Consider the following 71848-nt stretch of genomic DNA (forward strand, 5'->3'; position numbering starts at 1 on the left):
TAAGTAAACTCAAATTCTTCGTAATTATTCATAATTTCATTGGAGATTACAATAGGCTCAATCTCACACAAATGCTTTGTCATATTAAAAAAATTTACTTATAGAAAATATTTTCAAATTTTATTAAGTGTGTGATATACATATATATAATCCTAAATTATAATATAAATTATATTACATTTTATGACTTTTTATATTGTTGGCTGTTTCGAATAATTGCAATCTCATGGAAATAATAAAATCAAGATGGTATTGAAAATTACGCAATACTTAATAAATACATAACTCATTAGCGATTTATATAAAGAATTTTATTTTAGAAAAATTATCCGATATCATAATAATACTATATTACTCCCTCCGTCCGCCAAGATTATGTCACAATTACTATATTGGGCGTCCGCCAAGATTATGTCACTTTCCTTTTATGGCAATGGTCCCACCATCCTCTTTAATATTTTATCCTTATTAACACTCTTTATTAAAAAAAAAAAACACTCAAAATTCAATTTCAACCACTCATCTCATAAAGTGGTGGGACCATTTCTCCACTGCATCAAAATCATCACCAATTTTATTAAATCCCGTGCCTAAGCAAATTGCCATAATCTTGACGGACGGAGGGAGTAGTATTTTGATTTTTAAATTGAAATATGTTTTATAGTGACCGGGGATGTTTAAATAAAAAAATGTTACAAAATAATATTACTATTATACCTGATGATTAGCTCGTTAATCTTCACATTTCACACCTAATGATGAGTATCGAAATTCCTATGTTTTTTATTCTTAAAAATAAATCCCCAACACTAAAAGAATGAGTCACATAAATTATAAAGTGAACAAGCTGAGAAAGCAACGATAGGGCTTCCTATGTTCAATTAATTCATTTAAGTGCATAGGATTAAGGAGATTAAACATTTAATTTTATGTTCATGAATTTAATTTATGGCGTAGAAAAATAAAAAGATATTGAATTTATATTCATAGTATATTAAATTTAGTATTTTAAAATAATAAACTTTTATTAGGAGCATTTAAGGTAAATCATATTTTCAGTAAAACAATTTGTAACTTTTTTACCTATACTGATCCGGATCAATTTGCTCCGTAAGGATTTATCCATAGGTTAAATAGGTTATGATTTTAGGTATCATAAAAGCTTGTTCTTGAAGAGGTTATTGATGAATTCTCACAAAAAAAAAGGTTAAATAAGTTAGGATTTTATGCATTGAATATGAGGTATCACAAAAGCTTGATCTTGAAGAGGTTATTAATGATTTTGCTTCTCAAGATGCTAGAAGATGTAAATTATTTCTATAATTGTTTGATCATTGTTTTACTGTTTATTGTACTTTATAGTAATGTTACAGTTGTGCAGCTATCTAAAGTTTGCTACAAAATTATCGAAGCTTCATTTTTTAGGGAGGCTTTTTTTCTTGGGCAAAGGTCACTTTCAGTCCCATCATTTTAGCAAATTCTCAAAAATATCTCAACCTAAAGATATTACCAAAATATTGATACTCAACCTAATAAAAAAATATTATTCGTGTTTTATTAAAAAAATTCGGCTCCTGAAAATCAACGTGGATTGACGGATCTCCAACATGAATTGTCTATATGGATGTCAAAAAATAAAATAAAAAATGAATATACACTTAATTCTAAGCAAAATCGTTGATCGTGGAGCAAAATGATGAGGGTGACTACATCATAATGGGGGCAGAGGGATGAGACGAGCTCCGATTGTAGACAAAAGATAAGTTGGCCCAATCGATCTTCTGATGGAATACGTCTTGGAAAGAAGGTCGCGCGCAGAAAGCGACGTAATGATGTGTAAATCACTATGTGGATGGCAATTGGCAACCGGATGAGAGCTAGTGTCAAACGGCTGTTGCAGCTTTTCTTAAAATTTTTGAGGAAGGGAGGGAGTATTATAAAATTATTTTCTAAAGCAATTAATTTTGAATTAGAGTCTAATTAATTATTTAGACAATTAAATCATTAATCAACTTAAGCTTAAGTGTTGCTTGATTAATAAATTAATCTACAAAGGCAAAAAATATACAAAAATAGAAAATGAAAAAAATACACCCCAAAAAAGAAATTAATTGGCAGCCCAACTTTTAATTAATCTGAGGACCAAATATTTTAATAAAAATCAGAGGCCCGAGCAATTAATAATCTGGCCCAAATATTAATTAAATGTAGCCCAATTTCATTTACCTAGCCGCCCAAACGATAAGCCCATATCTTAAATAAAAAAAGCCCTTAGTTTTACTCCCTCCGTCCCACAAATCTTGACACGTTTTCCTTTTTGGGTTGTTCCACGAATTTTGACACATTTCCAAATAAGATAATAATTATTACATTCTCTCTCATACTTTATCAACTTTATTACATTCTCTCATACTTTATCACTTTTATTACATTCTCTTTCCTATTTTATCATTTTTATACTTTATTAATTACACACTTAAAACACTAATTTACAACTCCTTAATTCCAGTGGCAAAACCAAACGTGTCAAAATTCGTGGGACGGAGGGAGTAATTTTAAAACAAGTCCGTCTTCGACGCTATGGATGCTTTGCGCCTCAAATTTAGGGTTGTTTGTGCTAGCTTAAATATCAAATTGGATCGACAACTGTTTGATGTATGTTGCGTGCGAGAATTTGGGAGGGGGCTTCAGCCCCCCCCCCCCCCCCTAGCCCCCCGGCTCCGTCCCTGGTTGCGTATTGCTCCGATTTGATACATATGCTTTTCATTTGAGGAGTGATGAGAGCTAACAATCTTTTGCATTTCCACATATGATCACTTTGTTATAGTTTTAGTGTTTTTGTATATCTTGAAGTTCTTTAGTTTGGAAGGTCTTTAGTTTTATCATGTTGCTAGTGAATCATGGGAATTTTTTAATCTCTTGGGGATGTTTAGTCCGAAGAACTAGTCTTGATACATAAAAATAAGGGTTATTAGTGTTTTATGTCCCGAACTTTCAGCGTTTTCCACGAAATGTCTCGAACTTTCATTTTTTCCTAAAAAATCTCAAACTTTCAGTTTTTTTTCATAAAATGTCCCGTTATACAAAATTCGATGACGGAAAAATGATAAAAAAAAAAAAAAATCAAACTTTCAGCGTTTTTCAACAATGATGGTTCCTAATATGGTTTTCCAACAATGACGGTTCCCAAAATATTTCTTCCGATGAGATAATTCATCATTTTGTCACCGAATTTTATATAGCGGGATATTTTATGGAAAAACTGAAAGTTCAGAGTTTTTTAGGAAAAAATAAAAGTTCGGGACATTTTGTGAAAAACGCTGAAAGTTTGGGACATAAAACACTATTAACCCTAAAAATAATAAGGTTAATTACTTTTATGTATTAAAACTTTGGGATATTTCAATTTTTTTGATTATTTATATTAGTTTTGTTTGATTATTTCTATCATTTAAACTAGTTTTATTTGATATTTACTCTAATTAAAGAAATTTTACTCTTGAAAATAAAAATACCAATAATGTATTTTACCAACCATACAAAGTAGACACCCTTTAGAAGCCAACCATTTGAGACTTACCACTCCAAATATTACTTAGAGCATCCGCACGCTCTACTCGATGGCTTACTCGAGTAGAGCGTTGCGGGGGGGGGAGGTCTACTCGAGCATTACTCGAGTGCTCGTGTAGCACTCGAGCGGCGCGTGCTGTGCACGCGCCTCAATTAAAAAAAATATATATTTCAACAGCTTTTAACGGCTTTTTGAATTTTTTTTCCAACGGCTCTTTTAGCTGTTTGACACCTTTTTTTTTATTTTTTATTCTCTTCTTTTCTCTCTATAAATAATACTTCTCCCTCCCTCATTCATCACAACTCACTCCTTCTTCCTCCTTCAATTTTTCTTGCAAAATATCATCTTTGTTCTTCCAAAAATGCCGTCACCCCAACATGATTCTTCGCCTGATTCCGACGAAGTAGCTGAAAGGTTCATGGAGTTGGTAGAGTTGTAGAAACAAGTGCTTGCTCCATACCGCTCCCCACCGGCGCTAGATCCGGCGCGTGTCAAACGTCCCCGATCATACGTCCACCGTGATCGTGAAGAGGCCCATGTACGTCTTATGCAAGACTACTTCATCGACAATCCAACGTACGGTCCTACTTTTTTTCGGCATCGTTTTCGCATTGTTCTTGAGCATCGTCGAAGCTGTTCAAGGTGAAGATATTTTCTTCCATATGAGCATTGATGCAATCGGTCAAGACTTTCTTTCTCCTTTACAGAAATGCACGTCGGCTATCCGCCAATTAGCCACCGGGATTAGTGCGGATGTTTTCGATGAGTATCTCAAAGTGGCCGACTCAACCGGGCGTGTATGCCTCAAGAAGTTCTGCAAGGCGGTCATCCGGGCTTTTGGAGCCTATTACTTGCGCCGTCCAACGCCAACTAACGTCCAACGCCTCCTTCATATGCACGAGGCGCGACACGGTTTTCCCGGGATGCTCGGGAGCTTAGACTGCATGCATTGGGCGTGGAAGAACTGCCCAAAGACGTGGTACGGAGCCTACAAATGCGGGGATCAGGGAGAGCCCACCTTGATATTGGAGGTCGTTGCATCCCACGATTTGTGGATTTGGTACGCCTTCTTCGGCGTCGCTGGTTCGAACAACGACATCAATGTGCTGAATCAGTCGCCTCTCTTCTCCGACGTGTTAGGAAGGAACTGCGGCGCCGGTGGTCTTTCATGCCAACCAGCGCGAATACCGGATGGGCTACTACTTGTGTGACGACATATATCTGGAGTGGCGTTGCTTCGTCAAGAGTCCATCAATGGCAACCAATCCGAAGGAGGCAAGGTTCAAGAAGATGCAAGAATCGGCACGGAAGGATATCGAACGCGCCTTCGGAGTCCTTCAAGCTCGGTGGGGAATCATTCGAAGTTCGGCGCGCAATTGGTACGTAGAGCACCTTAAGGACATCATGTTGTGTTGCATCATTCTCCACAACATGATTGTGGAGCACGAAGGTGAAACGGCTCTCAACTGGAGAGATGATGATGGGGCGTCTAGCAGTGCTTCGACGGAGAGTGCTGGACAAACACCGGTGTCCTTCGAGGAATATGTGCGAAGGGATATAATTCTCCGAGATAGACATCTACATGCTCAGCTCCGAAATGATTTGATGGAGTACCTTTGGGCACGTTTCGGACCTCTAGGACCAGAGTAGTTAATTTTTAGAAATTGTTTTTATTTTATTAAAGTTTTATGTAATATTTAGAATTTTAAAATTAATGCAATTTAAATTTGAAATAAATTGTGTTATTTAAATTTGAGCAATTAAATTTAAATAAAAAACATAAAAATCAAAACTAATGTTATCAAGTAGGCTATCAAGTAACCCCAATGCAGCACTACTTACTCAATGTGGTCCCCCACTATCAAGTAAGCCCATTGCGGATGCTCTTAGCGCCAATTTTTAAATTGTTTGGCCACGTAACCTAACTTGCTCACTTTCTTCGTTGGATTGATATGCTTGCATGCAGAGGTAGGCCTAATAATTAGGGGCAGAGCCAGGATTAGGGATGACAATTTAGTTGCGGGTAATGGATATCCGTGATTATCCGACCTTAATAGATACGAGTTTGAGAGGCATTTGATATTCACAGATAGTTTTGTGGTTACAATTCACTATCTATTTAGTTTGTAGGTATGAGTTTGGATACTTACTATCCATACCTGCAAAACTCATTTACCTGCAAAAAATACCCTGAAATATCCACGAAATACCCTTAAAATATGAGCTTTGGATATACATATCAGATATGTGTCAACATATCATTTCTCAAAGCAGACCCAAATTAAACACCCTAAACCTTAAGGCCCTAACACTACCTAAACCCTCAGGGTAGCGGTCTCGCAGGTATCCGACGGGTAGCGGATGCCGGGTATCCGACGGGTAGCGGGTTGGCGGATACCTGATGGGTAGTGGGTATCCACGGGTGGCGGGTTTAGATAACATTTGATATCCACAGATAGTTTCGTGGTTAAAATCTACTATCCATTTAGTTCGCGAGTATGGATATGGATAGCCTATCCGTGCCCGTCGTACCCGATTGTCATCCCTAGCCAGGATTTATCAAAAGTCTAATAGTTAGGGGCAGAGCCAGTATTTTTCATTAAGAAGAGTTGAATTTATTGATATACGACGTTAGAAAGTATCTTCACTTGCTCCAAATTTATTTTTAGCATTTCATACAATTCATTTTTATGTCTAATGAAATTTTAATAGGCTTATGATTAGGACTTAGTCACTTACTATAATAACTAGTATGTTCCCTCGTGCGATGCACAATGAACATTGAGATTGAACTATATTTTAAATAAATAAATATAAATATTAAACAAAATCAAAATATAAATAAATACAAATTATTTAAAAAATTAACACTGATTACTCAATCAAGAACCTATATCTAAAATTATTTTCCAACCTTATTGAATACCAATTAAATTTTATTAATTGATAATGAGTATAATTATATAAATTCATCAAAAATCAAAAGCAACTATAAATAATAATAAGTATCAGTTATGTATCATATAGATATTTCGAGATGTACAAAATCATCTATTTGCATGTATTATTTTTTTTGAATGAATATTACCATTAAAAATTGTATGATATATAGATTTTTACACTAAATTAAAGATTTATTTTATGAAATTTAATCTAAGATACATATGGGATTTTTTTTTCACAAATCAATTTAACATTTTCTTAGACAAAACAAAATAGAGAAAGGAGAAGAGAATACTGAGAGAAATTTATTGGAGAAAATATAATTTTGCAACTCTACTTTTATATATTGTGTAGATATAGATTTATATTGCATATATTCTTTTATTACCGAAAAAATATTTAATATAAATCTCAAATTAAAATCATGATACAATCATTAATTTTAATATAAAAATTATCAAAAAATAAATTAAAAAATAAATAAATATAATTCTTTAATTTCCCAAAAATCACCTTTTTTCTCTCGTTCTTCTCTCATCTTTTCTCTCTAATTTTTTGGTTATCTAACTTCTATTCTCTCTCATCTTTGCTTTTTCTTTCTCTCTCATGTGTCTTCTCTCTCCCCTCTCTCTTTTAATTTTTAAAATATTATTCTCAATTAATGTTATAATTGCAAAAATGCCATTAAATTGATGAAAAAAACTGATATTTTATACTCCCTCTGTCCCCAAATAACTTCCTAGTTGGGGACGCATGGGTTTTAAAGAAATATTGTTAAGTGTATTGAAAGTGGTAAAAAAAATGTTATAATTATTATTGTAAGTTGCGAAAATGTGTTATAATTAGTATTGAGAATGATGAAAAAGTGAAAAGTAAGAATAAATAAAGTATTATTAGTGGTGGGGTAGTTTCCTAAAATGGAATAGGAAGTTATTTGTAGGACGATCCAAAAAAGAAATATAGGAAATTATTTTGGGGACGAAGGGAGTATTATATATAGATAGTTGTTCATATTCTACCAATTCAACAAGTACAGTGAAAACATAAAAAGAGTCAAATTCAATAATTTGTTTCATCTTGTATGTGTTTTTTTTTTTATAAAAAAAACTAGTATTTGCACTCATGTCATGCATGAAAATAATTTTATATTTTATTATATATATATATATATATATATATATGATATCAATTTAATTATTATATAAAAAATTATAAATATAATAAAAAATACTAATAGTTCAATTTTTTACAAATGGTAACAAAAAAACAAAGAAAAAATAGCACCCAAAAGGTGATACACATAATCCCAAATGGAAATCAACGGCGGAAATCAACGGCGTAAACCGCATAGTTCAATTTTTCATAATACCAATCTAACTTTGTAAATATTTTTGATTTTTCATAATATCAATTTAATTTGTGGGGATTTTAGCCTAACATGCTTACAAACAAACTACCTCAAACAAAATGAAACATAATCAAAGAGAATGAAAAAGAGATTACATATCCTATTGTGTGGCTTTCTTCAATCTTCTTAATTTTCTCCTTTTCAATGCTGTCAATCTTGGGTAGATAGGTATATTAATGGAGGCTAGAGTTTGGTGGGGAAGATTTGGGGATGTATTGAATGTATGAGGATGGTGAATGATGGAGAGAAAATGAAGATTTGAAAGTTTTTTGGCTAAAAATCTCGTATGGGACCCACATTTGGGGGGATTCCGTATTTTTTCCGCGATCACGGTAGTGGCCGCGGTTAGGAACACGGCAAAAAAGGGTAGGGGACCGCGGCCGCAACCCGAATCGTGGAAACTCCCTGACTTGGTGCACAACAGGCAGCGGTCCCACTCACGGCCGCGAGTGGTGACCGTGGGTCTTCGCCTTCCCTCAGTCGTTGGGCCATGGTCGTGGGATCCTTTGCGCAATCGACTTTGTCTGCACTGTTCTCCGTCGTCCGAGCTCTGATTCCATCGCCGTTTGCGCTTACAGGTTTCTCTCGTGTTGTACTTCAACCGCATATTTTTACATTCCTTCAATTGATCTTTGATTTTTCTTGAAATCACTCCAAAACTACACCAAGGCATCAAATCTATATAAAGTACAATAATGGGATACAAACACACATTAACAATCAAAACATGCAGGAAAATGATAACAAATCATAATTAGATGAGGTAGGAAAATCATGTTTGTCAACCCCCCCAAACTTAAAGCATTGTTTGTCCCCAACAAAGAGAAGAGAAATAAGACTAAACAAACATGTGAGAATGAATTGATGTAATTTCAAGGGCTTCAAAAATTTCAAAAATATTTCACAAGTGTATCACACGTAGGTATGCACTTCAAGAAGTCACAAGTGATAATAAGTTCAACATTATAACCTTCAAGCTTGAATCCTCACAAGGTGGATGTTTCAATGGTGCACTCGACTCTTAAGTGTTTAGGATGGATGTATTTGCACTCAAGTTGAATGTATGCAATCTACCATAAGTTTGCCATTAATCATAACTCTCTATACTTCAATGTATTATAAATAATGATAAAAAAGACTTTTATTAGGTTGTAATGAGTTTCTTTGGTAAGATGATGTGTTTTTAGGCAAACTGACTCATATCCCATACAATTTAACAATCACAAAATGAACAAGTCATATTCACCATTTTTTTTTCTCATCAATCAACAACCCTATATCCTCACATTGCTTATTTTCCACCTTTAGTGATACTTACCATTGATAAACATATGTTTTTTCCTCTTGGTGTATCATATTTGATGCTTAGTTGTGAGAATTTTGTGCGTTTGATGATTTATTTGAGTGAATATTGGTTTATTATTAAGAACTTGTTACTTGTTGTTTGAGCGCATTTTTCAGAAAATATTGAAGCATAATTTGGAAGAATGATCTGAAATAAAAGTTGTAGATCATCTCAATATGAGTTCGTGGGCTCAAATGGATCTCAAATCGCAATTTAGAAGCGGCAGATCTGGACGAAATATGAAAGTCGCATGCAGGAGTGAAAAACGGCAACCGGGAAACGACGATCGCCGATTTCTGAGGTCGGTCGCCGATTCTTTTGTTTTGTCCACGTTTTTGCCGATTTTTGGGCTTTTATCAGTATTTTTGAGCTCTGTACTATATTTGGCATTATGTACTGTATGATCACTTTGCGTCTTTAGAGTATTATAGACATGTGAGGTTGAAGTAGATAATGGCCTGCCTTTATTAATATCAGGTCTATATAGGGCTCAACGCTTCTTGGTTTAATTGCATGTACTGAGGTGCGCTAATGCGTGGTTGGTCAAAATGGTTTTCTGGCATAGGGTGTCCCTTGCCTTTTTACTCAAAGGATAGATTTTTATCATACAATAAAAGTGCATGTGACGAGTGAAAAGGGGAGGGGAACACATGCTATTGATAATTTATAACCGGTAGATATACATAGTAGTGAATATCTTAACCGATGACCGATCAAGTTTATATTTGTTGATTCATTGCCTTGCCCAGGTTCTCCTTTTATTTAGATTCTTTCTTTTAGTGTTTCAATTTTTATTTCCTTTTATCTCTTGCCCATGATACTGTCTCTTGAGACTCCGATAAGTTCTCCTGTGACCAGGATGATACGTTCACCTTTCCCCTTCTCCCTGTGGGATTGACCCTAGCGTATCACTGGCACTACGCCTTTATTGGACAAGAAGAATTATAAATTTATTTACAAGAAGTTGAAACGACGACTTCATTAATTCGAAAGCACAGCTTTGTCCGCCTCCACCACCGTCGCACCTCCACCACCAACCTCGGGCCATTGCTAGATCCGAGAAGAAAATATTAGGCGAAGGAGGCTACTGCTCGCCGAATCCGTAGCAGCAGCAGCATCATGCAGTGGTGCGCCTTGCCACCGCACACCCGTCACCTCCGCCGGAGCAGACCTTCTCCGCTGAACGCAGCCCATCTCCGCCGTTTCTGATAATGTCGAGTTCCGTCAACAATAATAATGAATCTGAGGTAATTTTCTAGTTCGTTTCGCCTGTGGTGATTCACGAAATCGTTGTCTTGAAGATGTTTGTTTTTAGTAATAAACTTGAAATATCGTTAGAACTATTGTTAGAACAATTTAGTGTTGAAATTTATATGTTGGTTGTGTGCTGAGATTGAATATTGTTGTTATTTCAGTGATATTTAGATTGAATAGTGTTGAATTTCGATTATTGTAATGAGATTGAATAGTTGGTATTAAATTTCGATTTTTACTAGAACAATCATATTTGATTGATATTGTTTATCTCTATTCTAGCAACTAACGGTGTCTCACACTTTCATTTTCTTAAAATGAAGAAGTTAAAAACTCTCTGCAGCATCTCTCTTCAGATATGAGCAGCATCAGTTTCCAGTCATACTCTTCAAGTGCAGGTTGAGTATACATTCTCCTAATCGTGTCTTAATCTTTACATGTTTGTTTCTATTCCAAATTTCAAGCATGTGGTCTTAGTCGAACCTAATAGCTTGTTGTAACTTTGTGCTCCAAGCATGGAAAATAATGTCTACACCATGCCTTGAGTTTGTTTTTTAAGCTCAATGTTCTATCTAGTATGCTACTACACGAACTTGTTAGTATTATTTCTTTCTTATGCTCCTCTTTAAACCTAGAATTAGTTCAGCTAATGAATCAAACAAATTTTAAATTGAAAGTATAACATCTTATACTTCGTTATTTTTCACTTTCTCAGCTCCTTCAAAACGTATGAACAGTTGGAGTTTTGATGAGAAGGTTTTAATGGGGGTCACTTTATAAGGTAACTTCAAGAACTCATGTCAATCAAATTGGAATAATCCATTTATGATTTTTTTTTTTTTCATTTTCCCTTTTGTTGATATTAGATATTGGCCTTTCAGATTCTTCTTTATCATTAAGAGAGATGTCATTTGCAGGTGTTAGTGTCTTTCCAGCGTAGGCGAGCAAGTAGCTAAAGATATTCGGCTAATTGATGCTATAGCTGAAAAGCAAGCTCAATTTTTTTTCTGAAGAATGCAAGTTGTTTCCAGCAGATGTGCAGATCCACCATTGATTCTATCACAACTTGGCGTTTATGATTATTTTGTACTCTGTTGGAACTATTTTTATTTTATTTTGATATATTGAGAAACACTATGTCAATGTGTCTTGAAAATGTATTTCATTTATTTATATGAATGCATTAGGTGTTTTAAAAATTGCTGTCAATTTTAAATATATTTACAAGCAGGGTTATATTGTGTATTAGTATAAATTAAATTATTACAGGCAAGGAAATTAATAAATTGAATTATTTGTCGATATTGTATAGGAATTGTCCAGTGAAAACGTGTGTAATAGTCCAAAATGAACTATTACACACTTTATTTAAAAAAGTATGTAATAGTGCAATTTGAACTATCACACACATTTTCGATGTATTCGTTGATTATATAGGAAATGTCCAGCGAAAAAATGTGTAATAGTACATTTTGAACTATTACACATTTTTTCGCTGGGCATTTGTAAATTTACACACTTTAAAATTGAAAATGTGTGTAAATAAGATCTAACATATATTAACTATTTTTTTTTTGTAAATATGTAATCAAACATTTATATTACAATTCTTTCGATAGTTCAAATTTAAACTATTATACACTTCTTCTCTTTTACACTAGTATGTATATATGTCAAACAATTTTTTTTAATAAATAGCATTTATATTAAAATTCTTGTAATAGTTCAAATTTATAAAAATAAATATATAAACACATATATATAGTGTGTAGCATTTTATAAAAAAATAATTATGCTCTTGTCTAGCGAAATAATGTGTAACAGTTGAAAATTAACAATTACACACTATTACATATTTTTCGTGTAACACTTCGTTTTGCACTGTTACACATATTTTTAATTTTTTTTGTCCATATTGTACATGAAATGTCTTGCGAAAAAGTGTGTAATAGTTCAAAATGCACTATTACAAACTATTTTAATAAAAGTGTGTAATAGTGCATTTTCAACTAGAGTTAATATATAAGAATACCCACTTTTATATAGCAAAAATAAATTTTACCACTCAAATAAAAATTTAAAAGAATACCCACTTTTCGTGTTAAAGGACTAAATTACCCCTCTATATAAATGAGCAAACCCTAGCCTTCTCTCATTCTCTCATCTCTCCCTTTCTCTCTCTGTATACGCTCTCTCTTTATCTGGCTCTCTCTCTTCCAAGCGGCGCCACCACATGCTCCCACGGCCACCGCCAACTCCGTCGCCCACGACCAGGCCAGCAGTAGCGCCACCGACCCCGGCGGCGGCATATCCGCCATCTCCCCTTCTCCGATCTCAGCCGGCGCCGTGTGATGCCCCGCACTTTTATATATATATATTAGATTAAATATGTGCGTTAATTAGTTATAAAATTCTTTTGCTTAATTAATAATTTCTTGTAATTATTTGTTAAGACAATATTATTTCAACAAAAGCCTGTATAAGAGATACAAAGTTGCGATTTAATATTTAATCATAAATCAAACCAATAAATAATTTATTGGTTTAGCCACGCGTTGAGATTTTATTTAATCAGTTGATTAATGCAATCAATAATATTAGAAGTTTTAGATTTATAACCGATTTAATAAATCGTGTTATAAAATTTCTAGAATTATAACTTGAGCTCATGTCAATAATAATTTTATTTCTTCGCGCTATATGAGTTAACATTAAGTCGTGAATTAATTCCGACTTTCACATATTAAATCTCAAGATTGAGGATTTAATTTAGCAAGAATTGGAGAATTATTACAGAAATGAATAAGAACTAGGAGAAACTAGATCACGGCACATCAAAATCCTACTACACGTATGTCTCGATTTTTCGTCCAACACATCAATTCCTACACTATTCCCTACACTATTCCACCTTCCCCTCCAACACATCATTACTGCAGCAATTCTTTTTCAAAGCTGCAATATCTTCCCTGCAATCCATCACACCCAAAAAGGCCCAATTTCAAGAGAAGATGATCACGCCGAGAGCAAAGTTTTCAAAGGCGGCAGAAGAAAATCTACAACAATCTATAAGTTTTCAAAAGCTGCATTTAAAATCTCCAACTCCCTACACCAAAAATTCCACATTTGAGCGTGGAGTCAGTGCTATCGGGAGAATCATTGTATTAAATAGCAAAACACTGCAACCAGGTAGGCATTACTTTCATATATATATCAAGCAAAGTAAATATTTACATTTGAGCAAGTTATTTTTTTTTGAAGCGAGTAATATTTCAACTATTGTCTTGTCATAAATGTTTTAGATTTTCGTATAATATTTATCTGTCAGTTTATAATCGAATTTGGATCCTGAGTGGATAGCTATCCTGCCGGGATTAGTGTACACAGTGACCGTGAGTCATCGAGCGGGTTGGCCGGTCAAGTGTCCGTGAGAGGTGGCCACCTCTCCTGCACACAGCTTCAGATATGATAGAATACAAAAGAACTTAGAATGATTAGTCGAACTTTAGAATCACAAATGAATTTAGTATGCTTGGACATTTATAAGTAAAAATCCCTGGTTATACTTTTGAAATGGCATGACAATTTATATTTTATTAAATATGTATATGATTTTCGGCATATGTCTACTGAGCACTTTGTACTCAGCCCTGCATATATCTAAATGTGCAGGTTGAGCAGTGATGGGTGATGATGGGGTGTCGTGCGAAGCTTTGTCATATTTACTAAATAAACTCTTGGCGATACATGTCTTCATACATGTATCATGTTCTTATTTTCGCTGCGAACACTCAATTATGATGCAACTTATTCTATTATGTCGGATTATCAACTCAAGTGATTGTATAAACACTTTAATTGGATGCTCATGACCGATTACTAGCTATTATCTATATATGTGTGACTTGTTCTCATATTATATCTCAATCTTAGTTCAAATCCTGTATGATTATTTATTACCCCTTTCTATCCCCTCTCCTAATTTCACTTCCCTATTCACGGTTTCCCGACTTACCTATCCTTAGTTAAGTTCGGTCGTGACACGCCGATTTCTCTCTCTCTCTCTCTGTGTAAATCATCCGTCTCCACCACCGTGTCGCCGCCGCTGCTGTCGTCGGCTTTCTCGCTGCTTGTGGAAATCTGGCGACTGCGTTGTTCTGCTTCCGACCGCGTCTAGCAGAGCCTGGCCTCGGCCGCGCCGCCCCGTCCATCACCACGACGCCGCCCCGCCCCAGATCTGCATTGCCGCCTCGCTCCGGCTAGAGTAAGGCACATATCTGAAGATCTCCGTCATCGTCTACAAGGATCTCAGATTATTTCTTCATCTTGGAATCATTGGGATGAGAATGAGAATGATTTAGGGATTCTAGATTTTGAGGATTGTTCTTATTCAATTACTTTAAGAAAGTATGCCATTTAGAAGAGAAATTTGAGGAAAAGTTAAAGTCAATTTGAATTTAATCGAAAAAAATATAAGTAACGAAGAAATTGATGAAAATCACGTAATTTTGTACAAATGTTCTTGAATTCATAACCAGGTTTATGAATTCACAACTGAATTATCAGCGTTGGTTAGTTTTTCTTTACCGACGCACAAAGAAATTTTTTTGTTGCGAATGAACAAGATATTGAGGAATTGTCCATACGTAAAATCATAATTATTGATACGCGAAAAGGGAAATCTTGTGTTACAGTAAGACAACATTTTACCATATTTAACAGACTAATAGAATATATATATATAAAATAGATAATAGAAAGAAAAAAGAAATCTATATCTATAATATATATATATATATACAAAGAGAGAGAGAGAGAAGGGTTCAACAGAGAATGCTAAATATTTAGAGAATAGAGAAATCGTGAAACAAAAACGAACATATCTATAATTTTGATGAACAAATCAATGTATAGCATTGATTTTAATGGTTCTTATGTTCTCACGATAAGTGTGGTTCTCATTATAACCACACCCTATATATATATATATATATAGGGTCAAGTTAAACAGAGAATTATTATATATTTCATTTTGAACAAGTCTATAAATTTTACGAACAAATTAACATAACTAACGAACAGACGTATTTAGTAAAAAAAGAGAAAAACTCGCCACCAACAGGATTCGAACCCGGAGCAAATTGCTGTTCATGCGGTACATTGATCTGTTCATAAAAATTGTAGATCTGTTCGTTTTTATTTCACGAATTCTCTATTCTCTAAATATTTAGCATTCTCTGTTTAACTTTTCTCTCTCTCTCTCTCTCTCTCTATATATATATATATATATATATATATATATATATATATATATATAAACGAATAAGTTTTGGAATTTGCATCTTCAAGTGACTTAATAAGATAAATTAAACGATTTCCTACTTTTTCAAAGATTCCATGTATAGGGAATCATTAAAAATATTTCTATATTTTTCAACCATTTCATTTTACCAAGTTCAATGTTAGCCAGATTAGTCAACATTTATATGTTTCGATGCAACAACAAGATGTTATTTGTAACAAGTAGTTTTGTTGGTTGGTTAATTGGTCACATTTTATTCATGAAATGGCTTGGGTTGGTATTAGTCTGGATACGGCAAAATCATTCTATTAGATCGAATAAGTTCACAACTGAAATAGTGTTGGTTGTGAATTCAAGTTTTATTGGTTGTGAATTCACAACTTGAAATAGTGTTGGTTGTGAACTCACGCGAATTCACAACCAACACTTGTTATTCACAACCAATAGTTGAATTCAGTTGTGAATTCGAATTTTAAAGCTTGAATTCACAACCAGTGAACTGTGGGTATTTGTAAAATTTTTATATGTAAGGGTAAAATGGTAAATGTGGGTATTTTTTAAATTTTTTGATCTTAGTGGGTATTTTTTTAATTGGGGTAATTGCCTGTAAATCCCTAACGTTTACACGGAATTGGTTTTTGCACCTATTTTTATTTTTCTTCTTTTAAATACATAACCTTTAGTTTTTGTCTCAAATTTGTCCGGCGACCGATTTTTTCTTACGCCGGCGCCGGAAATGCCACTGTGGCAGCCGAAATTGATGAGGTGGCAGCCGAAATTGACACATAAACATAGTTTTTACATGTGGCAAAAAAATAAAATAAAAAATATTTCCAAATCATCATCATCTTCCATACACCCTTATCCCTCCTCCCCCAACTCGCAGCTGCCTCCCCTGCCAGCACCACCAGCGCCGCCCCTTCGCCGCCCCCTTCCCTCCCCCAACCCGCCGCCGCCGCCACCACCACCACCGGCGTCTGCATCATCAAAAATTTGAAACCCTATACCCAATTCCTCTCGATTTCCACGAATTCAATGGAAAACTCATCTCTCAAGCCCGTCCCTGCTAACCTCCTCGCCTCCTCCACCGCGCAGAAGTAATCCGCCACCGCCTCGGACTGCACCGGCTTGCCTGCTCGCAAGCGTGAACAACGAACCACCACCACCACCAAATTTCGTCAGCCCTTCCCACCACCACGACCAGCACCAAATTTCACGAACACTCTCAGCACATCTGGAATTGCAGAGCACCGCCCGCTCAACTCCCATGCCTTCAACCTTACTAGATTGAACGGATCGCACCTGAAATTGAATCGCTGATTAAATTCTAGATCCGTGAAATTGATCGATCCATCTCACCCGTAGCATTGGGCTGCAGCGGAGGGTCGGGAATGGGGATGGAGCGGCGGTGGGTGGGGGAGCTTCTTGATCTCGAGCTTGGTGAGGCAGAGGACGGCGGCGGGTGGAGCTTGATCGAGATCTGGAGCTTCTTCCGCTGCTCCAGGCGGTAGAACATTGGTGGTGGTGGCTGCGGGTGGCGGAGGTGGCAGGGGGCGGCGTCGTGTGGGGAGAGGGAGAGTTAGGGTTTGGACTGAGGGAAATGACGATTGGGGGGGAAGGGGGGTTGATTTTCCTTTTTTGTTTTTTTTTTTTTTTAATTTTTTTCCACATGTATTTTTTATTTCATTTTTTTTAGATTTTTTTGCCACATGTCAAAAAATGAGCCAAGTGGAGAATTTCGGCTGCCACCTCATCGATTCCGACTGCCACAGTGGCATTTCCGGTGCCGGCGTAAGAAAAAACCGATCGTCGGACAAATTTGAGACAAAAACTAAAGGTTAGGTATTTAAAAGAAGAAAAATAAAAATAGGTGCAAAAACCAATTCCGTGTAAACGTTAGGGATTTACAGGCAATTACCCCTTTTTAATTTTACTATTCAAAAGTGGCTATTTTCAAAATCCACTCTTTAAACTATTGCACACTTTTTCGCCGAACATTCGTAAATGTACACATTTTAAAATTGAAAATGTGTGTAAATCTTCGTTGGGACAAACGCAAATCTTCTTTCCCCACCTTCATATTTGTTATCTACCCATGATCCTCCATAGGATATAACCATGGATGTTGGACACATATGTTACAAAATAAAAAAAACATTATATTAAAAAATCATATACTTATAAATAAACTAAAATAATTAATATTTTGAAAAAATATCATTTTTATAGGGAATTCCTATCAAAAATATGTTTACACACATTTTTGGTCGATAAAGTGTGTAATAAAGCATTTTGTACTATAACACACAATTTCGGACGATAATGTGTGTATGGTTAATTTTTCACTGTTACAAACAATTTGAGACGATAATGTGTGTAACAATGCAAATTGTGCACTGTTACACACATTATCTTCCGAAATTGTGTGTAACACTCGAATAAAGTGTGTAACCATCATTTTTGTGTGTAAGCAAGAATATTTTCGTGTCACCATGAACATATTGCGAAAAACTCAAATCAAGAACCAAGAACAACATAAATATTCACTAATACTATATCAAATCAAACAAATCTCGTGGTTTTGAACATCATTACATAGAGAAATAACCTTTTTTTTTTTTTTTTCTATTATCATGATTTGCCCAACAAAATTTCAAAATTCTATTTTTCAAAAACCTCACAACAAATTCAAAAGATATATGAGATTAGGAGGAAGTGACTTACCGGAAACGAGAGGAAGAGAAGCAAGACGGCCTTGGAGACCGCCGTAATGAGGTTGCTGGAAAAAGTCGCGGGAGATGGAGGTGACTTGGGGAAGAAGATGGTAACGTTTTTTTATACCCAAATATGATTTCATCCAAAATCTAGGTTTTGTTTTTTATTTTTACTATTTTGTGATATTTTCGAAAATAGTAAAAAAAATATTTATTTAAAATATATTAGTAAGGATAACTTAGTCATTTCAACACTAAAAAGACTACATTTTCCACATTTTTATCTTCATGGATATTTTTTCCTACAGCTAAAAGATTTTGGCTAGAGCAGGGGTTTCACTCAATAAATAAATCTAAAATCTAGAAGGAATTATGGCTTGGGCCTAAACTCAATGCCCTGAACAATGAGGCCAGACTTCCATTGACGTCCTTCCGTTCCCAATAGCCACGTCTCGACCGTGCCGTCGTCGCCTCCATCTCTATAGAAGCTTCCCAACTCCACCTCCATCCATTCATCACTTCTCCGCACAGCTACTCTTCCACTATGCTGTTGCTGAGATCCAGTGGCGGCTTGCAGGTGCACCGCCACAATCTCCGTTAACCCGTCGCCTATCCTCACGGGCGCCTTTCTAGTCCGGCGCCTGTGGCGGTTGCGAGCATTCTCCTGGTTGAAGTGATGGAGGATAGCGTTTCTCGTGTCACCACCGTCGACTTTATCCTCCGTGAACCTCACAAATGCGTTTGCTGATTTGAGTCCGTAAGCTTTCCGATCATCCAGCTTGAACACCAGATAAGCTCCGTAGATGGTGTTGGAGGATAGCATCCGTGTGTCTATGGTGCCTTGGATTTCAAGCCAACAAACAGATTTCAACACAGCAACCTTTGAGAATCTGCAATTCACTCAAAACCAGTCATCCTACATTTCTAAAATTTGTGATGCTCGGACCGAAAATTGAGGTATTGTGTACAAGGAACCTTGAATTTTTATCGGATACCAAGTCCCAGTATTGTGGGGAATCGCCACACCAGATAATTCGCAGATCACTTGCTCCCACCATGTAGCACTTCTTCCCACTTTCTTTTTCCAGACAAAAGCTCTGTTTCAAACGTCAAATGTTTTCTACATTACATCAATTCTTAATTTTAGACAATACCATTTACATAGTTTCATCTAACAAGCCGCGTCAAGATTTCGGTGGCCTGAAAAGGGATGCGGATTTTATTTTTTTGATACATTACTCATAGTCGATGATTTAAACAAATATTTCTTAATTCATTGCATTTTTATTAATCCGCCTCGCATAATTGTGATTTGAAGTGAAATTTTAATTAAATATTAATAATTAAATATATTTTTAAAATAATACTGTATCCATCCACAAAATATAGTTCTAAAATGGGATGACAAGAGTTTTACTCCCTCCGTCCGCCAAGATTATGTAAAAATTACTATATTTGGCGTCCGCCAAGATTATGTCACTTTCCTTTTATGGCAATAATCCCACTATCCTCTTTAATATCTTATACTCTATCCGTCCCAAACGAAATGACCTATTTCTTTTCGACACGTAGATTAAGAAATGTGTATAAAGTAGATAAAGTGGGTTGGTGGAAATTATTTAAATATTAAGTGTAGAGAGAGAGTGTATTGCCAAAAAAGAAAATAGGACATTTCGTTTGGGACAGCCCAAAAAGGAAAATAGGACATTTCGTTTGGGACGGAGGGAGTACTTACTAACACTCTTTATTTACAAAAAACCCACTCAAAATTCAATCTCAACCACACATCTCATAAAGTGGTGGGACCCTTTCTCCACTACATCAAAATCATCACCAATTTTATTAAATCTCGTGCCCAAGCAATTTTACATAATCTTGGCGGACGGAGGGAGTGATAAATATAGTTGAGTGTATTATAAATGGAGAAGAAATATCACTTAAAAAGTAATACTCCCTCCGTCCGCCAAAAGTATAGCACAATTACTATATTTGGCGTCAGCAAAAAGTATTCCACTTTCCTTTTAAAGCCATGGTCCCACAAGCCACCTTTATATTTTATCCTTACAAACACTCTTTATTTACAAAAAATCCACCCAAAATTCAATCTCAACCACACATCTCATAAAGTGGTGTGACCCTTTCTCCACTACATCAACATCATCATTAAATCCCGTGCCCAGCCAAAGTGCCATACTTTTGGCGGATGGAGGGAGTATTAATAAGGGTTAATTACGCCAAAAGTCATGAACTATATCCCAATTTCCAACTTTTCCATGAACTTTTTTTTAATAAAAAATTCCCTGAATTTAATGTGTTGAACAATTTTTCCATAACTTTCAAGAATCCCCAAATTCACAGCTGACATGGCATGTTTTAAGTGACCGAAAATATGATATGGCATAGCCGGCAAAGAACTGAAACGACGTCGTTTAATTGGAGGTAAACGACGTCGATTAACACCAGCCCCTCTTTTTGAGCCCTAATTTCGGCAGAGGATCAGTGCCGGAGATGCAGTGCAGCGGCGATGCTGGTTTGTAGCAGCGATCTCGTGCGGTGCTGGTTTGCTATTGCCCATTCTCGCGCGGCGCCGGATGCTAACCTTATCGCAACAATTGATGTCTCTTTGATTTTAGGTAGAAGGGTGGATCTGAGAGGGTGGGCGGTGGCAGGGGCACCGGATCTGGTGCGGCGGCAAGTGGAAGGAGGTGAAATTAGGGTTTGGGGGGTAGGGGAAGGGGGAGACGAAATTAGGGTTTGGGGCGTCGGATCTGCTTTCGCCCTCTCTCTTTCCCTTCCCTCATTTCTCGCTCTCTCGGTCGGACGACCATCGGCGAAGAGCCACGCCGCCGCGCCTCCTCTGCGCTTCGATTGGATAACAGCCTGACCACCACCGCGCAAAAGGGGGCGCAACCCTAGGCAGTAGTGGCGAAGAGAATACATGTGTAAGTGTTTCTGACATGAAGGAGGAGTTAGCCGTACATGGAGGAGGGAAGACGGTGGGCGGTGGGGAGAGATGGGGTGGCGGATCTGGTGGGGCGGTGGAGTTCACCGGACATGGAGGAGGGGGAAGAGAAAAACAATGATTTTTTGTTTATTTTTTTTTCAAGTGTCAATTTTTCAGTCCAAATAGACGCCACATACTCGATATTACCATGTAGGCGACTAGGGGTGAGCAAAATCGGATCAAAACCGACGGACCGAACCGAACCGATCAATTTTTTCGGTTCGAGTCGGTTTTGGTCCATGTATTGGTCCGATCCGGTCCTATTTTATTGGACCAAAAATATTTCGGTTCGGTCCCTGTCCCGGGGAGGCCAAAACCGATGAAAATCGGACCGAACCGAATATATATATTTTAAATATATATTTAATATTTTTATTAATATTATTAATATTTTTATTAATTTCTAATATTTTTATTAATATTTTTTATTAATTTCTAATGTTTTTATTTATATTTTTATTAATTTCTAATATTTTAAAAATGGTCGGTTTTGGACCGAACCGAATCGAGAACCGATGGCGGTTTCGGTCCGATTTCGGTTCGGCCCTAGGATTTCAGTTAGTCCGGTTCGGTCCAAAAATATTGAAAATTCGGTCATCGGTTTCTTCGGTTCAGTCCGGTTCGGTTTGGTCCGGACCGACTGCTCACCCCTATAGGCGACAAGCCAGCCCGGAGCTTCACCAGAGAAAAAAAATATGGAAAAATTGTTCAACACATTAAATTCAAGGACTTTTTGATAAAAAAAAAAAAGTTCATGGAAAAGTTGAAAATTGGGGTATAGTTAATGACTTTTGACGTAATTAACCCATTAATAATGATAATTAATTGTGTGATGATTGAATAAATTGGTCCACCATATAATAGAAAGTTTCCAAAAATGAAAAATGATTATTTTTTATTGACGTCCCAAAATGTCAAAAAAATACTCCCTCCGTCCCATTGATCTTGTCCCGTATTCCTTTTTTGTTTGTCCCACGATCTTGTCTCATTTCTATAAATGGTAACAATTAACTAAACAATAAGAATTCTTAATTACATTCTCTCTCATACTTTATCAATTTTTCACATTCTCTTTCCTACTTTATCATCTTCTCTCTCCTACTTTATCACATTATTACATTCTCTCTCCTACTTTATCACCTTCCATCTCCTACTATATCAATTTTATACTTTTATTACCTACACACTTAAAACACTAATAATATTCATCTTAATAACCGTGCCGAAACCAAATGGGACAAGCCCAATGGGACGGAGGGAGTATAATTTTTCAATATGATAATTGAAGTAGTTTATGTTTTAGTATAAAACCGTTCATGTGTATCTTAGAAATGCAAATACTAATTTCATTAAAACATCCTAGTATGTATTTTCTTGGAGGAGGGAATAGGTGTACCAATTTTCCGGCGTCGATGAGAATCGGAGAGTGGCAAAGTCTGGAGTAAAGCTCTTTCTTGTTGGCGTAAACCACCGGTGATACTGATCTCGACACAATCTGCAGCAAATCCGAGGGCAGAAATCTATCCCAAACAGCGTCGGAGGCATCCGCCAGCGAAGTTGGTCGCAGAATCTCCAATGGGGACTCCATTTTCCTGCTTTGGTACCAAGGAGAAAATAGCCTCCGTGTAATGGTATTGTTGCCCACAGCTGCAACGATATTTGCTATGAAAATTATCTTGAAAATAATGAATATATTCTTCCTCATATTTAATTATGAAATTGTATATAGCAAGGGCGAAACCAACCTTGGGATAGGGACGGACGTTGAGGAAATGGAAATTGAGAAACGAACCCTAATTCTTGACTTGAATGATTACCAAAATGAGCAGTTAGAAATACAGGATGATATTAATTCAATTCAGAAATTATTCAAAATGCATGCGCGCTGAGCTAACCTGAGAGATTCTTCACTGAAATCAGAAGAAATGGTGCTGGTGCTGGGGCTTCTTGAGTGTGGCTTGTTACACAGCTCCAAATACTGTTGTCTCTTCAACACTATCGCCATCAGCCTCTCCCAGTTGTCTCGACACGCCGACGACATGTCTCTTTAATTTTTTCTTTTTGTTATTTTAATTTCTTTGTCACACATACAAATTTATACGGAGAAAAAGAAAACAAAAAAGACAACGTCTTTCCACGATACTTCCTCGTTGACCATACTGTTTGACAAATTCCATTTGTTGGTCAAATTTCAACAATAAGGTTGAGAAACCGTGTTCTTTTTTTTTATTAATTATTTTTTTAAATGAGTTTTGCGGTGGTGCCGTGTAATTAGTGGAGAATCGGTCACGGACAAGGAGAGACGGGATAGAAAAATAAACTAGATTTACGAAGAAATTTATAGGAAAAAAATAGAATAGTTTAACAATGAGTTTGTAGGGAGTTGAATTTAATTTGTAGAAAAACCTATATAATGGATAATCGAGAAGAAAAGAAAATTAGGTGCGATAAAAAGCAAATGAGATCCTCTGTCCCAAATGTAGTGTGTACCACTTTTAATTTTTTTTTATAAATTTTAATTATTTGTTATTCAATTTTAATTTATTATGCTTTAATATAATATAAAAATAATTAATAAGGGTTCACTCATCCAATTAGGGTTTATAATTATTTTTTTATATTGATTTGAATTAATAATAGATTATTTGGATTCATTAATTCAAAGTTACGATATAGAATTTTTTAAATTCCAATTTTTAGTGATAAATATTAATTAGACTTCATAATATAATAATAATTTTTATTTTTATAAAAATTAATTATAAAATAAAGAAATTAAAAGTGTTACACGATGATACACACTATATTGTGGGTTAGGAGATCCCATCTTGATAAAAAGTTAGAATTCTCCTTACACTACACATTCACACACAAACACACTGTACACATCCACACACAACACACAAGGTTATTTTGCATACAAAAATAATTACTCCAATACCTTCAAATTAATTCCCATATCGCACTTTCATTCAAAAATTTCTAACAAATTGGTATCAGAGCAACAAGGTTCATATGCCGAATTTACAGTTGTTTTAAGTCCTTATGCTCAACAAGATCAACTTCAATTGAAGTATCAAAATAAAGGTGCTATTTGGAGTCCACGACATTTTAGGGATTGTAGAGAACGACTACGAGGAGTTGGAAGACAAGACTGTTCTATCCCAATAACAAAGGGATAGAATAAGAGACGCGAGAAAATGAGGGACAAGAAGCTCTATATCTCATTTGTCAAGCGATAGAGGACAATAATTTTTGAAAAATTTCGAATGAGAGTGCCGCCAAAGAAGTGGGAGAAGCTTCAGAACTCGTACAAAGGAGCCGATCAAGTTAAAAAGGTATGACTCCAAACTTTAAGAGAAGAATTTGAATCGTTACATATGAAATAGTCTGAATCGATTTTCAGATTCTTTTTCAAGAGTTTTGACGGTTTCAAATCAAATAAAAAAAAGGGTGAAAAATTGGAGTATGTTAAAATTATCGAGAAAATATTTCACCTACTCACTCAAAGATTTGAACATATAATGATAATAATTGAAGAAACTAAAAATATGAAGGAGATGGTAATCGATCTCTTGTTGGGGTCGTTACAAGCATACGAGGATAAAAAAAATACTCCCTCCGTCCCACTGTATCTGAGACTCTTTCTATTTTTGGCGTCCCACTGTAAGTGAGACCTTTCCATATAAGGCAATAATTAACTTAAAATTAGGGGACCTTAATTAACATTTAAAAATGTTTCAAGGCCTAAATTTCGATACCCCCTCCCCCTTAGTCTATTCCAGCCTGGCACTTAGTTTTTTGCCTCTCTCGATTCTTCTCTCCAGAAACCCTATTCTCTTCATTTTCGCCCTTCTCCCCTCTGAATCTACGCCGCCGCCCTCTTTCCTATCTAAATCTATGGCCGATAATCTTTCCGGCGACGATGATGGCGGCGAAAATGGATGGATAAACCCTCGCCGCCTCACCACCCCTCTGTATAACCCTCGTCGCCCCCCACCCATCTGTATAACCCTCGATTCCCTCCAAACGAAGATGGTTTCGAGGAAGCTTGTGGGCTCGCCGGTGGCGGGGAAAGCCTCACTAAGCCGTGGAGATACGGTAATTTGAGGAACCCTTGTCTCCCTACACCTTATATCCTGCGTCCGTCTCTCCTTCCTAAACCTTCCCGGTGTGATGACGGAAGTGAGCGATGGGAGGGTAGAGGTTCCAGAGGTGGCTTCATTGGACAGTGAGGAAGAGGTTACTGCGAACTATGGGCTCGCTGGCGGCGAGGGTGATGGCGGAACACTTGGATCCGATTTAGAAGAGGAATCTCCTTCTGATTTCGCCCATGTTTACTTCCCGTGGAAGCCATCGACGGAAGAGTGGGCGAAGTGCGTTGCTATTGCTGACAAGCAATGTGATGAGCTCCTAAAATTCCTTGATAAAAATCAATGATGAGGTGATATTCAATTAAACCTGAGATTTGCTCATTCATACTTGATCTGAAATTTACAAAAGATTGGGGTTTGTAACCCTAAAGTGATTTGTGCATTTGTGCTTTACAAAAGATTGGGGTTTGTAACCCTAATGTGATTTGTGCATATGTGCTTTACAAAAGATTGGGGTTTATAACCCTAAGGTGATTTGTGCATTTGTGCTTTACAAAAGATTGGGGTTTGTAACCCTTCTGTGATCTGTGCTTTACATTTCTAAGCACTCTCGATTAGGGGTGAGCATCGGTTCAAAACCGAACCGAACCGAACCAATTTGGACAAACCGAAACCGAACCGACCTTGCTTGTAGACGGACCGAACCGAACCGACTGAGGGCTGAAAACCGACCACAACCGAACCGGCCAAAACCGATCGGTTTCGGTCGGTTTCCAAACCGAACCGTTTTTTTTTTTCAAATAAACCGAAAATATGCAGAATTCTGTATAAAAAACAGCATGTGAAATTAAAAAAAAAACATAAAAAACTGCTCAAATTCACTAAAGAAGTCACTAAAATAGCCTAAATCTGACCCTAAAGAAATCTGTCCATTCATTCAATTCAATTTACAAATCTGTCCATTCATTCACAAACAACAAAAAATCTAACTTGGTTCAGCGGAAATCTGGAAAATAGAAAACATAACTCTGTCCATTCATTCACAAACAACAAATTACATGAATGTAGATCGATTCAGCGGAAATCTGGAAAATAGAAAGCATAAGAAATTGGTTTACCTTTCGAAATCGGAAGTGTTAGGCTTCAGCGGCGGTCCGGCGGAGGAGAAGCTGGTCTGGACGGCGTCTGGCTCGTGCTGGAGACGTCAGAAGCGGGGGCGGCCGGCGGGTCTGATCGTGCTACCGTCCTGGTCTGCTCGTCCAGTCGTCCTAGAGGAGAGACGGCAGAAATCGGAATGGAGGTGCAGTCGTGCAGAGAATGGAGGCGCTGGGGGTGGTCACCGGTTGGAGAGGCGCCGGCTGCCGGCTGGGAAGTGTGGAGAATGGAGGCTCAGGCGCGGCTGGGAGGGAGGGAGGAAACTAGGGTTTCGAAATGGAGAGGGAGGCGCCGCTGGGAGCCTGGGAGTTTCAAAATGTGGATGAGAACTAGGGTTTACTTGTAATATAAAATATAAAATAAATAATATATTATATATATATATCATGATCGGTTCGGTTCGGTTCATAACCGAACCAAAACTAAAAAACCGACAACCGAACCGATCATGATCGGTTTTTAAGTATAAAAACCGAACCGAACCGACAACCAGAAATTCTAAAACCGAACCGAACCAAAAATGATCGGTTCAGTCGGTTCTATGCTCAGCCCTACTCTCGATTATGTCTAGGCCCAAATTCTGCACTATATATGTCATTCCATCACTGCTTCCCCTTTCATTGAGATGATTTATGCATGCTTCAATAGCTCCACTGGCACTTCTAGGTTAACTGGCAAGCGATCTGCCCTTCTTAGTGCTTTCTTGCCCATATGAGGTACTCGATAACTGTTGTGGCCTCTAAACTTCATTATCTCTATCAAGCATGATTGAAGACGAAGGAAAACTTTGTTTAGTGTGTGAGGTGAAAGTCTATTGAATGAATCAGTTGCCGGTAAATGAAAATTTCCCCTATCGAATTGGAGAAACCCCTCAGCAGAGTAATTCCGACAGAGATCGATGCGATTCCGGCGGGGATCAGTGTGTTGCGTAGCTTCAGCATCTGGTAACGGGCGAGAAGACGAAGGATTTTGTTCCTTATGTCCCAGCACTATCAGAGCCCTCCTCGGCCCCCAATTGAGGCAATCGGACCCAGGGCTGTCACCGACGGTGCGCGCGGCGCCGGTGTGCGGTGACAGCGCGGTCGCACAACGGATCCTCGACCGCTGTGGAGAGCATCTTCAGTGCTCAGCAGGAGGAAGGCGGCGATTCGCTGGCTGCGGAGGAGTGGCGATCCCCTGGCAGCAGAAATCGGGATAGAAGAAGCCATTGATCGCACTCCAGATCTGAAAATTTGGAGGCGATGCCTAAAAAGAGAAGAACCGTTGTTTCCGTATCGGAAATGACAAAATTCCACCGGATTAGAGACGGCCCCCTTCAGACCTGGGGATCCTTCAACTTTTTTTATTTTTTATGAACAGTAACCCTATTTTTTTATTCGATGAACAGTAAACTAGAAAGCAGTAAACGACACCGGATTTACGTGGTTCGGTCGAGAAGACCTACGTCCACGGGGTGTTTGGGGTTTTTCCACTATACTTCGAGAGAATTACATTTTACAAGAGATGAATGAATAATGAGATGATCCCCTAATCTATGCCCCAAGGCCCTATTTATAAGCATGAACATAAACTTAAGGCCCTTGGGCCCATTAGACCCCTAAAGCCCATTAGCCCAATGAATCAAGCCCAAGCCTTGTTATTCTAATCTACATCTTACAATTGAGCCATCCGAGCTGGAGAGCGGAACCGAACTGAGCTAAGCCGAGAGTCAGGGCAATCCTGTATCAAATATCAGAAATAACCACAATAGCAATAATAACTAGAAATATTCCCGTTATGTTTAGCACAGCGCTGGTGCATATTTCAGTCCTCATCAATGATATATGCTGTGTGCAGTGGTGTGTGCCCTGTTTATGCATGATATATGCTGTGTGCAGTGGTGTGTGCCCTGTTTATGCAGGATATATGTTGTGTGCAGTGGTGTGTGCCCTGTTTATGCAGGATATATGTTGTGTGACAGTGGTGTGTGCCCTGTTTATGCATGAACATCATTCAATGAATACAAATGCAAAGGTAAAACTTGATCAATGATGATGAGTAATTCTCATTCTGAGATCATAACATACAATGAAAAGCTCTTCGTGGCCGTACCTCATTGATTAGCCAAGCTTTATACACCTCCTTCGTGATTGATTCTATTGGCTTCGTCTCCAACGTGCCTGCATTTCTGTTTCTACTGTTTCTCTTTGCTGGCACCTTTTCTATGAATGGAAAGATCTCTATCTTTCCATCAAACAGAACTTCACCATTTTCTGCAATCAATGGTCTAGTGACAGCACATATGAACATGATCTTTCCAATGAATTTCTTACTTTTGCGTGATCTATATGGCTCGGGCTCTCCCGGAGCCAAGTAGTACCGATGTGTGCCCTTAGTAATATAAAACCATTTCTCATCAATGTGCACGGTGTTATGCATATCCTTGAACTTTATGACGTTGAGTATTCTATCCAATTCTAAGGATTGGAGTGAAAATCTCAACCTCAAAAGTTTATTTGTGGCTGTTAAATCAGGTTTGATGGCACTTGTATGTGCTCTGATTTTTCCAGTTTTCACCCATCTCCCGACAGTGGTTTTACTAGCCCCTAACCCTTGTGCTAGCCTTCTAATGCTTCCCCTCTTAGTGCATTCCATATTCACAAGCAAGGTAAGATCAAGTTCAATGTACTTCCTATGAAGTCTAGTTGTTTTGCCACTTACAAGATGTATTACGTCACCATTCTTTTGTTGTTTTTTTGCAGCAGCCCATAGTCGAAAGACTGTTGCTCGAGAGATGTTGAACTTCAATTGTGCTTCCTTGTACCTGCCTTTACTTGGCTTCCCATCCTTGCTGCCTTCAAGGATAAATTGTGCCACTTGATTCATCTCTTGTGTTGTTAGATTTGTGCTCATTTTGTAGTAGCGTTGAAATGTGTAAATGCATTTATTAGAGAGAGGCTGAACTCTTAATGCATTTATAAGCGCTGTTTTTAGAATTTTGGTGGGAACACCAATCTGTAAAGTGGCGCCACTTTCCAAATTTTAATTAATGAAATTGTTTTTGTTTCCAATTGCTTTTAAGATCTCACTTTATGCATTTGATTAGTTGGCTGCCTTTGCATTTTAAAAAAGGAACGTTTTTTTTTACATTATTAATATTCAAAATTTTAATACTCCCTCCGTCTCAACTTTTAGTATCCAACTTTCCTTTTTTGGCCGTCCCACATTTTAGTATCCATTTCTATTTTTGGTAAAAGTAGGTGGGGCCCTTACTCCACTTTAATTATTTTAAATCTCACATAAAATATGGGATCATTATTCCACTCACAACATATTAATCACTTTATTAAAACCCGTGCCGTTCTCACTGGATACCAAAAGCCGGGACGGAGGGAGTATTTTAATTAAAATAATTTAATTAAAATAATTTAACTAAAATAATGCAATTAAAATTATTCAGAATTTAATTAAAGTCCATCTACAAAAAAAAGTAAGAATAAAACAAACTAATCACTTTTCACTTTATTACCTACTACACTTAAAAAACTAAACACACTTTTCTTAATTCCCGTGCCCAAAAAAAAGGTCTCACATACCGCGGGACGGAGGGAGTACATAGCAACTTTTGAAAATACAATTAAGCCAAAAGATAGATAAGAAGGCATGAGCAATAGTTGTGGACAATTCGGGAGAGAACGTGGCAAGGATAAGATCAAGGTAGAGGCCAAAGGCTTGTCAAAACCAATGAAAAAATTAAAATGAGTACACAAGTTGTTGAGGGAGGAGAAACCCACAGTCTAGGTACGGTAAAGTATTATAATTATCATAGATGTTGGCACTAGTGCAAGAATGAAAAAGTAAGGAGAAACCCACATAGATGTGGGCACTAGTGCAAGAATGAAAAAGTAAGGAGAAACCCACAGGATTGAATATGTAATACTCGTGTCCTCGTAGCTAAGTTTAGAGTAATTTTATGATTCACGCCGAAATAAAAATAAATAAATTTATTTTAATTGCAACATTAATTTGCAAAACTTTTTGTAAAACTTATTTATTTAAATTCTTATGAATTACATATTTATTTAAATTGAGCATTTAAACATTTACTCGAGCTAATTATTTAGCAAACCCACCCTGAGAACATTATTACTGTCTCGATAGTTCAATCCCGAAGAATTCCACTCTCCATACCTTCGAGTTTAAGCCATGCTTGAGGCAGGCAATCAAATCCTCACTCCTCTTCCTATTCAAGTTCTACCAAGGCTATTTCATTTTAGCATCCCCTCTCTCAACCTCAGTTCACCAAATTCTTCCTAGCAAGCAGAATTCATGTGCAGAGCACCCACCAAGGTATCCACTTGAATTTCCACTTAATTATGATTAATACATCACGCTGAAATTTCTTCCACATGCCATTTACTGATTTCACATATAAAGCCATCGAGATTAGGAGCAAGAGAGTGGTGTGTTTATATCTGTTGGTTGGGTCAGAGCTCGGGGGCGGCGGCCTAGCAGCTGCTGTCCGGCGACCGAGGTGTGCTGAGAAGAGGGAGAGCAGCGAGGTAGAGGGAAGCCAGGGCGCGGCGGCCGTGCCGCTGTTGCTCGGCCACGGACGGAGAGAGAAAGAGGGAGTGGTAAGGGGTGTTATAGGGTCGCCGGGAGAGGGAGGATGTTGTAGGGGAAAAACGAGGGTGGTGGCAGCCGGCGGCTGGTCGCAGAGGCCGACGTCGAATGGAGGAGGAGACGGACTGATTCCGTCTGAGAGGTGAGCCGAGAGGAAGAGAGAAATCTGTGTGTGAGCGGCTATGAGTAGGGGTGTAAGTGAGTCGAGCTAGCTCGCGAGCTACTCGGGATCGGCTCGAAGATTACTCGAAATCGACTCGATGTTAGTCGAGTCGAGCTCGAGCTCGAGCTACTCGAGTTGGTACCGAGCCCGAGTTCGAGTTTCGTGATACTCGACTCGTTAGGCTCGCGAGCCTAATCGAGCTCAAATAATTATATATATAAATATAATATATAAGCCCAAAATTAAATATATTTCAAAGCCCACAAAGATGGCCCAATTCCTAAGCCCATTCTAACAACTAGTGAATTTGAAATTGAATTACACAAACCCTAACAGCCTAACTCACAACAGTCAACAGCTGCTGGCGCCGCCCACCCCCAATCTCTCATCTCTCTCTCTCGGCTGGCCGGTGACACGCACTCCGGCACTCGACGCGACGGCGGCTCGGCCTTTCCGGCGAAGGTCCGGACACCTTAACAGCAGCAGTAGTGCAGTACGCACAGTTCAGTGCGATTCTGCGCTGCACGAGCAGCACGACCTCCATCCACCATTCCCGCCGTTTCTTCTCGCCAACAGACACCTTTCCACCGTCGCCCACTGTCATCTCCGTTCACTCTGCTCAGCGCGGTCTCTTCTTTTCTGCGCTAATCAGTCAGCCGCAAAAGACATCAGTATCATCTGGATCGAGCTTGCTCCTCCGACTGCCATCTCCCAGCCCACCGCGACAGCAGCAGCGACGCCGCGACGGCTCTGCCCTCCTCGGCGCGACAGTAGCAGCAGTGCAGCAGGTTCTATTTTCTAAATTTTGGTTGTGGTTTCTGTTTTTTGTTGGGTTCATGTCCAAATAGATAGAAATCTTAGTTTCTGTTTTTTTTTTGCTGGTAATTCTGCACTATAGCTTTTGTGATATCAAATTAGTGATTGTGACAGAAAGCATATGTTAGTGATTGTTGTTTGTGTTTTGAAGTTAGCATTATAGCTAATTCTGCTAATTCTACACTATAGTCTATAGCTAATTCTGTATTATTCTGCGCTATAGCTTTTGTGACAGAAAGCATATGTTAGTGATTGTTTGTGTTTTGAAGTTAGCATTATTTGTTGCTGTCTGCTGAACTTCATTGAACTTCATTGTTGTTGTTGGTTGTGTGCAGTCCTTAACTTCATTTAGAACATAGTGAGAAGAAACCTTTGGAGATTATGCTTCCCATTTCTTGAGAGTGAGAAGAAACCTTTGCAATGGTATTTATTTATCATCCTGTTAAATGTAACATTTTTTTGCTTGTATTGTAAATTATGTTTCCATTCTACTTCTATATTGCTTATAGGCAGCGTGGAGAGTTGGTGAACTTTATTGCTATATTCCATCCTATATATTCCGTCCTATATTGCTTATAGTTATAGAGCAGCTTATATATATATTGCTTATAGAGCAGCTTATTGATAAGCTCTTTGACTGGAGAGTTGGTGAACTTTATTGAATGTTTGGTTTAATTTCAGCATATAAAACTAAGATGAGTATTGATCATATATGTGAATATAGATTTATAACTAATTTATGCCAATGGTAAGAATGACCTGAATAAGATTTTGAGGCCTGCTGCTACATTGAGGTACTAATTTCAAGTTTAGGACATAAATCCATTATTCTAGTTTATTAGAAATTCGGTACTAAATTCAGAGGGTGAGCAGTATTTTGATTTTTTGTGGTTGATCTTGTACAGAGTGTCATCTATTTACCCTCCTTGCTGAAGCGTCTTGATCGTCTTTTGCAGCCTTTACATGGTTGGTGTTCGTATTGGAGAGACGACTTGATGTTGGAGGCTTGGAGCATTATCTATAAGAAGAAGTTGCAAATTTGCTTTTATTATGTTGTATTTGATTCAAGACTTGTTAGTTTTTGAATTTTTGATGCCTTTAGACTATTTGAATGTGCATTTTGAGTCTAATCGATGTTTTGGATATCTAAGACTTGTTATAATTGATTTTGTAGAAGTACTTCTCGTAATGAAATGCTTTGTAATTTTATTCAATTTGTTGAAGCATGTATCAGACGAGCTTAAACGAGCTCGAGCTCACCGAGTTTGAACGAGTTCGAGCTCAACGAGCTTAAACGAGCTCGAGCTCGAGCTCAAACTCGAGTAAGGCTCCACAATCGAGCTTAATCGAGTCGAGCTCGAGCTCACGAGTATGGCATCGAGTCGAGCTCGAGCTCAAGAAAATCAAGCTCGGTCGAGTCGAGCTCGAGCTCGAGCTTCATGAAAATAGTCGAGCTCGAGTCTGAGCATGGCAATACTCGACTCGACTCGGCTCATTTACACCCCTAGCTGTGAGGATTGAAGATGAAGGGGAAAGATAGGGTTTAATTATTTCTGTTGGGCTGGTCAGTTGGGCCGGGAGTTAGCATTGGGCCCGATTGATTTTATTCAGTTTGGGCTATCCCTATTTTGTTGGCGTGGGCTGCGATTTTTGTAGAAAAAGGAGTCATAGGCTGTTTTGTTTTAATTGATGGGATGTGCATTTTTCTTAAGATGGGATGTACACTCACTAAGAAATAAGATTAGCTTCACGAGACTTATTAAGAATATAATTTCTTGTAGGCTTTGTGGACCAAGGAGATTAGCACTGCTTTCCCAAGACAAGTTTATGTGATTATGATCTTCAGGCTTTGCCTATCGAGGTAGGCTTACTTTCCAAATGTATAAAGTATGATTTGGTTATTAAATTCTAAATGTTTCAATAAAATGCAAACTGTTTATTTAATGAAATGCAAACTGTTTATCCAATAAAATGTTTATGTGCACTCTGCTGTGTTTAAGGCTCGCAATTCATGGATCGATCGAGGTTCTCTTATGGCCTAACACGTTATTTGAGAATTGTGTACACTTGTTAGTTGTTTCGGTGGGTTGATCTCCATCGGGCACTAATTCATGTAAGAGGCGTTATAAGGGTGCTTGGCTGGATGTGTTCCGAAGCATGTATCATATAAGGTCTGCGTGGGTAGCGTCCCGAGGTGATCAATTCAACTTTTCTGAGTTACATCCTCAGGGCAAGTGTCATGGGAAAAATGAATTCGTCGGTGGCTAAAAGGTCCGGGATCACAGCGAGTAACAGAAAGGGAGTGTGACATGTACGCACAAATGAAAGAAATTATTTTAACATGCTTAGAAGTTCTTTCAATTTAAAACCTTCTAAGTTATGTCAATTATGATTGGATAAATTGTCTTTACGAAAATATGAAATGTTTATGAAAATGCTTGTCTACTGAGTACATTAGTACTTAGCCCAAAAATACTTTCAAATATTTTAAGATTGACTGGCCAGTGCTGACGGGACTGAGCTGAGGTTATGGTTCAATTTCCTATTTAGACTTTCGCTGTAGCAATAACTCTTATCTGTCTTTTGTTTTCTCAACTTAAGACTTTGATGTTAGATTTAGAATGACATATCTATTCGAGTTTAAACACTTAACTCCTAGTCTTATGCTAATGAATACTGGTTGTCAAAAGCATGAAACAAAACTTGTGATCCAAAGAGCCTAGCCCGACTTGTTATCTTATTATTCGGGTTTCAACAAGGATTTTCCCTTGTGTTATCTCTATAAATTGGTTGCACCTCGATTGTATTTATCCCTTCAAGAATTGGGGTGTGACAGAATAGAAGGAAAATTATGCCCAAAATAAAAGTAAGGAAAAAGCTAACGTACTTATGGCATATAAAGGTGATTTTGGAAGATAAGATGACATGTGGTACCTCGATACTGGTAAAGTGCTTGGCGTCCTCAAGATTTAAGTTGGCCATGGCGGCCCAAAATGTCTGAGGTTTAAAATCGAAAACACCATACACCCCGCTCTGCGGACTTTCGAGAATGTCGTTGAAATTATTGTAAGGAAGCTTGTAGTCCTTGTTGAGCAGGCGGAAAGAACATTCTATAGGAATGGTCCGATCGTAAGTGATTGTCAAGGTCGAAAGGAACTCGATCGTTAGAATCCTATAGGTGAGCCAATTCCCTATCAACATATGCTGAAGTCCCACTCTATCAACCAATGTCCACACATCATCTTCGATGCCCAACAATCCGGGGATTGATTTATTATCAGTACTATCTGTTGATTGTTTGAGACTACTCTGGATTTTATTTCTATTATTTAATAAGTTCTGTATTTCTTTCTTGTGGTTCTAATTTGAAACTGGTGAATTGTTTAGGTGGTATATGAACACAAGATCTAAAAATTTACCTTTAGTAAATTTTGATCCGGAACTTGAAGCTACGCTCCGCCTTATCAACAACCAGAAAACTAAAGCCACACTCAACATGATGGCTACTGCAGAGGAAGTCTGTGCGTTGAGAGAACAGTTGTAGGCGTTGTTGGATGCTCAGAAAAATGCTAGCTGGTGAGCAGAACATGCCCCAATTGATGAGGCGTTTACTCCCTTGTATCAGTACCAAGAGCCACCGAGAGTCAACGCAAATAACTTTCAATTGAGGACTGGGCTAATTACCATGGTGCAACAAAATCAATACGGAGGAAGCGCCGTAGAGGATCCCAACTCGCACTTGAGGCAGTTTTTGGAGTTGTGCAGTACGATAAAGATGAACGGCGTAGCAGATGACATCATTCGCCTTCGTCTATTTTCCTTCTCACTGAGGGACAAGGCTAAGTCATGGTACCACACTCTACAATTGGGAGCCAATCCTACATGGGAGGAAGTGGCGCACTTGTTTCTACGAAAGTTTCACCCTCCTGGTCTGACATTGAAGCTGAAGATGAACATTGTTCAATTTCAGCAGTATGAAGGGGAATCACTAGCAGAAACATGAGAACGGTTGCACGAGAAATTGAGGAAGTGCCTGTCCCATGGCTTTGATGAGGGGACTCTAGTGGTCATGTTTAACAATGCATGTGGAGAGCGCACGAGGATGTTCATGGATACAGTAGCTGGAGGGCCCCTGCTAAAGAAAGGGAGCTCGGAAGCAATGGAGATCACAGAAAGTATGGCCGCTATAAGTTGCCAATGGCCATCCAAGAGAGTGCAGTTGAAGAAAATTGCTGCTGCGTCTAGCTCAGATCCCATGGCTTTGATTTCGACTCAGCCGGCAGAGATGAAATCGAGAATTGCAGCGTTATCTATGGGCAATCCTGAACCAGCTATCGAGGAACCGGCAGGCATAGAAGACGCCTAACTTTATTCATGGAAGGAACTACGGAAATTTCCAGCGTGGACAGCAAGGCGACTACAATAGAGGACAACATTACCAACAAAGAGGGCATCCACACCCAAATTTGGCATATGGGAATCCCAACAATGCAATTTAACCTCCACCAGGCTTCTCGGTAACCAATGAAGTTATAAATGAAGAGAAGAAGTCGAACTTGGAGGAGTTGATGATGAAGTTTATCTCAAAGTTCGACGAGAGAATGGAGAAGTTAGAGTCCACTACCGCTGCTTTGGGGACTCAGATGAAGATGTTCGAGATCCAATTGGGTCAACTAGCCAATACTTTTACAAATCTACATCAACAAGGCTAGTTTCCGAGCAATACAACTATTAATCCCAAACAGCACTGTGAAACGATCAACTTGCGGAGCGGGACTACTTATGAGGGGCCCAAGATGCCCGAGGACGAGAGTACACCGCAGGTCGTAGAGAAAGAAGCTGAAGAGGTCGTCGTGAGGTTTCTGGCGAAAAGAAGAATGAAAAGGAGAAAGCTACTTCGCCAGCAACGTGACTATGCCATTCCCTCAGCGCCATCAGAAAGAGAGGGTGAAAGAGCAGTTCTCCAAGTTCTTAGAGATCTTCAGGAAGGTGCATATTAATATTCCATTGGTGGAAGCACTGCAGGAGATGCCGCAGTATGCTAAATTCCTGAAGGACATTATCTCGAGGAAGAAGAGGCTGAGAGAGTTTGAGACGGTGAATCTCAATGAGGAATGCAACGCAATCTTTCAGAGGAAGTTCCCAGCAAAGCTCAAAGATCCAGGCAGCTTCACTATTTCCTGCACCATTAGAGGCCAGCAGTTTGGAAAGGCGCTCTGCGACTTGGGGGCGAGTATCAACCTCATGCCCCTATCTATCTTTCAGCGACTGGCAATTGGAGAGATGAAGCCGACGTCGATCGCGTTGCAGATGGCAGATAGGTCGGTGACATACCCACGGGGGATAGTAGAGGATGTTCTGGTGAAGGTCAATGAGTTCATATTCCCTGCTGATTTTGTCGTGTTGGATTTTGAGGAGGACAAAACCATCCCGTTGATACTATGGAGACCGTTTTTGGCTACGGGAAGAGCTTTGATAGATGTGGCCAATGGCGAGCTTACTTTGAGGGTGAATGATGAGAAACACACCTTCTCCATATACCGAGCTTTGAAGTTTTATGATGAGAAGGAAGCCACGAATACAGAGGAGTGCAAGCTGTTGAGTATAGTTGATTCCTACGACACACCGTCTTCATGGAAGGGTCTCGGCGACCCTCTTGAGGCTTACATCTCTCATTCTATCTTCTCTACTGATTTTGATTTTCCCCTTGATACGCACTTGTTTTCTAATGAGTTGTTTGAGTGTTGTAGCGCATTGGAGAGTATCGCAGAGATTGCAACGAGGAAGAGATGATTTCTAGAGCTGCGCACCGAGGAAGAGAAGAAAAAGATGGAGGAGGACAAGAGGGCTGCCCCAAAGCTTGAGTTGAAGCCGTTGCCGGATCACTTGAAATACGCCTTCCTAGGTGATGGTGAGACGTATCCGGATAATTGTATCAGCTTACCTTTCTCCTTTTGAACTGGATTCGTTGTTGTGTGTTTTGCGAAAGCATAAGTCTGCTATCTTTTGGTTTGTGCAATGCTCCTGCAACTTTCCAAAGATGTATGATGGCTATTTTCCATGATCTGATTGAGAATGTAATGAAAGTTTTTATGGATGATTTCTCTATGTTTGGAAATTCCTTTGATCATTGCCTCGAGAATTTATCTGTTGTGCTTGCTCATTGTGAGGAGACTAACTTGGTGCCAAATTGGGAGAAGTGCCATTTTATGGTGCGAGAAAGCATCGTTCTTGGTCATAATGTTTCAGCTGCAGGTTTGGAGGTCGATCGAGCCAAGATTGTAGCCATAGAGAAGCTTCCGCCACCAACCAATGATAGAGTTGTGCGTAGTTTTTTGGGTCATGCCGGATTCTACCGCCGCTTCATCAAGGACTTCTCTAAAGTGGCTAAGCCTTTGAGTCAGCTGTTGGAGAAAGACGCCAAGTTTTGTTTTGATGAAGCTTCCATAGCTGCTTTTGAGACTTTGAAGAAAGCCTTGGTCACTGCTCCTATTTTGATCGTATCGGATTGGACGCAAGCCATTCGAGTTGATGTGTGATGCTAGTGATATTGCTGTTGGAGCTGCGTTGGGTCAAAAAAGGGACAAGTTTTTTCATGTCATTTATTATGCTAGCCGAACATTGGATAAAGCTCAGGCGAACTACACAGTGATCGAGAAGGAGAAGGAGATGTTAGCGGTTGTGTACGCTTTTGATAAGTTCCGTGCATATTTGATTGGGACAAAATCAATTGTGTACACGGACCACGCAGCCATCCGTTACCTCTTTGACAAGAAAGATGCCAAGCCAAGACTTATACGATGGATCCTGTTGATGCAAGAGTTTGATATAGAGATTCGAGATCATCGTGGATGTGAGAATGTGGTTGTCGATCATCTCTCTCGATTAGAGAATCCGGTGGAAGGAGAGGAACTTCGAGTTCTAATCAAGGAGACATTCCCGGATGAGCAGATTTTGTGAGTGAGCTCAACTATGCCGTGGTATGTCGACTATGTGAATTTTCTGGTGGCCAAAGCTTTCCCACCTCAGGATATGAGCCAATATAAGAAGAAGAAAATTTTCCATGATGTTAATTTCTACATGTGGGATGACCCGTATCTTTATCGACGTTGTGCCGACATGGTGATTCGTCGTTGTGTGCCTGAAGAGGAGTGGGGACCGATCTTTACTCAATGTTATTCATCACCGAGTGGAGGCCATTTTGGAGCCAATAGAACTGCATTCAAAGTCTTACAAAGTGGATTCTATTGGCCTTCCATATTCAAGGATGCCAACGCTTTTGTGTCTCGTTGTGATCGTTGCCAACTTATGGGAGGCATTACTAAAAGACATGAGATGCCTTTGACTAGCGTGGTAGAGGTTGAACTGTTTGACTTTTGGGGGATCGACTTCATGGGTCCGTTCCCTTCATCCTATGGGAACCAATACATCCTTTTGGCGGTGGAGTACATGTCGAGATGGGTTGAGGCTGTTCCTACCGCAACGAATGATTCAAAGGTGGTGATGAAGTTTCTTCGAAAAATACATCTTGTCACGATATGGAGCACTGAGAGCTTTGGTGAGCGATGGGGGATCACACTTCTGCAATAAATGGTTAGCAAGCTTGCTGAAAAGGAATGGAGTGAAGCATCGTGTCACCACGGCGTATCATCCTCAAGCAAATGGACAAACTGAGCTAGCAAATCGTGAGATTAAGCAGGTGTTGGAAAAGACTGTGAACGGCGGCCGCAAGGATTGGGCGATATTGTTGGATGACGCCCTTCGGGCGTATCGCACGGCGTATAAAACTCCGTTAGGTATGTCCCCATACCAATTGGTGTTTGGAAAGTCGTGTCACTTGCCGGTGGAGTTTGCCCATAAAGCTTTTTGGGCTGTGAAGAAGTTAAATTTGGATCTGCAATTAGCCGGAAAAGAGAGGATTCTACACTTGAATGCTTTGGAGGAGTTTCGTGATCAAGCCTCTGAAAATTCAAGCATTTACAAGGAGAGAACCAAACGATTTCATGACAAGATGATCCTCAAGAGAGAGTTTGCTTGCGGGAGATCAAGTTCTGTTGTTCAATTCCCGTCTTCGTCTGTTTCCGGGAAAGTTGAAGTCCAAGTGGTCGGGGCCGTTTACCATATCCCAAGTCTTTCCCAATGGGATGATTTAACTGTTGAATGGAGGAGATGAGTTGTTTCGAGTAAATGGGTAGCGTGTGAAAGCTTATCATAGTCCGAATCAAGTCCACACGGTGGACGTGATTGCTCTTCATGACTTTTGAAACATGGAGCATCGAGCTATCGACGTTAAAATAATGCTTATTGGGAGGTAACCCAACGTTTGTGAGTTTTTTTTTCTTCTTCGTTTTGTTGTTTTCTTTTCGTTTTAGTTTCTTTTGTTCGTGTTTGTGTTGCTGCGTTTTGCAGGTAAAAAAAACAAAAAAAACGGAGTTGAACGTTCAGACCGCGCGGTCCAGGGGCGCGGCCACGTGACAAGCCCACACGAGGATTCAGAATTCCCTGGACTATCATGCGGTCCAAGAGCGCGGCCGCGCTGAGGAGCCCGTACAAGGTCGCGCGGTCCAGCCATGCGCCCGTGCGACCCGCGTCTTGACCTGCCCAGACCGATTTTCCACCCTTTTTCTCTCTCTTTTCACGATTTTTACCCATACAACACCCACTTTTGCACACACAAACACCCACATTCATATTTTCTTACACTTTCTTCCTTCAAATCCATTCAAGGTACGTTTTTCTTGCCCCAATGACTTGTGTTATTCAATTCTTGGCATGATTTACTAGCTTTTGATCGATTGTTTTACTTTATTTCTTGATATATGTTCTTATTTCCAAACTAGGGCTCACTTTGGGGATTTTTAGTTTTTTTCTTGATTTCTCTAGATTACATGCTTCTAGTTGGACGAATTCTTGATTAGGGATGTCTTATATATCATGGGTAAACTTAATTGTTGGTCAATTTGAGCTCTTGGTGTGGATTTGGTTCTTATGCTATGGTGTGGGGGATGATTTTCTTTGGCTTTATTCTCTTGCTCTATATTGTTTTAGCTTATGTATATACTCACATGCCATATGTTTTATGCATAAGCAACGCATGAGTTTGGCCTTTGAATTGTTTTGATATGTTGGGTGGTGGCATGATTTGCCTTGATTTTTATTGTCTTATATGTGGAAATTAAGCTTTGGAGGTTGTGCTAATGAGGCATTTTTGGGTCTTTGCAATACCCTCATCATGCCTCCCAAAGGAAAAGCTACGCGAGCCGCCAAGGGTAAAGGCAAAGCCACCGGTTCCTCTTCTCGAACTACACGTTCGACGGTTCCTGATTCTGAGTTCCCGCCATCTCGAGCTCCCTGATGATGCATCCTTGGGTAAATGGGAGAAGCTCATTCACATCCCCGTCAAACCCACCAAATATATATGTCTGACTACTATTCAAAAGTTGGGCATCGAAGATGATGTGTGGACATTGGTTGATAGAGTGGGACTTCGGCATGTGTTGACAAGGAATTGGCTCACCTATAGGATTCTAACGATCGAGTTCCTTTCGACTTTGACAATCACTTACGATCGGACCATTCCTATGGAGTGTTCTTTCCACCTGCTCAACAAGGACTACAAGCTTCCTTGCAGTAATTTCAATGACATTCTCGAAAGTCCGCAGAGCGGGGTGTATGGTGTTTTCGATTTTCAACCTCAGACGTTCCGGGCCGCCATGGCCGACTTAAATCTTGAGGACGCCAAGCACTTTGTCTCCGGCCGTGTTAAGGCAAAGGCGTTGAGAAATCCGGTATTCCGATATCTACAGCGGGTGATGGCATACAACTACTTTGCTCGCGAAAATGTGGGCAACCTCCGTTCTGACTTGCTACATTTCAAGTGTATGCTCAAAGGCGACAAGATTGACTTAGCTCCTCAGTTGCTTGATCAATTTCACAGTCAACTTGCCTCCCCGACCGCCTCCATTGGCATTGGAGGATTTGTCACCACACTTGCTGACGAGTTGATCATCGAGATCACGGAGAACGGGGTTTCTCAAGATATCTTGGTGGATTTAAAAGTGTTAAAAGTCGTGGGACACATTGTGGGTGGCCGGAACTTATATTGGGTTTTGAAGCCTAAGCTGTACTTTCTATTGCCCAACCTGCATTTGACTACTGTACTGGATGTGGCGGATCGCTCCAATTGGTTGATGAACACCCAGGAGCACCTCACCCGCATAGTCCAGCGTCCACCGACAGCACAGGCAGGATGGGCCGCTACAAGAGATGAGGCTGCAGAGGAGGAAGCAGCTTATGAGGCAGGGGACGACGTGCCCCAAGATTCTGAGGCGGGGACTTCTTCCTACTTTTCCCACCACCATGCTCCGCCGCCGCCGCCCATAGGATATGATTTCAATGCTATGGAGCAGCGGCTTTATGGCCACATGGATGTCGGCCTTGCCACAATGCAGCAACACCTTTACGGCCACATGGATGCAGGTTTCCAAAACTTGCAAACAACATGTACGGCCATATGGACAATCAATTCGCTGCATTTCAGAGGCAGCAACAGGGCTACTTTGATGCCCAATTTGAAGCTGAGCTCGCTGCCCGCCTAAAGCAGCATGAGGAGTACGTGCGCCACATGAAGCGTACATGAGGTTGATGAATGACTGGCAGCGAGCCTTCCTAGGACCGCCGCAGGACCCTCAGGGTCCCCAGGACCCTTAATCACCCCGGTGAGTTCCACTCCGTGCCCTACACTTCATTTTCGAACTTATTATTCCTTGTGGAGAATAAGTTTGGGGGGATGTGGTTGTGTGGGCACTTTATCTTTTCTTTTGCTTTAGTTCGCTTGTTTCATGTTTGGAGTCTTTGTTTTATTGTCGTGTCTTTTAGTCTTGCTTTGGTGGTTTAACTGTGATGTTACCTTGATGAAAAGATGAGGAGTGTAGAGATTGGTTGGATAACTGGCTTATGATGATTGTTCGAGCATGCATGTTTCTCACTAAATTGGTGGCCAATCAATAAAGCAAACAACATACATAGAAGTTCTAGTGAGAAACATGCACGCTCGAACAATCATCATAAGCCAGTTATCCAACCAATCTCTACACTCCTCATCTTTTCATCAAGGTAACATCACAGTGAAACCACCAACGCAAGACTAAAAGACACGACAACAAAACAAAGACTCCAAACATAAAACAAGCGAACTAAAACAAAAGAAAAGATAGAGTGCCCACACAACCACATCCCCCCAAACTTATTCTCTACAAGGAAGAATAAGTTTGAAAATGAAGTGTAGGGCACGGAGTCGAACTCACCGGGGTGATTAAGGGTCCTGGGGACCCTGAGGGTCCTACGACGGTCTTGGGAAGGCTCGCTGCCAGTCATTCATCAACCTCATGTGGCGCATGTACTCCTCATGTTGCTTTAGGCGGGCAGCGCGCTCAGCTTCAAATTGGGCATCAAAGTAGCCATGTTGCTGCCTCTGAAATGCAGCGAATTGATTGTCCATATGGCCGTACATGTTGGTTTGCAGGTTTTGGAAACTTGCATCCATGTGGCCGTAAAGGTGTTGCTGCATTGTGGCAAGGCCGGCATCCATGTGGCCATAAAGCCGCTGCTCTATAGCATTGAAATCATATCCTACGAGGCGGCAGCGGCGGAGCATGGTGGTGGGGAAAGTAGGAAGAAGTCCCCGCCTCAGAATCTTGGGGCACGTCGTCCCCCTGCCTCATAAGCTGCTTCCTCCTTTGCAGCCTCATCTCATGCAGCGGCCCGTCCTGCCTGTGCTGTCGGTGGACGTTGGACTATGAGGGTGAGGTGCTCCTGGGTGTTCATCAGCCAATTGGAGCGATCCGCCACATCCAGCATAATAGTCAAATGCGGGTTGGGCAATAGAAAGTACAGCTTAGGCTTCAAAATCCAATATAAGTTCCGGCCACTCACAATGTGTCCCGCGGCTTTTAACATCTTTAAATCCACCAAGATATCTTGAGAAATCGCGTTCTCCGTGATCTCGATGTTCAACTCGTCAGCAAGTGCGGTGACAAATCCTCAAATGCCAATGGAGGCGGTCGGGGAGGCAAGTTGACTGTGAAACTGATCAAGCAACTGAGGAGCTAAGTCAATCTTGTCGCCTTTGAGCATACACTTGAAATGTAGCAATTCGTCAGAACGGAGGTTGCCCATATTTTCCCGAGCAAAGTAGTTGTATGCCATCACCCGCTGTAGATATCGGAATACCGGGTTTTTCAACGCCTTTGCCTTAGCACGGCCGGTGACAAAATGCTTGGCATCCTCAAGATTTAAGTCGGCCTTGGCGGCCCAGAACGTCTGAGGTTGAAAACCAGAAACACCATTCACCCCGCTCTGCGGACTTTCGAGAATGTCATTCAAATTATTACAAGAAAGCTTATAGTCCTTGTTGAGCAGGCGGAAAGAACACTCCATAGGAATGGTCCGATCGTAAGTGATTGTCAAGGTCGAAAGGAACTCGATCGTTAGAATTCTATAGGTGAGCCAATTCCCTGTCAACACATGCCGAAGTCCTACTCTATCAACCATTGTCCACACATCATCTTCGATGCCCAACTTTTGAATAGTCTCAATGGCTCTAGTCCGGGATGAGAGGTTTTGGCGTATGTGAGAACACCCGGATGCTGAAGATACGACTCAACTTTCCTGTCCAGCTTCAAAGTCCGCAGTAAAGGCCAATGCAAAAAATGGGGTTGTGTAATTGTCTTCTCCTTGAGTTCTTTGTATCTAGTACTTTCCCATGCCTTAAAGATGGCGAAAGGAGGGCCATAAAGGCACCGGAGGTCCTCCCGTGGTGTAGGAGGACGAGGAATGGGAGAAGAGGGGTCTCCTTCGTCGGGGTCGGAGTCAAAGGCGACGGCGGCTAGGCGCTTATGACGATTGGACATCGTGACGGAGGCTGGAAGCAGTGAGCAGGCGGTGGCCGTAGACGGGCGACTAGTCGTAGAGAGGCGGCGGTGGCCGCTGAGACGCAGGCGGTGGACGGCTCGGCGGCCGCGGAGGTGCGAGGAAGGCGGGGGATCTGAAAGGTGAGTGGTGGTGGCGGTGGTTAGTGGAAGGTGAGTGGTGGTGGGCATAGTGGGTGGGTGTTTTGGTGAAGAGGATGGTGGTAGGTTTTAGGGAAGAGGATGGTGGTGGTGGTCGGTGGCGGCGTGGGGAGGGTGGCGGACGGTGGGGAATGGTGGTAGTGGTGGTGGTTGGTGCTAATGGTGGAAAGATAGAGAGAGAGAGAGAGAGAGGTGGCTGAGTGGGGGGAGGGAAAAGAGATAGGGTTTGGAAAAAGAGGGGAAAAAACGGGCCGAGCAAGGGCCTTTGCGGGCTGAGCTGCAGATGGTAGACGACGGTCGCCCACAGGGCGGCGGTGGCCGCGGTGCGGCGGCTGCCCACTACCCCATTCGCAACAGGAGAGGCGGCGAGCGATGTGAGCAGGCGGGCGGCGTAGGCGGCGGCAGCCACCGGGCGGTGGTGGCCGCCTTTGGGCGCCCAGCTTGGTCAAAAAATGCGTTGAACCTTAATTTCATCACTTCGATCCCCCCTTTAAGAGCGACCAAGGTCAAAACCTGCACCACAACATGAACACAAGAGTCACACTCGGACACCAACCATTAAAAATCACGCAACAAGAACGAAACAACTCTACAAGGCGAAACAAAGAAAAGACAAGAAAGACAAAAGAAGGGAAAAAGAAGTAGGTTGCCTCCCACAAGAGCGCTTTAGTTAAGGTCGAGAGCTCGACACACGATAAATCGGTTAAGAAATTGGATCATGGAGTGCTTGGAACTCCACCACAAAAGGAGAAGAACCATGCTCCAAGTAGGGCTTCACCCTATGCCCATTCACCGTGAATTGCTCATCGGCGTTCTCCTTGCTTAAAACCACGGCGCCATGAGGGAGGATCTCCCTAAGGATGAAAGGACCACCCCAACGAGACTTGAGCTTGCCCGAAAAGAGTTTCAATCTTGAGTTGAACAAAAGAACCTTCATTCCGGGTTGGACATTCTTGGGCTCAATACGGCTATCGTGCAACCGCTTCACCTTATCTTTGTAGATTCGTGCGTTCTCATACGCCTCATTGCGCAGCTCATCGAGTTCTTCCATTTGCAAGGCTCGATACTTCCCCGCGGTCTCAATGTCACAGTTAGTTGCCTTGATAGCCCAATAGGCTCGGTGCTCAATCTCCACCGGCAAATGACATGTCTTGCCAAAAATAAGGCGGTAAGGCCTCATCCTAGGACTCCCTTAAATGCGGTGCGATACGCCCACAAGGCATCATTTAGCTTCAAAGACCAATCCTTGTGGGATGGCTGGACCATTTTCTCGAGGATTATCTTTATTTGCTGATTACTAGTTTTGGCTTGGCCCGACGTATGTGGATGATATGGTGTGGCAACCTTGTAAGTGATGCAATTTTTCCCCATGAGCTTGTCAAAGAGCTTGTTGCAAATGTGCTTTCCTCCATCACTAATAATGGCCTTGAGAAATCCAAACCTACTCAAAATATTCTCCTGCACAAACTTCAAGACAACGTTAGCATCACATGTTCTTGTGGGGACAGCCTCAACCCACTTGGACACATAATCAATAGTAAGTAAGATATACTCAAAACCATGCGACAACGGAAATGAGCCCATGAAATCAATGCCCCACACATCAAAAATCTCAACAACAAGGATGCTAGTGAGGGGCATTTCATTCTTTCGCCAAATATTACCAACCCTTTGACACCGATCACAAGCAAGATAGAAATTGTGAGCATCTTTAAAAAGACTTGGCCAAAATAAACCGGATTGGAGGACCTTGTGAGCCGTCTTTTGTCCACCAAAATGCCCACCACAATGAGCATCATGGCAAAGCCTCAACACTTGCTGTTGTTTCACATCCGGAATGCATCTCCTAATCACCTCGTCCTTACCCAACTTGAAAAGGTAAGGATCTTCCCAATAATATTGCCTACAAGTAGCCAAGATCCTTTTCCTCTCTTGGGATGTTAGATCGGGTCTTAACTCTCCACAGGCAAGATAATTAACTATATCAGCAAACCAAGGCACAGAGGCAAGTTCATATGCATGCTCAAAAGGAAATGACTCATGAATGACATCGTGACCCGACTCTACCACATTATGCTCAAATCTAGACAAGTGATCGGCAACAGAGTTCTCACTTCCCTTCCTATCCTTAATCTCAAGATCAAATTCTTGTAACAATAAAATCCAACGGATAATACGTGGTTTGGCTTGGGACTTAGTCAACAAAAACCTCAAAGCTGCATGATCACTATGGACAATTACCTTAGAACCAATGATGTAAGCACGAAACTTATCTAAAGCAAAAACCACAGCAAGCAACTCTTTTTCAGTGGTGGTGTAATTCACTTGTGCACTATTCAAAGTTAAGCTAGCATAGTAAATCACATGCAGCATCTTATCAACATGTTGACCAAGTACCGCACCCACGACAAAGTTTGATGCATCACACATAATTTCAAATGGCAAGGACCAATCGGGTGCAACCACAACCGGTGTCCGTGCTCAATTTCAGCTTCAACAACTCAAAAGCATGCATGCACGAATCATCAAAATTAAAAGGCACATCTTAAGCAAGTAAATGACAAAGAGGTTGGCTAATCTTTGAAAAATCCTTAATGAAACGCCGGTAAAATCCAGCATGTCCTAGGAAACTTTGAATTCCCTTCACATCAATAGGTGGAGGTAATTTTTCAATCACCTCAACCTTAGCCCTATCTACCTCTATATCATTTTTTGAGACCACGTGGCCATGCACAATACCTCTAGTTACCATAAAATGACTCTTCTCCCAACTCAAAGTTAAGCTATTTTCAATGCACCTTTGCAACACTAAATCAATTTTAGCCAAACAATCAGTAAAGGAGCAACCAAACACAGAGAAATCATCCATGAATATTTCCACAAATTCACCTATCATTTTCATGAAGATCGATATCATGCACCTTTGGAAGGTCCCAGGTGCGTTGCACAGTCCAAAAGGCATCCTCTTCCATGCAAAGGTCCCAAAAGGGGTGGTGAAAGCCGTCTTGTCTTGATCCTCAGGGGCAATGGCAATTTGATAATATCCTGACAAACCATCAAGAAAGCAATAGAAATCATGCCCAGCAAGACGATCTAATATTTGATCAATAAAAGGGAGATGAAAATGATCCTTCTTGGTGACATCATTCAACTTCCTATAGTCTATGCACATGCGCCAACCCGTGACCTGACGAGTCGGCACCAACTCCCTGTTGTCATTAAGAACGACTGTAATCCCTCATTTCTTGGGCACGACATGCACCGGGCTCACCCACTCACTATCGGCGATGGGGTAGATGATCCCCTCTGCCAATAGCTTAAGGATTTCCTTGCGCACCACCTCCATGAGAACGGGGTTCAATCTCCGTTGGCCATCTCGTTTGTGTCTTGCTCCCGCCTCAAGGTGTATCCTATGCATGCATGTGGCGGGGCTAATGCCACGAATGTCGGCAAGCCCTCATCCAAACGACGTCGTGTTTCTTTTCAAAGCCTCCATCAAAGCCATCTCTTGCCCTGGCGTTAGTTCAGCGGAAATGATCACGGGCTTCTCTTCGCCCTCTTCCAAAAACACATACTTGAGGTTCCTAGGGAGCTCCTTGAGCTCCAACTTCGGCTTCTTATCCTTCGTGGTATTTTCGGGCACCACTGGCTCATCAATGGAAAGTTTGCCCCTTCGTTCTCTCTCTCGTTCCTCGGCTTCCCGAGCAAACTCCTCCATGTCCGCTGATCCTGCAAAAACTTCTACCATCTCTTGCTCTTGCATAAAAACTATCTTGGCAAGGCCATCAATAGCATTTATATATGAACATTCATTAGTAAGAGAAGATGATGGCATGGCACGACTATGGTGCACGGAAAAGGACACGAATTCTCCTAACACGGTCATGTTTATGGTTCCATTTTTAACGTGTTAGTAGTGGCCATGAATGGTCTTCCTAGCAATAAGGTATGCTCCTTGCCATTCTCATGCACTTCTCCTATTTCTAGCACAACAAAATCCACAGGCACGATCAAACCATCCACTCTAACAAGAATATCCTCAATAACCCCACAAGGATACCTCACTGATCTATCTGCTAGTTGCAAACACATTCGAGTGGGTTTTATGTCGCCTAGATCTAGTTGTTTAAAAATGGAGTATGGCATCAAATTTATCCGGGCCCCCAAATCAAGCATCCCTGAGGCCTCCTTACCATTCCCTAAAGCAATATTGAAAACAAAACTACCTTGATCACGTTGCTTTGGCGGCAAGGGCTGTTGCATGATGGAATTTGCAACTTCAGACACAAGAATCTTCTCGTTGTCCATAAACCTCCTCTTATTGGAGGCCAACTCTTTAAAGAACTTCACATAGGCCGGGACATTTTTGATCACCTCCAAAAGTGGCAAGTTGACATTCACCTTCGCCAACATGTTGTAGAAGTCGGTGAATTGTTGATCTTGCTTTTCATTCATCAACCGACTGGGGTAAGGGATCGGCGGTCTATAAGGCTGGGTAGCCTTGTGAAGCTTCACCTCGGGCTCTCCTTTCTTCTCTTCTTCTCTCAGTGGGGGCAAATCCTTCTCACTCTCCTCCTCACAGGTCGCCTTAGGGCACTCATCCATAGGGGCCTCCACCTTGTTATCCACCAACTTTCCACTACGAAGGACTGTGACCGCTTGAGCTTGGTGGGGTTGTAATCCTTGGCCATGAAGTTTCCCTGGCTGTTGCTGCTGCTGAATCTGGTTCAAGGTACCAGAAAGTTGACCAACAGTCGTTTCAAGACGCTTGATAGTAGCAGACTGAGACTCCATGTTTTGCTTGGTCATCTCCATGAAAGATTGCATTGTATCCTCTAGGGATGACTTATGAGGCTGAACCTGCTTCTGAAACTGCTGGGGAGCAGTCTGATAATGTCACGGCTGCTAAAAGTTCCATTGTGGCATGGAGAACTGCTGGGGGGTACTGCTGCTGATATTACTGAGGAAAGTATTGCGGTTGAGGTGGGTAAAACTGTTGTTGACTCTGATAGCCCATCTGCTATGGAGTCCGACGAAACTGGTTGTTTTGATTGAATCCTGATCCTTGGCCAGGAGCTTGGTTCCTCTATCCCGAGTTCTGCTGACTTCTCCATCCCGTACTTGAGCCCTGTTGCCCTTGATTGTATATAGGGCGTTGCTCAAATAGCGATCTTCCCTGGTACCCCTGGGCTGCATAAACCTTGGCCTCTCATTCCGGTGTGTACTCACCCATCCGGTGGCATTCATTAACTCCATGACCAAACTCGCCGCATATGCCACACAACTCTCGACATTAGGCTCATGGTGCGAGGTGGTTCTACCCTACTCATCTTCATCTGCTGCATCTCTCTCATAATTTCTGCCACCTGCTTCTGCAGCTCATACTGGGGTGCCACTGCACTGGCCTCAGCCTTCCTTCCACGGACTGGTTTCTGTTGTGAGCTCTCAGCTAGGGACTTGAAAATCTCCTTAAGCTCGCTGCAACCCGTCATAAAAGAATTACATCAACATCACATCGGCCAGCCGATGTTGCGGGCACTAGCGGAGGAGCTCTTGAAATCTCTCCTAAGCCTCATGAAAAGGCTCATCAGCTCCTTGCATGAAGTTCATTATTTGAGTTCTGATCTCCTGCGTCTTATGATTAGGGTAGTACTTCCGCATGAACTTCTCACAAGCTTCTCCCTAATTGGTGATGGAATTAGGAGGTAGAGACAACAGCCAAGTCCTCGCCCGATCCTTAAGTGCATAAGGGAGGCACTTAAGCTTTAACTGATCTTCCTTAAGATCCAACAATGGGATAGTTTGCACTTGAGTGTAAAAATCACAAATGAACTGCAGGGCGTCCTCATTCGGCATCCCGTAGAAAAGAGGTAGCAAACTTGAATCATTTGGTTTCAAGTTGTAATTTCTTACAGCGGTAGGGAGCACAATAGCCGAGGTGTTCGTGTTTCCCTATGACGGGCCGGGTGAAGTCTTCCCATATACTGCACATTTGCATTTGCCATGACTTCTTTGTTGTGAATGGATTGATCTTATTCTTCTTGTTCACGATCTTCACCGTTCTCTAACGGTTCCTCCAAGTTAACCGAACTTGAATCCTCAAATTCCTCCAAAATGAAGTTAGACTCCACTTTCTCTTCACCGACTTGCTCGTGAGTAACTGTTTCCACGACTTCTCTCGAACTGAACTCGGACTCCTCCTCCAAGCTAGACAAGACCTCACTAGGTCGATGAATGTTAGTCTTAGTAAGGGACTAGCTTTCTCTTTAGGCTTCTGCGACCTTGCATACACAACACTAACAAATAAATCAAACACACCGGAGGGAGAAAATAACCGAGTTAAAAGAAATAAACGAAATAAACACGGAAAACAAATGTAACACAACCAAACGCCTAAAGCCTTCTCCGGCAACGGCGCCAAAATTTGACTCAACCTAAAACACCTCTAGATTGACTTGCAATAGAACAAGGGCATCCTAGCATGATAAGTTGACCCAAGTCGTCTATCAAGGAAGGCTAAGCAGGGCTTCAATCGTGCTACTCACAGAAAATGATAAATCCTAAACACTCTAATCAAAAGTTGGGTCTGACACTCTCTCGCTTTCTTGTTCACTAAAACGTAATTGAAATGAAGCATGTAACGTTAACTATGCAATAAATAAATAGCATATAAAGAACATAGTGATAAAGCATAAAGAACTAGAATTGTAATCTAACACCTCTAAAAAGCGAATATGAAATCCTAAACATTGATCAACAATTCTCTAGGCATGAGAAAAAGGACAAGCATCAAACTCAATAAGAACATTAACCACCAATAGAAAAAGTCCTTAACACACACAATCAAAGGAAAATTCAGTGAGCAAATCAAACGACGAACTACTAGGCGTTAAAGTTATAAAAAGCATCAATCACATCAAGAACACTATCTAGAAATACTCCTTCATCAAAGCAAATAAACAACCAAGAAAATCCAAGGAAATTCAATAAAACTAAAATAAGAAATCAAATGATTTCTTACAATGAGTACTATCCAACACTTCAATCCAACGTAATGTAAACTAACATGATCTTCAATCCAACGAATTCAAAAGATGTTTGATGATGTTTAAATTACTCAAAAACTAGGGGGAAAAGGGTAAAAGTCGCCTAGGAGGCTGCTGGAGTCGAGAGTGCCCAAGAAAACCCTAAAAATGGGTTTTAAACCAAAATTCCGAAACTGTCGTTTTTACGCGGGCGGCGGCCGCCGCTCCACGGCACCACCGCCTACCCCATTCGCAGATCATCTCGAAAAGAAAGCAGGCGGGCGCTGCCAGGTGGCGGGCGGTGGTTGGCTCCAAAAACGTCAAAAATGCCTCCGTCACTTGTAAAAATGCCCGAGAATCTAAGAACCTGCAAACAACACCCAAGTGCACGAAAAACAGTTGAGCAAGTATATATATATTTTTAAAACTAGACAATTGTTACATATTAGTAAATCTAAGTTTTGAAGAACTTCTTTTAGACAACATTTATTGTACTTGATATGCTATTATTATCTTTGTCGCGTGCTAAAATCATCAACCAACTTCGACTTTTTACTCTTGAAATAACAATGTAGTTGGGTCGAGTTTTAATCTTAATAGCATATTTAGGAAAAATAAAATGAATCCAACCGTAACATTGAAAAATTTGAAGAATGTGTTGAATGTATAGAGAGAGAATAGAAAGTAGTTTTATTTCAGTTAATGAGTAAATAATGATTTTACACATGAGAATCATATTTATAGATTACAAAAAAAATATAGCGCTACGGTCCATTAATCGAGGCAATTGGGCCCATGTCTCGTTACAACATTTTATATTTTCGAGTGGACCATCGAGGTTGGCAGAGTTGAGCTCCAAGGTTGTGCGGAGCTGACCGCCAAGATTGATGTTTGGTAGAGTTAAAGTGCTAAGCTCTTTTTTTTGTCTTAATCTTTTGTCCTTGATTGAATTACACGAGCCTTGACTTTCTTCTTTGATCTTTCATCCAAGTTTGATTCATTGCGTTGATCCGTAATTTTTATTCATTAGAGGCCTGACCCAAAAAAAAAGGAGCATAATATCATCCACATCAAATGTAAAGTTGACCATGAGAGGAAACTGGAATGTTCTTAACATAGATTGTCATCGACTCTTGTTGATTGTCATGGCATACGAAACAATAAGACAAATTCACTACAAGAATTCAGCTTATAGACAACACAGTATAGATGACATATTTCAAACCGTGTTGTCTCATAAACCTATAGATGACGGTTTTCAAAAACGTGTTGTCTATATGGGGCAGCCATTGACGACAGTCATAACCGTCATATATTAGATAATACAATGTCCTTCGTCTTCTTCTTCTTCTGCTTCTCCTAGGGTGATCTTAAAGCAAGTTGCCGTCCAACTTCACGATCAAGCTTTAGGATACAGTTCAGAATATTTACATTGTAATCTTCAATAATGCACGAACATGCAAAAAGGTATTCTAAACTTCAATGTGATTTATTTTCTGCAATAGGATCATGTTAGTCCTAGCTCATATATGTTTATTGTTAGACATCCAAATATGATCCAATGACAATCGAAGCATGCTCAATACGTATTTCCATCATCTCTATTGCAGGCCCTGAGGCATTTTTCCACATCATTTTACTTAATAGAAACATTCTATTTTTTACATTAGCACTTTGGCAGTAAGATTATGTTTTCCATCTTTTATAGAAAGATTATTGTTGGGTCCGGGAGGGTTGACTGAACAGATGTATGGGGGATGGGGGAATACACCTGAAGGCTATTTTTGCAGCGTAAAACAAACTAATCAAATTTCAGTTAGAAAGATGGTCGAAGACTGATACTGAAGTGACTTCAGTAATTTGATATCGGTCGAGCACAGAGCTTAACTGATATCCACGTAAGGCTTTAGTCTAGAGTTTGCAAAACTGAGTAGAGTTATTGATCTTACAGACTATCAGTTGATTGGTCAGTTAGACTTATAACTCAGCAGCGAAAATTTAAACTTAACAACATTAGCTTTTTGAAAAGGTTTGTCACTTATAAATCCTTAGTTACACTTTTTAGTTAATCTAGTTCAGTTGTAAAATAGATTTAGCACAGATAAAAAATAACTGAAAGCATATAAACAACACAATAATTTTTACGTGGTTCGGACACAACGTTCCTAATCCACGGTCAGATGATTAGTCTAACAAACACTTTGGGCTAATGTTTAAAGGTGCACAGCAAACCTACCAACACCCTGGGTTGGATTTCTCGCTCGCTCTTAGCACGCTAAGACACACTTGTGCCCTCGTAGTGCTTCGCTAAGATCTCTGGAGTCAGAACCCTGGTCTGAACTCCGCTCAACTCAAACACTCTTTTCTCTCGGTTGAAAATGGGTTCGAACTCTTCCAACTAAGACTACTGAGAACACGCTCTCAAGTAATCTATTTTAGGCTTAAGATAAAACAGGGGTTGTCTAGATTTTTAAGAGAGTTTAGGTTATCAGCTAGACTGATTTTACAACTTTTGAGTACTCTCTTCTTCGATTCTAGGTTATGTTTAAGATAAGGCTGGTTTGTGATTTTAACAGAGCTTCAGCGTATGTCTTGAATCGGTCCCCTGATTAAAGGTGTTCCTCAAGCACTATTTATAGGTATATATCCGTTGGAGAGATGGTCTTCAGGATTTCAGTCGTTGTGAGACATTCCGTTCTTTGGGCCGAGGCTTCAATCTTCTTGGCTCTTGATTGGTTGAAGGTTTGAATCCTTTTTGTCCTTGGAGCAGGGTGTGTCTGAACTTTAGCACAAAGAAGAAAAGTTGGTATACTGAAAATGACGATCTTCATGTCTACTGCATTTAAGGCTCCGTTGTTCACACGTGTTTGCACGTGAGACTTAAAGTTTAACTTGAGAATCAGTTAGAGTCTTCGTCCTTTACTTGATAAATCATTGACTTCAGTTAAGTTGTCTTCTTGTTAACTGAATGTCTCTATTTCAGGTTGTCCTTCGTATTACCAGTGTCTTCCTTCAATTGTTCAGTCTTCAAACGCGCTTTGATATTCTAAGTCTTCAGTCTTCAGTTTATTCGGTCTTTGACATCGAAGAACTCCAGTAACCTTCAGTCTAGCTAAAAGATAGAACTCTAACAGTTGAGTTCAATAGAATGCTAGTCTAAGAAAAGAAAACTAAGGGTTTTGGGATCATTAAAATTTGGGATAGGATATTTCTTCTATTTCCCAACAACTATAATCCTTAATGTAAATATTATAACCTTTCTCTAAGAGTTGTTGCAAACTCCATATAGTACTTTTCATATTTTGCACGTAATAAACATTTGAAATAAATTCATGACTTTCATTTTACAAGCAGATTAAAATTTTCCCTTTTTCCGTTAATGGAAATTTTAGATATATCACCAAAGGAGACATTATTACTTAACGACTCATTGAGCTCCACAAACATGCTTCTCTTTCCACACATGTGATTATCCGCTGATTTACTTGCATTTTTCACTCTTTTATCGCGTTATTCTTAGTGCTATGGGCGCTTTTATTGAGTCGTTGAGTTGTCTATTGGTTATTTTGCATATTTTTGGTAGAATAGACTACTAGTCCGTGTTCGTGCTGTTTTTACAAGTTTTTGGACTTGATTTTAGAAGGTTTGGATGATACTAAAGAGTAGTACATGATGAGACGAGTCCATAGGCGCAAACGGAGCTCAAATCGGACATCGGATGAGCAAAAACAAGCGTCGAGAAGTCCGCGTGTAGGGTGACATGTGGCCGCACGCAAGGATCACACGGCGGGAGGTCGCGCGGTCCGAGCATGCAGCCGCGCGAGCCGACCGCGCGACGAGACAGAAATCTCTATACGACTGCGCGGGCAAGTCACGCGGCCGCGCGAGGGAGCCGCGCGACATCGCATGGCCAGAGCATGCGACCGCGCGAGTCATCGTATTTCCGCCCAAAAGTCCGTTTTTCTTCTGCTTACGCGATTTTAGGGTTTTTTTGGAGCTACCAGACCTAGGGCATATAAATACTCCCCAAGAACTTTTTCTCTGCACTTTTTATCATATTTTTACTTTCTGGAGAGTTGTGAGAGACGGAGAACGGAGCAAGAGCAAGATTGAAGATTCTCGATTTTACTACGGTTTTTCTTGTTGAATGTTTATTTGTTCTATAGAGATTTGTATTCTAGTTCATGTGTCTATGTGTGGCTAGAATCCATTTTTCCAGGGTTTAGGGAATAGACATGATTTGATTTCCTAACTATTTGATTCAATTAATTGAGATTTCTATTCCTTTTTATGTTCTTGTGTATGTTGTTTGCTTTATTGATTGGCCACCAATTTAGCATAATCATATGTTTTAATTTGATATCGAGAGATGATAATTAATACCTGAACTAAGAACATAGAACACAATTATTTTAATTCTAAAGGGAATTGATATTTCTGAGGGCGTTAATCCTAGGAACTTTTAGGAGTTGCATGTTAGAAGGTGTGATCCGGAGACGGTAGCCTTGCACGTAATCAACGGTTTGTATGCCATATAGACTAGCTTTGAGATTGCCTTAAGAATCTTCTTGATGATTGAATTGAACATGTTAGTTATGAGAATCTGTTGAAACCTTTGCATTGGAAAATTATTCTCATATCTATTTCTCCATATTTCTCAGCTTGATTTATTTCTTTCCTGTGTTTATTTATTTTGTTCTTTAAAACAAAAACTCTTAATTTCAATTTTCCAGATAGAATATTATAGTCTAGGATAGGAATTGGTACTAATCAGTCTCTGTGGATTCGACCTTGTTTGCAACTATACACAATTGCACCCGTGCACTTGCGACATGTAAAGAAATTAGCGAACAAGTTTTTGGCGCCGTTGCCGGGGATTGATTTATTATCAGTACTATCTGTTGATTCTTTGAGACTACTCTGGATTTTATTTATGTTATTTATTTAAGTTCTGTATTTCTTTCTTGTGGTTCTAATTTGAAACTCGTGGATTGTTTAGGTGGTATATGAACATAAGATCTAAAAATTTACCTTTAGTAAATTTTGATCCGGAACTTGAAGCTACGCTCCGCCTTATCAACAGCCAGAAAACTAAAGCCACACTCAACACGATGGCTACTGCAGAGGAAGTCCGTGAGTTGAGAGAACAGCTGCAGGCATTGTTGGATGCTCAGAAAAATGCTGGTGAGCAGAAATAGGCCCCAATTGATGAGGCGTTTACTCCCTTGTATCAGTACCAAGAGCCACCGAGAGTCAACGCAAATAACTTTGAGTTGAGGACTGGGCTGATTACCATGGTGCAACAAAATCAATATGGAGGAAGCGCCGTAGAGGATCCCAACGCGCACTTGAGGTAATTTTTGGAGTTGTGCAGTACGATAAAGATTAACGTCGTAGCACATGACATCATTCACCTTCGTCTATTTCCCTTCTCACTGAGGGACAAGGCTGAGACATGGTACCACACTCTACAATTGGGAGTCAATCCTACATGGGAGGAAGTGGCGCACTTGTTTCTACGAAAGTTTCACCCTCCTGGTCTCACATTGAAGCTGAAGATAGACATTGATCAATTTCAGCAATATGAAGGGGAATCACTAGCAGAAACATGGGAATGGTACCAGGAGAAATTGAAAAAGTGCCCGTCCCATGGCTTTGATGAGGGGACTTTAGTGGTCATGTTTTACAATGCATGTGGAGAACGCACGAGGATGTTCATGGATACAGCAGCTGGAGGGTCCCTGCTAAAGAAAGGGAGCTCGAAAGCAATGGAGATCGTAGAAAGTATAGCCGCTACAAGTTACCAATGGCCATTCGAGAGAGTGCAGTTGAAGAAAATTGTTGTTGCGTGTAGCTCAGATCCCATGGCATTGATTTCGACTCAGCTGGCAGAGATGAACTCGAGAATTGCAGCATTATCTATGGGCAATCCTGAACCAGCTGTGGAGGAACCGACAGGCATAGAAGACGCCAACTTCATTCATGAAAGGAACTATGGAAATTTCCAGTGTGGACAGCAAGGCGGCTACAATAGAGGATAGCATTACCAGCAAGGAGGGCGTCCACACCCAAATTTGGCATATGGGAATCCCAACAATGCAATTCAACATCCACCAGGCTTCTCGGTAACTAATGGAGTTCTAAATGAAGAGAAGAAGCCGAACTTGGAGGAGTTGATGATGAAGTTTGTCTCCAAGTCCGATGAGAGAATGGAGAAGTTAGAGTCCACTACCGCTGCTTTGGGGACTCAGATGAAGATGTTCGAGACCCAATTGGGTCAACTAGCCAATGCTTTTACTTCTACATCAACAAGGCCAGTTTCCGAGCAATACAACTATTAATCCCAAAGAGTACTGTAAAGCGATCAACTTACGGAGCGGGACTACTTATGAGGGGCCCAAGATGCCCGAGGACGAGAGTACACCGCAGATCGTAGAGAAAGAAGCTGAGGAGGTCGTCGTTAAGGTTTCTGGCAAAAAGAAAAATGAAAAGCAGAAAGCTACTTCGCCAGCAACTGTGACTATGTCATTCCCTCAGCACCATCAGAAAGAGAGGGTGAAAGAGCAGTTCTCCAAGTTCTTAGAGATCTTCAGGAAGGTGCATATTAATATTCCATTGGTGGAAGCACTGCAGGAGATGCCGCAGTATGCTAAATTCCTGAAGGACATTATCTCGAGGAAGAAGAGGCTGGGAGAGTTTGAGACGGTGAATCTCAATGAGGAATGTAACTTTCACTTTTAGCAAGTGGTCCCCTCTCTTTTTCACATGAAAATCTCGTCCAAGTCAACTGAGCATAATGCTGTAGCAAAATGCCAGCAACGCTGTAGTCCCTACACAAAACCAACAAAACTCTCATTTATCTATATTTGTATGAGATTAGCTAACTTTTGGCATCAATTTTCATACATCTCAATTCTCAAACACCTAAAGACGAAAGAGTGAAACGACAATAAAACGTAAAAGAAAACCTAAAGAACTACACAAAACATGCATCAAACTCTTCTTAAAAGCTTAAAAGAATGAGTAATAACTCTTAATACAAGAGTTATCATCCTGCTCCCTCAGTATCAGGTGAATACAGTAGAAAGAGGCCTAGAGAAGATCCATCCAGAGCTTCTGAGCCCAAAGCCAAGAAAGCTCTAAACCTTGGTGGCAATGCTCCTCCTCAGCCTCCCACTTTCAATCTGCAAGAAGAACAAAGACTAAAACCCTATGTTCTAGAAGGTCTTCTGATATCCTATCTGGACAGATGTGATAGAATTGATACATGGGTACCTGTAGATATGAATGACTGGTGGGAAAAGCTGAAAGAAAGTTATACCAAGTGGGTAGTATTTTCGAATCTGAATCGGTCTCCTGATTTCCAAAGACAGGCATGGAGACACTTTCTGAACAACTGGATTGAAAAGGGATTGATCAGAAGACTTACTGCTGCCCAGAATGAAGTAAGGATGCAAATGATTCCCTATCCACTGAAAAGATCTGTATGCCCACCAAGAGTCAGAAACGGTGTCAACAGAGATATCATCAAGAGGGAAGCAAACACTGTGGACAAGATATGGAATGTGACCAAGGACAATAACCCAAATGACTACCAGGTGATCTGGAAGACAGTCTTCACAATGTATGGTCAGAGATCTTAGTTTGTTAGGTTTGTCTTCTCTTGTAAGTTCTAATCTGTAACTTAACTAATTTCTCATCAGTTATCTTTTTAATGAAATGAACTTCTTTTGATCTCAACCTGAAGACAATATTTTTTTGTCCAGGCTCTGATTATTTACTTCAGTTATGTCTTCGTTTGTTCTTTTGAACTGATGTGTTTTTCCTTCGAATGCAAGTTAATAGATTATCCTGTTAAGGGGGAATAGTATTCACCCTGCTTAGTAGCTTGCTATTTCTGTTCAGTCTTTTCTTGTCTTAGAACTGATGTCTGGTTTTGGCATTATCAAAAAGGGAAAAATTGTTGGGAACTTAATAAAATATCATAATTCTTGTTTTGATGATACCAAAATTCTTAGATTTTTCTTATAATAGACTAGAACTGTTCGAACTCAAGTGTTAGAATTCTTTTTCTAGTTTAGTTACTGTTCTGAAGACTCAAGACTGAAGACCGGAGGACTGAAGACTGAAAATGTCGACTGATATGGCGAATAAAGGCAGAGTCAAATACTGATATATTTGATTGAACAGTCCAAGAATCAGTTACGACTGATTACTTAATGCGGGCCACGTGGATTCAGCTGACTGATACTAAAGTTAAGTATCAGTTAACATTCTTCCTCGAACTGAAGCTCCAAAAGTTTAAAGGAAGCCACGCACTCCAGAAGTACAGCCGCATTAAATGTAGAGATTTCAAGGATCGTCCTTTCTCTGCAGAGCCTTCCTTTTTTTGGTGATTACCTTTTCAGAGACGTCGCATCTCCTGCTCCAAAGTAGTCGTTCTGACCAAACAAATGAACCTCAAAGATTGAAGCCTCAGCAAAGTTCAAATCTATCTCCAACGGATGAATTCTTGAAGATCATTTCAGCCAACGGATCTATTCAAGACCTCTCCTATAAATAGAGCTCGATGATCACTTCAATCTTCACCGATTCAACTACACAAGCTGAAACGCTGCCAAAGTTTGAATCGAAGAAGAGAATCACAAAGCCAAAAATCAGTCACTGTTGATTACATACATTCTCTTAGAACTTAGGCAAATATTGTATATCCAAAGCCTAGGTATAACTGATTACAGAGAACATGTTCTTTGTAATCTAGTTGGCAAGTTTTCGAACCTCTATTCAACTGACCAAATTGAGAGTTTGAGCCGAGAGGAAACTTTAAAACTCAAATTCACAACTACTTGATTTCACAACCAAAATAAATCCTGGTTGTGAATTCGAGTTTTAAAGCTCGAATTCACAACTAGTTGTTTTGGTTGTGAATTCTCGAATTCACAACCAGTTTGATGAATTCACGGCTGAATTGCTAGTGTTACTTGTGAATTCGAGTTTTAAATCTCGAATTCACAACCAACTCTATTCCTAGTTGTGAATTCACAACTAATGGTTTTAGTTGTGAATTCAAACTTTAAAACTCAAATTCACAACTACTTGAATTCACTAACAAAAAATTCTGATTGTGAATTCAATTGGGTTGTGAAATGCAGGATTTCTTTACAGGGTGGTGTTTGAAGGGGTAAAATGGTAAGTGTGGGTATTTTTTTTAAGTTTTTATCTTAGTGGGTAGTTTTTAAGTTTACTAAAAGAAATAGGCTATTTTCAAAATTCACTCTAAATTATACTTCATCCATCCTTAAAATAACTATTCATATTTTCCTTTTCAGGTGGTCTCCTATAAAACCAGTTTCATGGTGAAACCAACTTCACAATAATACTACTTCAACATACAAATTACACTTTATCATGATAAAATGTCATTTGTATGTTGAAGTAGTGTCATTATGAAATCGGTTTCACATGAATTTTTGTGTTTCCTTTTTGGTATGTGCCACATAAGTACTTGTACCCCTTTTTAGTAAATGTATTTTATATAATCCACTCACAATAAAAATAAGACCACTATTTCACTTAGATATTCAATCAATTTCTTAAAATTCATATTATTTTCAAATAGGTACTCATTTGAGATATGAAATATTGAACAATACATATGCATACTTCCAAGGAAATAGTCTAAGCAGTCGAAAATCCAGAAAGGGATCATGGCTTGGGCCTAAACTCAATGCCTTGAACGATGAGGCCGGACTTCCCTTGATAGCCGTCCTTCCCCAACAGCCACGTCTCCACAGCGCCGTCGTCTCCTCGGTCATTAAAGAAGCTTCCCAACTCCACCTCCATCCATCCATCACCTCTCCGCACACCTACTCTTCCACTCTGCTGCTCCGACCCATTGGCCCGTTGCAGGTGCACCGCCGCAATCTCTGTCAAGCCGTCGCCTATCCTCACTGGCGCATCTCCAGTCTGGCCGTGGCGGTCGCGAGCATTCTCGTGCCCGAAGTGATTGAGGATAGCTTCTCTCTCATCATGACCATCGACTTTATCATTTGTGAATCTCACAAATGCGTTTGCTGATTCGAGTCCGCGAGCATTCCGATCATCCAGCTTGAACACCAGATAAGCTCCGTAGATGGTGTTGGAGGATAGCATCCGTGTGTCTATGGTGCCTCGGATTTCAAGCCACCAAACAGATTTCAACACAGCAACCTCTGAGAATCTGCAATTCATTAATTCACAATCATGCATCCACACAAAACAAAAAAAAAAAAAAAAGTGATGCGAAAATCAGGTATTGTGAATGACCTTGAATCTGGATGGGGTATTAAGTCCCAGTACCATGGGGTGTCGCCACACCAGATAATTCCCAGCTCTCTTGCTCCCACCATGTAGCACTTTTTCCCACTCTTTTTCTCGAGAGAAAAACTCTGTTTCAAACTTAAATGTCTTAAAACATTTCATCAATTCTTAGTTTCCAACAGTACCATTAAATCGATTCGATTACATTATAAATAAACGGATTTATCTGTAAATAAACGGATTCGATTACATTTCCAACAGTACCATTATATTTTAGCTGCACTCCTGTGCCGATGTCGGCACCATGCCAATCCTTAATTTCTTGTTTTAATAAAATTATTTAATCAATGTTAAAATTAAATCTAATTAAACTAATTACGAAACTCTAATCACATATTATTATATCTTAATTACACTAATTATAAACTCTAATTATGGATCACTAAATCCTAACTACAAATATTAGTAATAAATAATTAACCCCTCTCATTCCTAACTAAGGATTGTGGAACGTCCACACCCAAACTATCCAAAAAAAAAGTTCCTTCTTTTTTCATGCGCCAAAACTAATTTTGATTGAAAAATTATATGAATTCTCATATTTCATAAAACTCATCAAAGGAAGAATTTGTAGAATTCTCATTATTGGAGTGATTACACAATTTTGTTAAACTAAATTACTACAGGAATAGGCTTACCAACTTTCCGGCATCGATAAGAATCGGAGAGTGGCAAAGACTAAAGTAAAGCTCTTTCTTGTTGGCGTAGACCACCGTAGATGCTGATCCTGACACTATCTCCGGCAAATCTGCCGGCAGAAATCTGTCCCAAACAGTGTCGGAGTCAGCGGCGGATTTAAACCCTTTTGAAATGACAGCGAATCTTGAGGCATCCGCCGGGGAAGTTCGCCGCAGAATCTCCGACAAAGACTCATCCGGCAACGTAGATAGAAGGTCCATCCTCATTGGGAAATTTGTCGAAATTAAGGTCACGGCAAGTCGGTGAAATTAAGGGAAATTTGCTTTGGACTTCACGTCGAAACCAATAAATTTCCTCACAAGTCAGAACAAAAGTTGGATTTGTATCAACCATCTATATCTATATTATGGTTAAAATAATCCTGTCACTGCAAGCATTTTTTCTTTTCCGTGTACAATGTTTTTTAATTTGGATTAAATATCAAATACAACATCAATGTTGTCACCCTTAGGGCATGTTTGTTTGGCACGGATTATGTCCTGGGAAAGTAATCTGATTCCAAAATATTAAATTCCTGTGTTTGGTTAAATTTTTGTCAGATAGAGAAAGTAATCAGAATCCTGAAAACAAGGAAAGTAGTACAACTTTCCAGGATTCTTATTCCTAGCTTTTCTTAGGTATTCTTTTTCCTCATTCTCAGGATTCTAACTTACATATATATCCAATATTATTTTTTTATAAAATGAAAATTATTATTATTATTATTATTATTATTATTATTATTTTAAGAAAATCATAATTTAATTTTTAGAATTATGAATCATACTTATTATTATTATTATTATTATTATTATTATTATTATTATTATTATTATTATTATTATTATTAATTAATTACTTAATTAATTAATTAATTCATGAATTATTTTAAGAAATCATAATTTAATTCTTAGAATTATGAATCATACTTATTGTTAATATTATTATTATTATTATTATTATTATTATTATTATTATTATTATTATCTAAGAAAAAAATGAATTTAATTTTAGAATTATAAATCATTTAGTTAATCTTAATAATGTACTTTGTTGTTACTATAAAATTAAGGGTAAATATCACTTTAAACCCCGAACTATTTTCACACTAGCTATCAATTATATTCTGAATTATTGAAAATAATTTTTTAAACCTCGAAAATTATATTCTGAATTATTGAAAATTAAGGGTAAATATCACTTTAATTCTTACATATATTAATTAAATATATTTATTTAATGATACAATCCAGAATCCCAATAATTAGTTTTGATATTTCCAAACACTGGATAATGAATCTATTAGAATTCATTTTCCATGGAATCATTTTCCTGGGAATAACAATCCCAATTCAGATTACTTTCCTGATGTCACAGCCCGCCCTAACTAAGGATAGTTAAGCCGAGTGATCTACGACTAGGGATGGGGTTAAAGAAGAAGGGGAAGAAAAGGGGCGTCATTTATAGCCGTAAAACTTACTCATCTTAATAAAACTCGTCATTTTTATTCATGAATACTCAATTGAAAAATAGTCTATGAAAGACAGCATAAAACTTAATTAATATCATTAATCAAGTTATACATCATATGAAACCATTCTCTTAAGACTCAAAGTATGACATAACATACTATAACATCAACAACATCTTGCAGCGGAAAGTAGCTAGACATATGTATGAAGACATATTCTAGACAGGTTAACTATTTATTAACAACCCTGGAGACTCCGCTCATTGCAGCACCATCATCACATCAGCTCAACCTGCACATTTAGAAAACATATGCAGGGCTGAGTACAAAAGCACTCAGTGGGCACGTATGCCTAGGTATAAAAATACATGCTTCAAAACTGTAAATTGTCATGCCATCATAAACAGTACAGCAAGGGAGTTTTTCGCTAAAAAGGCCCAAGCTTACTAAGTTCATTTGTGATTCTTAAAGTACGTCTGCAGACTAAGTTCTCTTGTAATCTATCATATCTGGAACTGTGTGCCGGAGAGGTGGCCACCTCTCACGGTCACTTGACCGGCCAACCCGCTAGATGACTCACGGTCACTGGTGTACACTAGCCCTGGCAGGATAGCTATCAACTGCTCAGGACCCGAATTCGATTGCATCATTGGCAAAGCCAAAGCAGATAGATATCATACTAAAATTTAAACATTTTATGGCAAGACAACAGTTGTAATATTTTCCAGTTCAAAGATTTGTAACGAAATAACTTGTTCAAAGGTAGCATTAAACTCGTTTGATAGATATATAAAACTGAAATTAACAGTTAAATCATCTCATGCATTCATTCGTATAAGAGGCCTACGACACGCAGGGGATCTCTATATACGTATAGTAAAAGTAATGCCCACCTGATTGCAGTGTTTTGCTACTTAAGACAATGATTCTCTTTCCTTAGCGCGATAGGTTACTCAGACGCTTTTGTTTATTTGAACCTTTGATAACACGAAAACATGTGTTCGAGTGAATAATAGAAAAGATAACAACAAATGCAGTGAATCACTATTCACTCATTTCTCTAACTACCCATATTTCCTTAAACAACTATATCTAACTCATATACAATCGTTCTTCCTTTATCAAAATATTTCATGTACCTTTGAGGATGTAGGAAATTCCATTTTATATTATTCATTTATTTATCTATTATAAATAAAGAATAATTCTATAAACATAAAACGTTTTCCTTTTCCCCATTTAATAATGCCAATCACCAATATATATATATATACATCAATAGCTCATTTATAATCTAAAAGTGATATTTTATCAACAATAAAACTTTAAAATCCTTAATAGGAATTATTTTGAATCATTTCCATCTCAACAAAACTGTATAGATTCAACTTCAACTAATAAACTGCTTTTACTCCGAACTCGTATGGAGTCGAATTTTATATCACATACTTTCTTAACTGCGAGACGTAATATTCAGTGTATACATCCACAATCCTCCACTAACCATTAGTGCACTATTCCTGACTTTCGTGAATCCTTTCGTTTTTATTATTCTTGAGGCGAGACACATTTTCTCACCAATATCCATTTTCATTTCGTGCTTTCATAATCCTTTCTTGCAATTCACACTTAACTATTGATGCAACTACACAGCTTGATATTGTCTCCGGATGGTGAACAATTACTAAACCGAATAAGGCAATCACCAATCAGTACTTCATATTTAGTGGTGAAACATCTTATCTTAATTTCCAATTGATGGTACCATCATAAATCTTCACTAATTCGAATCGTCTCTGTTGTCTTACATTGAAATTTCTTTGCTCGAAAAAGCACTTCAAATTCTTGTCAGCTATAAGGACCTCACACTTAACTCCGTAGAGATAGTATCTCCAAATTTCCAACACGTGCACAACCACAACGAGTTCTAAGTCATAAGTCAAGTAATTCAACTTTGGGGCTAATGAGACATAGTGCTCAAGTTCTCTGAAGTTTAAAACAAATACTTGCTTCCTATTGATGGAGCTTTTGACACTTTAGCCGAAGCAATCACCCTTCTAGTGTGAGGTTGTTGGCTTTGAGGTTGGGTTGGATCTTAAGTCTTATTCTAAAGTTCTTTTTCTATTCTCGAATTTTTCTGTTGTTTTCTTCATTCCATTTTCTTTCCTTCACCACATCTTGAGGTGGTGTATATCCAGATTGTGTCGGAGTCTTCCCATTCTCCCTTGGTAGCAGTGATTCGATGGTGAGAGTCTTGCTCGTTGGTTGCTCCTACGTAATATTTCTTTGGCTTGGTAGGGGAATTGAATATCTCATGACGCCATTCGTTTGCGAACTCCTTCACGCGTTTCTCATAAGTGTCCACCACATTCGTCCTGAAATTTTGTTGAAAACTCTATCATACTAGTTATCTGTCCTGGTTCTCCACTTGGGATTCCAGAAGTTGCTTTGTTTCTACCGACTATCGGTCAAAAGATAGGTTGATACTTAGTGTATCTTTCTAACTGTGAGAATATCACCTTCTAGTACTTCGAGAACTGACAGCAAACTAAGTCATTCTAGTCATTACTGTGCTTATCGTGGTAAAATAAGATCTTATTGTGACAACTACATAGTGTGAGTCTATACATTGGGATGACGCCCTACTCAAGGTCAAAATCCTAATTGACGATCACCGAGATCTTAGTTATATGGGCTGACCAGACCCAGCACAATGAATCACTCAGTCAAGTGGGAGCTTCGCCCCCAATCATGTCAACTTCTTATCTCTTATAAAGCTCTAAGTCAACTTCTAACTTAAAGCACTTACTAATAAGTGTTTCATCATAAGTTATTGATACCATGAAAGTCCATTCTATGTTGTTCTAGCCAAGCTATCATGACTAACATCATAATCATAAGCAACATAAGTTCTTATGTGAAAAACTTAATCTCACCGCTATTGAAATAGCTCAAGTGAATCCTTAGTCTTAAAGCATTGTCTCTATGTTGTAACATCTCTATGTTAAACATTTCTATTTTACCAGTTTTTACTTAAATCGATCAAGCGGTGCTATCACGATTAACATTCTCAAAGCATTCTTGGGTGGTACTCAAACGGTTTGTAAGAGGACCCATTATTCTAATCGTATAGGCAGCTAGCCTAAAACGACAACATAAAGCTTTTTCATTCATTCATACATACATACTTCTGTTTCTTTTGAAACCTTAACATATATGGACATTTAATGTCCCTTTCATGAAAACTTTGCTTATGCCGGAAAGATTCAAGGAATCTAACTCGACCATACATACATACATACATTGATTCGTTAAGGGCTCGGGTTGTCCCAAACACGAAATACATTCATTGAGTCGTTATGGGTTCGGGTAGTCCCAAACACGACAAAAAGCATTCACATAGCATCGTAAACATAAGGCGCACATTTTCTTGAAAAACTTTCATAACATCTGAAATACATATATGTATATTTTTGAAACTATTATCGTACCTTTGTTGCGGCAGTGTGACGGCGAGCTGAGGGTTACTGACATTCTTAGAAGTCTAGAGATACTATTCTAGACTCGACATCAAAACTTATGATTATCAGAGACATGAAAGGAAACTTATGCTCTATCTCATATTCTATCTCCTTACTCAACTCTATATAAACTCTCCACTCATCTCAAATCCTTAAGTTCAAGGATAGGTTTCAAGAAAATCATGGTTCCAAGTCTCGATTTGTCTCTCATATAAGGCTCGTCTAATCTCATTCAAACACATAGACAACACAATCACCTAAGGCCCATAAGAAAAACACAATCAAACATTATCAAAACATGCTTTGTTTTTACATTGACTCAACTTCAAAATCTAACCTGTTCTGACTCCGACACCTCCTGGACTCGAGACTCATACCAAAAGAAAGATCTTCGAGTCTAGTTTCATATAAAAAGTAGAGTCAAAAACTCCAAGTATTGTAGGAGATATGACTGTTTTACTACAGTCTACCATATTCGGTAGTTTTGAGCAATCGAAAACTTGGATTTTTGAAAAATAGTAAACGTTGTCAAACTGGGCTCAACTTTGGTGGATATCTAGCTAACACTATAAGGTTAATACCATAAAAATTTTGAAATCTAGATCACACAGGAAGCTACTGAAATGAATGACTCTTTCTTCTGTTCTCTGAAATTCTCGGTAGTAATGTGCAGTTTAGGTTTTGTATTTTATAAAAATAGTAAACGAAGTCCAAATGACTTGAAATTTTACCGGTGTGCTTAAGACTCATGTAGAGATTTGCTATAAAATTTTCAAAGCTATTAGACATCTAAAAAACCATCGATCACAGTAGGTCAGTAGGCCTACGAAATTCACCAAAATGTCATCTCAAACTCTTAAATGCTCAACCCAACATCCTTCAATGAAAACCAATCAAAGCTCATTTTAAACACATATAGCACTTGAAAACATTCAAGCACATTATAATACTCATCATACTCAATCTTGACTCTCTTCTTACATCATAACCTCAAATCTTAAGTAAAACATTTCAACGAACGCATCATTAAAATTCTCTTCTCATTTTCGTGCTCAAAATTACTCAAATACTCAAACATGATCTCATTCATCATATAAATCATTATACACATATAGATTCCCTTTTATCATGTAAACTAAACTCTAATGAAACTTCATGTATTATCATAAAACTCTTAATAAAACATGACAAACTTTCACATAATGGTCATAAAGCAATTAGACCTCATTTTATCAATCATCGACTTCTCAAAATATGAAAACTCAAAAACTCATACAAACTAAACTAAGTCAGAAATTTCTTAGCCAACAAAAGACTTACTCAAACATAATTATACACTAATATCATGCTCAAATACATATATCTTAAGCCAAAATCACTTACATAGGCAAAAAGTCCTGATTTTTATTAAAGTAAACTCTTTGAAATTTAATAAACACACATGATACCTTAATCCATTCATAGATCTATCAATCTTAGCCAATTAATCACACATATAACCCATCAATTTACAAATTAGAGCATAGATACACATATCCCTAATTTTATTAAACTAACTCATACCAAAATCATCAATTGACATCATATACTCAATTTACTCCCTCCTTAGAATAATGTCTACGTTCCACATAGGCATTAAGTGCAAGGTTCTTGTTTTCATCGTTAGTGGTCCTAACTCAAATTCTAATTTAGAAATCATGTGAGAAACTGTAGTAGCTCTTCCTACAGAAGTGATTACTCTCAACTTGGGACTAGCTCGTTTTGGTTCGAGTTTGAAGGTAACATGCTTCAAACACTTAAAGAATGCAAGGCTCCTGCATTAAACAGGATTCTAACTGGTGCATCCAATATCTTGCCCATACTACCTTAAAGTCCTGCCTTAAACCAGCACTTAAAACTCAAACATCTCTTCATCAGTATCCATCTTCTGATGAGCGAACGTGATAGCTCACAGAGTTCTCAATTATACTCTATAATCGATTTCTTTCCTTGAATCAAACTTCGATAATAAGTCTCTCGCTGCTTACTGTACTCCTCGGTACATATTTCTCAAGAGTAGCCTTGAATTGTTCTCAGGTGTAGTTTACCAGTTGCTCGGGTGTTAAAGTCCTCTGACGTGCCTCTCACTAGTCTTATACATCAAGAGAATCTACTAGGATAACTCAAAAGTTGTAAGAGTTCAACCCTAGAATGACATCAAAACAAATTGTTTCAAGAGACTCAAATGAATGACCAGAGGGTAGAATGAAGTAACTACCAGGTCGAACAAAAATGACCTAGAGTAAGAACCCATCTGGCTTTTCAACCGAAAGTTGAAACACATGGGTTTATAAACCCAAAACACGTCTACTGAGATTTGGATCATGCGGACTGGCCAGGTCCAACATAATCACTCCCCAGTCACACGGGATATACTATCCCGAACTTGGAAATTCTGTGTCTTCTAAACCCTCATAATACTATACATAACAAAACTTAAGTTGATACCAGCAAGCTAAAAGCTTAAACTCAGGGTCCTATGTTCTAGACTCTTGTTTCGAAAGTTCAATATTTTTCGACTCTCCTCTCATGTTGCGGTGGTGGTGGCGGAGTATTATCCCGCCTACCCTTCACATCACACTCTTGATGATATCTTTGAGGCATTTTTTTTTTTGAAATCACAAAAGGAAAACTCAACTCGACCAACGCTCTAAGCATCCTCGAAACTCAAGTTCAATTTACTAACTCAACTTTAAGGAAACCTTCACGGTCACCTTAACATTCATCTGTAAGGCAATAAGCACTCACGAAATGCTAACAAAAAGACCACTCTGGTCAACCTAATATATATCCATCAGTAGAATGCCTCTTTTTAGAGGACTTACATAAAGGGGTTATATAAACCCTACAAAAACCATAGTATCTATCGTAATGTCCCTTCTAAACCGACACCATTAATGGTGCTATGTCTCGGTTTGGACTTCCTACGGTAATTGTTACCAGTTAACTCATCTAGTTGCTACTTTAGCACACTAGGAACATCCATCTATTTAACATCAGTAGGGTACTATATTCGCATGCTTATCTATCAGCATGTCAAAAGCTCAAGTATCAATATCTCCTAAGTAAGTTATATACATCGCAATATAATTGAAACTAATCAAAAACAAGGGTGTACTGCTCATACTCTCAAGATCATCCTTAGCTCTAGCCTACATCGGCTTCTCTTCTCATTCTCATCAACTCTAGCCCTCCTTGGCTACTTCTCATCCTTTCAACCCTAGCCTTCCTTGGCTCTTTCTCATCCTTTCATAGTCTATGAACATGTGTTTGAAAATCTGCTAGGGTATCTCTGTACCACATACTGTACGCCT

General features: G+C 39.4%; 6 protein-coding genes and 1 long non-coding RNA gene across 9 annotated transcripts; 2 read left to right on the plus strand and 5 right to left on the minus strand.

Moving 5' to 3' along the window:
* The first annotated feature begins 10155 nt into the window (after positions 1-10155).
* On the plus strand, positions 10156-11700 carry LOC131024172 (uncharacterized). Of its 2 annotated transcripts, XR_009101685.1 has the most exons (4): positions 10156-10514; positions 10845-10919; positions 11237-11302; positions 11439-11700. It is a non-coding gene; the product is annotated as an uncharacterized LOC131024172 (long non-coding RNA). The 2 variants fall into 2 exon arrangements; XR_009101684.1 differs by having other exon boundaries at positions 11237-11700.
* A 7036-nt stretch (positions 11701-18736) lies between these two features.
* LOC131024173 (F-box protein PP2-B10-like) lies at positions 18737-23624 on the minus strand. Of its 2 annotated transcripts, XM_057953677.1 has the most exons (6): positions 23437-23618; positions 23287-23345; positions 22938-23188; positions 19513-19634; positions 19266-19427; positions 18737-19151 (listed from the first exon to the last, which is right to left on the minus strand). In XM_057953677.1, the coding sequence occupies exons 1-6, from the start codon at positions 23580-23582 to the stop codon at positions 18908-18910; spliced, it is 984 nt and encodes a 327-aa protein (XP_057809660.1). In that variant the 5' UTR covers positions 23583-23618; the 3' UTR covers positions 18737-18907. The 2 variants fall into 2 exon arrangements, with proteins under 2 accessions (XP_057809660.1, XP_057809658.1); XM_057953675.1 differs by having other exon boundaries at positions 18737-19427; positions 23437-23624.
* A 4819-nt stretch (positions 23625-28443) lies between these two features.
* Positions 28444-29655, minus strand: LOC131025695 (uncharacterized). The gene is made up of 2 exons (XM_057955485.1): positions 28882-29655; positions 28444-28509 (listed from the first exon to the last, which is right to left on the minus strand). Exons 1-2 carry the CDS (start codon positions 29653-29655, stop codon positions 28444-28446), a joined length of 840 nt encoding a protein of 279 aa, XP_057811468.1.
* A 1215-nt stretch (positions 29656-30870) lies between these two features.
* LOC131024174 (uncharacterized) lies at positions 30871-39880 on the plus strand. The gene is made up of 3 exons (XM_057953678.1): positions 30871-31119; positions 34153-34232; positions 34372-39880. The coding sequence occupies exon 3, from the start codon at positions 37286-37288 to the stop codon at positions 38162-38164; it is 879 nt and encodes a 292-aa protein (XP_057809661.1). The 5' UTR covers positions 30871-31119; positions 34153-34232; positions 34372-37285; the 3' UTR covers positions 38165-39880.
* Positions 39881-46144: 6264 nt separating this feature from the next.
* Positions 46145-46621, minus strand: LOC131025696 (uncharacterized). The gene has a single exon (XM_057955487.1). It carries the CDS (start codon positions 46619-46621, stop codon positions 46145-46147), a length of 477 nt encoding a protein of 158 aa, XP_057811470.1.
* Positions 46622-49329: 2708 nt separating this feature from the next.
* On the minus strand, positions 49330-50268 carry LOC131025697 (uncharacterized). The gene has a single exon (XM_057955488.1). It carries the CDS (start codon positions 50266-50268, stop codon positions 49330-49332), a length of 939 nt encoding a protein of 312 aa, XP_057811471.1.
* An 11765-nt stretch (positions 50269-62033) lies between these two features.
* LOC131024175 (F-box protein PP2-B11-like) lies at positions 62034-63919 on the minus strand. Its single transcript, XM_057953679.1, has 3 exons — positions 63464-63919; positions 62772-62893; positions 62034-62685 (listed from the first exon to the last, which is right to left on the minus strand). The coding sequence occupies exons 1-3, from the start codon at positions 63728-63730 to the stop codon at positions 62172-62174; spliced, it is 903 nt and encodes a 300-aa protein (XP_057809662.1). The 5' UTR covers positions 63731-63919; the 3' UTR covers positions 62034-62171.
* Positions 63920-71848: the final 7929 nt, after the last annotated feature.

This window comes from Salvia miltiorrhiza, chromosome 5 (assembly GCF_028751815.1).
Source record: "Salvia miltiorrhiza cultivar Shanhuang (shh) chromosome 5, IMPLAD_Smil_shh, whole genome shotgun sequence".
NCBI lineage: Eukaryota > Viridiplantae > Streptophyta > Magnoliopsida > Lamiales > Lamiaceae > Salvia > Salvia miltiorrhiza.

Bases quoted from the DNA above. Each gene is read 5' to 3' on its own strand.
- LOC131024174 (XM_057953678.1), top strand. From the start codon at position 37,286: ATGCCATTCCCTCAGCGCCATCAGAAAGAGAGGGTGAAAGAGCAGTTC.
- LOC131024173 (XM_057953675.1), bottom strand. From the start codon at position 23,582: ATGTCGTCGGCGTGTCGAGACAACTGGGAGAGGCTGATGGCGATAGTG. The intron at 23,346-23,436 runs GTTAGCTCAGCG...TAATCATTCAAG, and splicing joins TTCAGTGAAGAATCTCTCAG to TCAAGAATTAGGGTTCGTTT. The intron at 23,189-23,286 runs GTTGGTTTCGCC...ATATCGTTGCAG, and splicing joins ACGTCCGTCCCTATCCCAAG to CTGTGGGCAACAATACCATT.
- LOC131025697 (XM_057955488.1), bottom strand. From the start codon at position 50,268: ATGCAATCTTTCATGGAGATGACCAAGCAAAACATGGAGTCTCAGTCT.
- LOC131024175 (XM_057953679.1), bottom strand. From the start codon at position 63,730: ATGAGGATGGACCTTCTATCTACGTTGCCGGATGAGTCTTTGTCGGAG. The intron at 62,894-63,463 runs GTAAGCCTATTC...AGTTTGAAACAG, and splicing joins TTATCGATGCCGGAAAGTTG to AGTTTTTCTCTCGAGAAAAA. The intron at 62,686-62,771 runs GTCATTCACAAT...AATGAATTGCAG, and splicing joins ATACCCCATCCAGATTCAAG to ATTCTCAGAGGTTGCTGTGT.
- LOC131025695 (XM_057955485.1), bottom strand. From the start codon at position 29,655: ATGAATCAAGTGGCACAATTTATCCTTGAAGGCAGCAAGGATGGGAAG. The intron at 28,510-28,881 runs GTACGGCCACGA...TATTTGATACAG, and splicing joins AAGCTTGGCTAATCAATGAG to GATTGCCCTGACTCTCGGCT.
- LOC131025696 (XM_057955487.1), bottom strand. From the start codon at position 46,621: ATGAGGCCTTACCGCCTTATTTTTGGCAAGACATGTCATTTGCCGGTG.